Here is a 68,900-nt window from a genome sequence, read left to right as displayed (position 1 = left end):
TCTTAAAGGTTTGAAGGTAAACAAGTGGCCATCTAGCTGAGAAGCAACAAGCTAACATGGAAGAGGCACACCAGCCTTTATGATCATGAGGTGCTGATGGAATCAGGTAACAGGCATCAGAAGACCCAAAACAACAAACAAAACATATTGTTGAGAACAAAGGGGGTCAGAGCAGAGACCCCAAACCCATCTGTAGACAATAGGACATTCCCTCATGAAAAGGTCGCAAGGAAGGGGTGAGTCAACCAGAGTGCAGTATAGCACCGGTGAAACACAATGTGCCTCTGGTTCCTTGAGGCTTCCTCACCCCCACAATCATGACCCCAGTCCTGCCTTTCACTGCGGGTTAGGCCAAAGCATGTATACAGGTACAGATAAGAGCTCACAACACACAAAATCCAGGTCAGATAAACCCCCCAGGCACAGAAATGGGAGTATAGATACCAGGAGGGGAGGGAGAGGAGGGGGAAGAAACTGCGGGAGAAGGGAGATAGCGGTCGGTGTAAGATTGGAAAATAATAATAATTTATACTTTTATCAAAGGGTCACGAAGGGGAGGGAGAGGGAAAAAAGAGGAACTGATACCAAGGGCTCAAATAGAAAGTAAATGTTTAGAAAATGATGATTGTAACATATGTACAAATATGCATGATACAATTGATGTATGGGTTATTATAAGAGCTATAAGGACCCCCAATAACATGATCTTTAAAACAAAAAACAAAACAAAAAGATCACAGGGTAGGAAGTTCTACTCTTTCCTATTGGGCTGCTATGAATTTGAATCAACTGGCTCGCATACAACAATAAAGTTCTTTCAGTATTTTGGGTTGTCTTTCTCCTTCCTCTCTCCTGAAAACAGCCCTGTGAATTAAGCAGAGAAGGTGTTTGGTAAACCGTAAAGCAGACTGTACCTCTCAGGCTGGGAAGGATGTGTTTCCCTGTTTTATAGCTAAAGAAACGGAAGTTTGTCAAAGGAGGAGAGAGAAATAACCCTGTCTCCTTTCCCTAGTCCACAGCCTCTGATTTACCCGGCCCTTGTGTTGATCAGATCAGGAGATCTCCAAAGCAAGGAAGACAGGTGCGTTCTTGTCCATCCCCCCAGTAATGGTGACATTTTAAAAGAAAAGTGCCTTTGCTACTGAATGTTTAATGGTCGCGGGTCCCCAGGAGACCCCAACCAGCTTCCTAGAACCGACTCCCACCTGCACATCAAAACCAATGGCAGCTTGGTCGACAGTCTGCTGATGCCTGGTGGACAGCAGAGGAGAACTGGGCTCTTTATGGTTTCCAATGGCTAGTTTTTTCTCCCAAGATACCTCTAGGTAGATTAACCTTTCTGTTATCAGCTCAGGGCATTAGCCATATGGACCACCCAGAAACGCAGTATATAAATTTAGCCCCTGCATCCTGGCAAAACACACACACACCACCACCACCACCACCACCACCACCCCCAACCCAATGTTACTGAGTTGGGTCCCTCTCCTAGCAACCCCATGTGTAAGTTAGTCTCTGCTAAAAACATTCTAGGGACATTGCTATTTTAGTCTGCTTGGCGTGATTTCCTGGGAGGACTTGTTCCTCTTGCTTCTGCATGATCCTGGTGAGCTAGCAGTCATGGGGTTCTGTCCTCCCCACTACCATTTCCGGAGTGGATATAGATCTCAGGTCACACTCACCAAACTCTCTCCCGAGACCCCCAGAGGGGCAGGTGCTTGGCGTGGAGCCCCAGGCAGAGCAGGGCCACAGAGAGGTAGCATCTAGTCCCTACCCTTGTGATCACCAGGGTTATGCTGCTTTCTGGATTTCCTCAGGCCTCAGGCCTCACCTTTCCCTGCTGTTTTTATCGTTCACAACCGAAGACCTCTATCTGGCACCTGTGTCTTCCCTTTTGACAGTGACCAGGTGACAAGGCTGTCCTGCCAAGGGGAAGTAAGTATCATCCTGGTTAAAATTGGATCCCGCCTCTAAGTGGTGCTTAAGATCATGGTCTGGTGACTTGTGCTGTGGAACCCATCTGTGTTGGGTCTGGTTGACTAGAGAAACAAATACAGCCATGTTCATATATGTGCAAGAAAGAGCTTTATATATCAAGAAGCTTCATATAGCAGGAAAACATCCCAGCTCAGTCAAACTCAAGTCCATAGCTGAGACTCACAGAGCTGCATGCAAGGATACAGAATGCAAGAAGATCGCAGGCTGGTGGGTGCTAAGTCTTGTGGATCCAATGGTGGCGGGCGCATTTCCAGGGCTCTTGCTAGCATTTCCAGGGCTCTTGCTAGGCTCTGGTGGCTCTCTGAGCTACTGGAAGCAGAGATTGTGTGTGATCTGCCTCCAGGGAGAATGAGTGAAAGAGCCCTACCTAGGAGAGCCTTTTAACTATGTTGCCCTCCAGTCAAGCTGGGACCTGACTGACAGGCTAAACTCCACCCACATGTTCCTACGGGAGCCATGCTGGCACACACAATAAAAACCAACTATCATAGCTCACCCCTTCACTCTTGTATCTTCAAGTTGACACAAAATTATGTAACTACCACACCATCAGAGAAGTTGTGCTCACGAGGCTAGTCAATATGGAGGAGAGGGGTGAGAAATCGCCCATCGTCTCACAAGCCTGGCATGTGTACAAGACCCCAGGGTCTGGAACCACAAGTTAGCTTTCGTGCCATTAACACTCCCACCTTCAGCTTTGATACCTGCCCCTTACCTTCTCAACACACACCAGATTTCTAACTTCCGTAACAGGAAGACCCTCAAACCATAACGTCTTCACATAAAAGTCTATTTCTCACTTCCTAGGAGTGCATTTGAAGAATCACATGAGTCAAAGGCCTGGGCTCCTTAAAATTATGGTTCCAATATCCCCTAATTAAAAAAAAACCCAAACTCACTGCCATAGCATCAATGCTGACTCATAGCGACCCCTGTGGGTTTCTGAGACCACAACCGCTTACAGGAGTAGAAAGCCCAGTCTTTCTCCTATGGGTCAGTCGGTAGTTTCAAACTGCTGACCTTGCCAATCAGAGCCCAAAGAGTAACCACTGCAGCACCAGGTCCTTCTACCCAGTAAACACAGAGCAAGGGTATCAAAGTCCTTAAGGAAGAGGTTTGAATGGGCCAGATCTGAAAACAGCTGAGGCACCAAGAGGACCATATCTGCTGATCTGAAGCTCCCTGGGGCCAGGGTGCTCTGTCTGAGCCACTAGTCTACCCACTAGTTAAGCCTTGGTCTCAAGATCACTGCCTACAAGGGGTTGGGGAGTGTTGAGCTCTATTGTCTGGGCCTCACCAGGCCTTTGGTTTGGATATCCTTCCTTCCTTCTCTGGGTCTTCAGATGCGAGTGCTACCCACTCATGCCTCTGCTCTCTTCTCTCAATTCCCTTCCCTCTTACGCTCTTGAAGATAACCTGCATCTACCCAAATGGAGTCAATGGCAACATTGCCCCATGTTGACATTTCTCAGCAGGCAATTTGCAAACCGACCTTGATTTTTAGTTTTTTTTTTTAAATCACGTTGAAATCTTCTTCTCGCACTGCATTGTCTTACCTGAGCTCCAGCCCTACAGCTCATTCATTGGTCCAACAGATGCTAACGGAGCCCTAGTTTGGTGCAGGGAGATGTGGTGGCCCAATGGTCAGGAGCTTACCTGTTAACTGAAAGTTTATGGTTGAATCCACCAGTCACTACGTGAGGGAAAGAGATGGCAGTCTGCTTCCTGGAAATGTCAAGTCCTGGAAACCCTGTGGGTAGTTCTACTCGGTTTTTGAGGGCTGCTGGGCCTTGGAAACAATTTGATGGCAATGGCCTTGCCTTGGGTCTCGGTCCAAGTTCCCTAAGGGGGAAAAATTTTAAATACCCGAGTAAAAAATTTTAGATTTTAGCAAGACATTTAAGTCAAAGGAAGCAAGAGAGTGGAGGATGAGGAATGAGGAAGAGAGAAGAGGGAATACAAGAAGGTACTTTTCTAGCCCAGTCACAGATTGGCAACAAGCACAAACAGTTTCTCAGACACCTCCATGGAGGCCACACGGTCTAACCACATCTCAGAATGGTCCAATGGCAGGGCAATGGGGGAGACGGAAATTCCTGCTGGCTCCATTGGTCAGAGATTGTCCCATGGGCATAAGGCCTTCGACACTTCTGATTTGTACTACCAGCCTCTCCATAATGTTATTGGGGAACCGGGGCCTGGGAATGTCTCATGAGCCAAGAACTCAGGCTTCCCAGTAGACTGTCTGCTTTCAGGATCCTTGACCGATGGAGGAAATGCACGTAGATTTGAGACCCAGGCAGTCATTGCACCGGTCATCATCAGAATTTCTCAGACTTGGAAACAAGTGCAGCAGCTAGGGCTTGAGGTGGGGAGCAGTCAAGGCCTAGATTGTTCGCCCAGCACGGTGGCTGCGGTCTGGGGAGAGAAGAGTGAACAAGAACGTTCCCCGGTTCTGAATGGTGTTGTAGACTTGTTCTGTTGCCATCTGCTCCCAGTCTCTGCATGCCACTGCCATCTATACACCACAAGTTCATAGCTTTTAAAAACAGAACTTCATTTTCTTATAGTTCTGAGGGCTAGACATCCAAATCAGAGCCTCGGCTTTATCCATTGTTTCCTTGTAGGTAGTCTCAGTCATTCCTTGGCTCATGGAGGATTCTCACATAGTCTCTGTCTTCCATGTCTGTGTGCATTTGTGTATATCTGTGCCATGTCAATCTGATTTTCTATAACTCAGAAGTAAATGGACTTAGGACCCATAATACCTGAATATGATCTAATTAACCTAATTGTTAGATGCTGTTGAGTCTATTCCGACTCAGATCGACCCTATGTACAACAAAACAAGACAAAACCCTGCCCCGTCCTACGCCATCCTAACAATCGTTCTTGGTTTGAGCCCATTGTTTCAGCCACTGTGTCAACCTATCTGATAATTGAAGGTTTCCATCTTTTTCACTGCCGCTCTGCTTCCCAAGCATGATGTCCTTTTCCAGAGCCTGGTCTCTCCTAATTCATGTCTGTGCTTCTGAGGATCATTCTGGCTGTCCTTCTTCCAAGACATATTTGTTTGTTCTTTTAGCGGGAGTTCATGGTACTTTCAGTGTTCTTCACCAGCACCACAATTCTTCTTTGGTCTTCTTTATTCGATGTCCAACTTTCACATGCATATCATGTGATTGAATAGACCATGTCTTGGGTCAGGCACATCATAGACATCGAAGTAACATCCTGGCTTTGCAAATACTGGAGCCTTGTTTTTGGCTAACGCGCTCGGTGCGGTCTGGACGGCTTCCTTTAGCACCATTGGTTCTTACTCAGATGCCACCTCCTGAAATGGTGGCATGTCGTCTAGTTCCTTTGGGTACAACGACTTGGGTACAAAGAATACAATGTATTCTTTCCATCTTCTTGTGATGTTTCTTGGATCAGTCAATATTTTGCCCAGAGATTCTATCGATATTGCAACTTGAATTTTTTCTTGAGTTCTTTCCGTTTAAGCTACACCATGTGCGTTCTTCCTTTTTGGTTTTCCACCTCTAGGTCTTTACACATTAAGTTATAATATTTTATTTTGTCTTCTCAAGCTTCTCTTTGAAATTTTCTGTTCAGTTCTTTGTTGCCTTCATTTCTTCCATTTGCCTTAACTACCCACGATTCAGAGCAACTTTCAGAGTCTCTGCCGACATTCATTTTGATTTTTCTTTCTTTGTAATGACCTCCTGCTTTCTTCATGTATGATGTTCTTGATGTCATGACACTGCTCATCAGATCTTCTGTTATTAGTGATCAATGTGGCATATCCATTCATGAAGTGTTCTCAAAATCTGGGTGGGGTATATTCAAGATCATATTTTGGCTCTCATGAACTTGTAATTTTCTTCAACTTCAACCTGCACCTATATAAGAGCAATAGATGATTGGATCCATGGTCAACCCCTGGCCTGGTCTTAGCTGCTGAGCTTGAGCTTCTCTATTGTCTCTTCCCACAGATGTAGTCCATTTGACTTCTGTGTCTTCCATCTGGAGACATGCACATGTATGCCACTGCTTGTGTTAGGGATAAAAGGTATTTGCGATTAAGAAGTTATCGCACTTGCATAATTCTATCATCCAATTTCCAGCTTCGTTTTGCATCACCCAGGCCATATTTTCCAACTACTGTCCTTCCTTTCTGTTTCCAAATTTTGCATTCCACTCATCAATAATTATCAATATATCTCGATTGCATGTTTGATCAATTTCAGAGTGAATACATGGGTAGAATTCTTCAATTTCTTCATCACTATCTTTAGTGGTTGGTGCATAAATTTGAATCATGAGTGTATTGACTGGATTTCCTTGTATGCAGATAGATATCATCATATCACAGAGAGCATTGGACTTCAAGATAGATCTTGAAATGTCCACTTACATATAATACATGCAATGCCATTTATATATAATAAACTCAGTGCGGTTCCTCTTGAATTTGCCATTCTTGACATAGTAACCTGTACGAACTGCCTCATTCAAAATGGCCAACACCCGTCCATTTCAGCTCCCTAGTGCCTGGACCTTTATGTATTCCATTTCATTCTTGACAGCCCACTTTTCCTAGGTTCGTGTTTCACGCATTGCAGGTTCCAATTATTAATAGATGTCTGCAGCTCTTTCTTCTCAGTGTGAGTCATGCCTCGCTGAGGAATGAAGGTCCCAAAGGCTTTCCTCATCTGAGCTGCGATGGGTGACGGCGTTGAGCGGGCAGCTCTTTCCCGGTCAGACTCTGGGCGCCTCCGAACCGGAGTGGCTCGTCTTCTGGCACGACCTCTGACAATGTCTGCTTTGACTCGGGAGGTCTTCAGTACCTGACAAAGCAGAATGTTCGCGACAGAGCTGCAGGTGCGGTGACGAAGATGCGATTGCGGACTTGATGGAAAATTCTATTTCCCAACAGGGTAACAGCCACGGTTACAGGTGTTGAATTCCAACACATTTGGGGGCATACAACCAAATCCATCACGTAGCTCAACCCCAGTGTAGAAAAAACTGTAGCCCCCGTGACTCTGTCCAAACTAATTTTTGACCCTGTGTTTTCCATCTCAGTCAGTGGCATCTCCTAACTGATAACACTAATTTCTGTTTTTCCTTCTGCCCAAGGCACATGCATCTCACTGATTAATATTTCTGAAGCCCCGTCCTGAACAAAGCATGCCCCTACTCTGGTCTTCCCAGTGGCTCTCACTGCAAACCACATAGAGTTCAAGTTAGCCCGACGGTCAGGGCCCTCTAGGACCTTTCCTCGGACGGAGTCACTGACCGGAGCCAATGGTTAACGGGATCATCTGCTAATGGAAGTTTTCCTAGAGGGGTCTCCGAGGAAATACCCGGTGGTCTACACGTGGACTCACCTGAGTCGGAGTGGGCTTGAAGGTAGCAGCTTTGCTGGGAGGGCTTTTGGCCCTCCTGGCCTCTGTCCACACCGATTCCATCCCAGACCCAATGGAACCACTGGCCATCCCCCTTTTCCCACTGGCCATCCCCCCTTTTCCCACTGGCTACCCCCCTTTTCCCACTTGCATGCTTTGACACGCAGACTTCTTCCTTAAAGTGAGTAAATGACTGTAAGTAAAGAGGGAAGGGCTGCTGTGAGCCAAGCTTCAGTCTTCCAGGACATGCGCCAAGGTATCCAGTCACGACTTAGACTCTTCACCTCCCCTTACACTGAACCTGACTTCTTCCTCCATTGTCCACATGCGTCCACATGTTCATATCTGGTACATCCTTCAATCCCCACTTCAAATCCTTCCTCTCCTTAAAGCCCTGATTGACACACCCAACCTGCCCGGCAGTCTGTCATCTGTGGTGGTTTACATGGGGCAACCAGACTAGAAGCTATGCCGTCAGTATCTCAATTACCAACCTGGTCATTCCTGGTAGATGTCTCTCAGAGGAGCTTCCAGACTCACACAGACTAGGAGAGAGGCCTGGTGAACTGCTTCTGAAAATTAGCCCATGAAAACTTATGAACAACAACAAACACAGCTGTGATTGTGAGCGTGGCCCAGAGCCAGATGACATCTCACTCTGCTAGACATGACGTCATGATGAGTCAAAACTGACTTGACGGTAACTAACGGCCACTGCGAGTGATCAATTCCTCCTGTAAAGGCCCCCAGCCCTTCCCTGTGATTCTGCTGCCATAATTTGTGCCAGATCTTATGTTAGCACCGAAAACCCAAAAGTATCCATTCTCTGTGGCTGACATCACAAGAGTCTGACATAATCAGATTATGGACCCCATGGGTGCCAGAGGGAGGGAAGGGAAGCAACCCTGTGACTGTGGAGTCAGGGCCTGCTCCACCGGACAAGTCTGATTGTCATTCTTCATTGAATCACGTGTCAGAGGCAGAGCGGGAAGTTGCTGACTCTCCATCCATGTCAGCAGAGGAAGTGGAGCCTAGAGTGTAGGGTTGGTGGGTGATGCAGCTTCCATGGGTGTTAGGAATAGTTCTGCAAACCTATCCCCAAATTCAAGTTTCAGTCCCACATCCAGAGACTACAAAGATCAGCCAAGTCCAGTTCACTTCCGCTACCCTACATCATCCCAGCTTCAGCAGGCCTGTAGCAACTTTTACGTGTGTCTGCACCTCTACACAACCGGGCCACTGAATAGCATCATGATACCTGGAGGTAAACAGATTGGCATTGTCAAGGATTTTGTCTATCAAGCGTCCACTATAGATGCTCTTGGAGGTAGCAGTCACGAGATCACAAGATGGATTGCATTAGGTCAAGCTGCTGCTCAAGGCCTCTTTAGAGGATTAAAAGGGAAGGATGCTACTTTGAGGACTTAGACGAGCCGGGCCCAAGCCATGGTGTTTCCCATTGCCGCAAACGCATGTGGAAATGAGACACTGAATAAAGAAGACCGAAGAAGAATCGATGTGTTTGAATGGAATCGCGGTGCTGCAGAAGAATATTGAAAGAACCGTGAAAGCACAAATCGGTCTTGCAAGAAGTATGGCACCTTGGAGGCTGGGATGGCAAAGCTTCATCTTACATACGTTGGACACAGTGACAAGAGAGACCAATCGCTGGAGAAGGATATCAAGCTTGGTAAATAAGAGGGGCAACGAACGAGAAGAAGTCTCTCAAGAAGATGGATTGACGCCATGGCTGCAACAAAGGGCCCAGGCACAGGAACAATGGTGAGGATGGCACAGGGCAGGGCAGGCTTGTTCTGTTGTGCAGAGGGTCACTATGGGTCAGGACCAACTTGATGCCACCTAGCAACAACACACCTCTACAGGCGTGTTCTCTGTGCCTCTGCATGTGTGTGCACATATGTGTGTGTGTGATTCTCTCTTGGTCTCTCTGCGATCGTGAAGTAAAATGACGCATTCAACTTTCTGAAAACAGAAAGAGTTCTCCCACCAAAGATGACACTAAAGTTCCTCTTACTGTTGCTGAGCACCTCCGTCAGATGGGCGGTGCGGGTCATCCCAGTGGGAGTAGAGTGGCTTCTCATCATGGGTTGTTTGTTTCTCTCTGACGTCTTCTCATGGGTTCAGTGGTCAGAAATCCAACTTCCTGAAGTACAATGCTGTTACCAAGTGGACGATATCTAAACACCTACAATGAGGACCAGTTAATACAATTGTTACCCAGATTTGTGAACCAACCACTTTACACCAAAGAGGGAAAAAATGGAAGGTTTTCCCCAACTTCTTCAGTCTCAAATTGATGAAGCATACAGTCAAGTTGCATGGATGGTTACCGGTGACTGGAATGTTTAAGCTGGGCAACAGGAGAAGGATCAGTAGCTGCAATGGATGGCCTTGATGATGGAAACACTGCCAGAGATCATATGAAAGAATTTTGGTGTTCAACGAATAGCCTCCTCGCTAGAACTATCTCTTATCCACAACATAAACAATGACTCTACCTTAGCAGATGGAATACATTGGAATTGAATCAACTATATATGGGAAAAGAGATGATGGAAAAGCTAATATAATCAGCCAGAACAAGGCCAGGAACTGGCTGCACAACAGGCCAGCAATTGCGCACATGAAGTTCAAGTTAAAGCTGAAGAAGTTAAAATAAATACATGAGGGTTAAAGTATGATTTTGTGTATATCCCTCCTGAACTTAGAGATCATCGATGTATCCATAATTCCACAAGTAATAAAGAACAAAGTTGTGGCTAAAAAAGAATACATTTGATGTATGGAACACGAATGACCCCAAACCAGGTAAGACATCAAGGACACCCTATATAAAGAGAACAAAGAGTTAAAAAAATTTTTTAACCCCCCCCCAATTTTTTTAATTAAAAAAATCCCACAGGACAAAAGGGAAAAAACCAAACTGAATGTCAGAAGAAACACTGAAATGTGTTCTAGAGTACAGAGCAACTGGAAACCAAACCAAACCCTCTTGCCATTGAGTTGATTCTGACTCAAAGCAAACCTATGTGATAGAATAGACCTGCCCCCGTGCGTTTCCAATACAGAAAGTCTTAACAGGAGTAGAAAGCCTCATCTTTCTTTCAAATTGCTCCTGGTAATTTCAAACTGCTGACCTGACAGTTAGCAGTCCAACCTGTAATCCACTATGTGACCAGGACTCTTGTCTCTCACTGCCATCCAGTGGATGCCAACTCATCTCGACCTGCCTTGCAAGGACCTAGAGTCAGGAAATTCAAAGAGAAGCGCATTGGAACAGTCAGGTTTTGTGTCAACTTGCCTGGGCCAAGATTCGCCTGTGTCATGATGTAATATAATGTAATCAACTCTATGATGGGATCTTCTGTGAGAAACCAAGGAGCTGTGGGGAAATAGGATGGAGTGGACCCCCTTACACTGGTCATAGCCTTGATAGCCTTGAAAGGAAGCTTGACTGAGGGTGTGTTGTTGTTGTTAAGTGCCACTGGGTCCTTCCAAACTCAGCAGCCCTCTGCACAGCAGAACGAACCACGGTCCTGTCTGGCGCCATCGTCACAATCATTCCTGTGCTTGAGCCCACTGTTGCAGCCACTGTGTCAATCCACCTCTTTGCGGACCTTCCTCTCTTTCAATGCCCCTACTTAATCAAGCATGATATCCTTTTCCAGAGATTGGTCTTGCCTAACAACATGTCAAAGTACTTTTTAAGTCATTTTATTGGGGCTCATACAACTCTCATCACAATGAATTTTCACCATCCATGCCTCTAAGGAACATTCTGGCCTTACTTCTTCCAAGGCAGATGTATTTGTCCTGTAGGCAGTCCATGGTACTTTCAATAATCTTCCCCAGCACCACAATTCAAATTCATTGATCCTTCTTTGGTCTTCCTCGTTCAATGTCCAAAATTCACATACATATGAGGCCATTGAAAATACCAGGGCTGTGGGTCAGGCGCACCTTAGTCCTCAAAGTAACCTCTCTGCTTTTCGACACTCTAAAGAGCTCTTATGCAGCAGCTTTTTAGATATAATTTTTGGAAGAAACACCAAAGAATACACACACACATGGTACCCCCTTAAAAAAACGGAATTTTAAAAATGCTATGCATTTAAATTTTTCCTTTTATAATAAAACTTATCACCTTCAAAGTACTCTCCATCACACTTAATACATTTGTCAAATCTGTGATTCCATTCTTGGAAACATTATTCAAACCCATCTGTTTGGATGGCTGACAGCACCTCCCTCATTTTTTCATTACCTTTTCTAAGTCATCAAATCGCTGTCCTTCGTGTCCCTCTTCATTCGAGGAGACAAAAAGAAGTTGCATGGAGCGAGGTCAGATGAGTAAAGTACATGAGGTAAGAGGGGCATGCTGTTTTTTGCCAAAAACGTGCAGAGATGGCTGCATGAGCAGGTGCATTGTCCTGGCGGCAAAATCAGTCCCCTGTCTGCCACAAATCAGGCCTTTTTGTCACATGCTGTTATGCAATCTTTTCAGAACCGAACTAGAAAACTCGGTTAACAGTCTGCCTGGTGGAGCGAACTCCAAATGCACTACAAGTCGGCATTTTCATCCATTCAGGAAATTAACAAACCTCCAGAATAAGGTTTGTCATCAACCGACATTTCACCTTTTTTGAAATGAGAAAACTACTCATGCACTTGAGCTTTCCCCCATAGAGCTGTCCTTGTAAACTGTGTTCAACATCATAACAGTTTCTGTGGAATTTTTCCTGAGTAGGAAACAAAACTTCACAGTCGCACACTATTCTCTGAAATTGGCCACCACAGAAAAACGTGGTTGGAGCGAAACTGCTTTTATGACAAAAAATTCACTGTAACCAAAGATAACCTTCCCAGGCCATCAGGTGCACTAAGAGCGAGTTGGTCTATGCTCACCTAGTGGACAAATGCCACTAGGAAAGCTCTGTTCCACCCAGCCACAATTCCTGGATTGTGTGTGTGTGTGTGTGTGTGATTTTAGCTAAAGAAAGTGACTCACACAGTTGTAGAATCAGATATAATATATATACATGTATATATATGTGTGTGTAATATATATATTCACTGGTTTTACCGGTTTTGCTTCTCTAAAGAACCTAATACATACTTGGTATTTCTCAAACTGAAAGAAATGAAGAAAAGATTCATGCTTCAAGTTGTAATATTGAAGGATTCTACTGGGCACAATATTTAACCATTCAGAAAGTATCAAAAGAAGGTGAAAGGAATGCACAGAGTCTCTATGGGCATTGAGTCGTTTCAGAAGACAACATATGATTGAGAATTGATGGAAGACTTCCAAGCAGCATTGACGATGCTGATGAAGAACAAGGCTCCAGGAACTGACTTACTAACGATTGAAATGGTTCAACAAGTAGATGAAATACTGAAAATGCACACTCATCTGTGGGAAGACAGCTTATCCAGAGGTGCCAGAAGAAGGACATCATGCTTGGAAAATCAGAGGGTAACTGGAAAAGAAGAGGCCCCTTAATGCGATCGATGTACACAGTGGCTACAATGGGTTCCAACACAGTAAGTAACAGAAGACGACACAGGAGGACAAGGCAGTTTCATTCTGCTGTACATAGGGGGGCTATGGGTTGGAATGGACTCACCAGTACCGAATGATAGCAGGACGACTAAGAAAACAAACCAATGAATGGTGAGGCTGTGGGGAAACCAGAACCCTTAGCTATTGCTGGTGGGAACACAATATGGTACAATCATTGTGTTGGTTCCTCAAAAAAAACTAAGAATAGAATTAATGTCGCAACTCACTGCCATTTAGTCAATGCTGACTCATAGCGACCTCCCCACTCTCCCCTCCCTGTGGGTGTCTAAGACTGCAACTATTTAGGGGAGTAGAAAGCCCAGTCTTTCTCCCTTGGAACCGCTGATGGTTTTGAACTGCTGACCATGTGGATGCCAGCCCAGTGTGTAACCAGAATTCATATATGAACCAGCAATTCCACTCCTATGAATCTACCCAAAAGACTTGAAAGCAGAGATTCAAGCGGAGACTGTGTGCACTAAAGTCCCACTCACTACAGCTAAAAACTGGAAACAACTTAAATGCTGAGCAACGTAAAATGAATAAACAACATGCAACACAGCCATGCCCTGGACTGCTACTCAGTCAGTAGGAGAAACGGCACCTGTACACATTGCAGTGTGCGAATGAGCTGGAAGACATTCTGCTGAGTGAAATAAGTCGATCACAAAAGAACACGTCTGACCTCACTTAGAGAAGACAAATGTACAGAGAATAGCGTTTTTCAATGATGACCGGGGCAATAGGGATGGAGGAGGGGGTTTATACTGTACTGGGAATACCACCGTGCTTCAGGGTAGGGTGCACAACTGTCACTGCTGTCAATAAGCTGCACCCCTGTAAAAAGTTGAATTGAGAAGGTGGAGTGGGGGTGGGGGGTAAACACATCCCCCAAAAAGTAGAACACCGGTCGAGGGTGTTTCTGACGGGCAACCATTTAAGCAAATTAGCTGACGTGAACCAGCTCTGGCCAGAGTGTGGATGGCGGTGGCCTTTTCCACATAACCAAAATCGAGCCTTCAGGGCAAACGTGGTCTACCATTTTCCACCACACTGTTTCTGTCCAGGATCACACTTCATGGAGACCCTTGCTCCCTCCCTCCCGCAGGGCCTGTTTGTTCATTGACACCCGGACCTGGGCCACAGCTGGGGCTTTTGTTCAACCCCAAAGCTCCCTGCCGATCCCTTTCCCCAGCACTGTGCATGGCGGAGTGTGGGATTCCGGGACACCAGCCCTGCCTTTGAGGAATGTCTAGTCCGGTTGACTGTATTAGACATAGACAATAGCGATGAAGCAGCATCGAAGACACCTGTGGACACGAGGAAGACCCTCTTGAATGTGAAGATTAGGAACCAACCAAGCGTCCTGCTGTGGAGGCAGAATCTTACCTCCCTGTAGCAACACCGGGACCAAGGGTTGCACCGGGTTTGTTAGAAGCGGGAGAGAGACTTCGGGATGTGATGATCCGGTAACTTGGGCATGTCTAAACACACTTCATCCCCCTTTCATCTGCCACCATAATTACCCAAGGCATGGTTCCAGGCAGCTCAAAGAGATACCAAAATTAGCCTTTTGCTGACAGCGTTTTAAGTCACTATTGTCTCCTAAGTAATTCAGGTTGGATCACACATCTTCATCAGAGAGGTTTGGGGACACGTCAGAACTTGCCCCTGGTCTCATAAATCTGGTGTGTGTGCGTGCGTGTGTGCGTGCGTGTGTGTTTCCATGCATGTATGTGCACAATATAGGGGCGAGGATAAGGGATGAGAAGCAGAACCCCTCCTTGCCACACCAGCAGAGGACCCCAATCTCTGACATACCTGTCTAAGATTTTAACAAACAGCTGGGCCTCTTGACTGGGCCACTTCCAGCAGCAGAGGCTAAAAGCAAACACAAGACTCCAACCCCAGCACATTACCTTTCAGGCCTCGGAGCCCCAAGTACCCACCTCCAAGCCCCCACACCTTCTTCCCCGGCTCCTCCCCCAGACCAGGATCCCTGGTAAACGCCATTGCCATTCTACTCCACCCCTCCTCCCACACAGCTGAGGTCAGCCTAGCCCAGCCTCTTTTGCAACTTGCCGAGCCTGTGCCAGAGAGAGAAAGGAGGCAAACTCAGAGGGAAGTGCCTGGCCTGGGCATATGCTTTCTGGCTCTCACTGGTCCTTTTCTCCACCCAGCTGAGCCCGCTGCTCCGTGAGAGCCCTCCGCCCAGCGCGCACTGCCGCCTGCACGGGAGCCCCGGTGCCCAGGGACCCGCCACAGCTGTAAGTAGCCTGGAACTAGTGTAGGTCCCCTTTCCCTGATCCAGCCGGCCCGGGGCTGTTTGGCTTGTTTGGAAGGAATGGGGTGGGGAGTCGGGGGAGGGCTTAGCATCAGGCAGCTGCAGAGTCTAGATCCCCCCCAAGGACCCCTTGAGCTGGAGGCATGGGCTGCGGTCGGTCTCCCGTCTCCCCGTCTCCGCGGAGGGGCAGTGAGCCAGGTAAGGAGGGCTTCCTGCTGGGAGTTGGGGTTCCGCTTGGGGCGCTGCAGAGTGCAGCTGCCAGCTTCTCAGCGCCCCCGCCCACTGCTGCTGCCACAAAGGACCCAGAGGGCCAACCAGACACTGGGAGCCTTCCAGAGGGCTGGGTCCTGTTTGGGCCCTTGCCAATGGACAGGGTGCCTTCTGGAAAGGAGCTGAGCCAGCCAGCGGCTTACACGGGGAAGGGAGGGCCGGTGGAGGAGCGAGCGCACGGTGTCTCTTGCTCTAAACTACAGACAGCTCTCTGTTCACCGAAATGGGATCCCAGGCAATGAACAGAGTCTGACAGACCTGGGGTGACCACGAGCTGGAACTCAAGAATCCATGGAGCTTTGGGGTCAGTTTAATGGGCTCTACCACTGTCGAGGGATTGTAAAAATAATGTATTTCTGCTTACGAACCAAGCCCGGCCTCATCAAATCCCATCGGGATAACAGGTGCTTGCGCCTCAGGCCTGTAGCATGCATGGATGATGGATGGAAGGACGGTTCTTTCTGACACCTGTATGTTCCCAGCACAGGGTAGCATGTGTACAGGGGTGTGGTGCACTGCCCAGCCCTCAGGTCTTGACAACTACTTGCTGAGATAGAGCTAATACCCCCAAATCATAGCTCAGCCTCCTGGGCCCCAGGAGTGTGGGTGCACTTACTGGAAAAGTCAAGACTGGACCTGCTGGGATTAGGATGGGTAAGACAGACAGGACCGCAAGCATTCCTGGGAGCTAATTAAGCCTTGTGCTCCCTCTAACAAAGCCAACCTGTTGCCTCGGACTTGCCCCCGGTGCATGGCAGCACACGTCGGTCAGAGTGGGACAGTCTCCGCAGGGTTTCCACAGGCTGGCTTTTCAGAAGCAGATCGACAGGGCTTTTGGCCTCTGAATCGCACAGTAGATTCAAACCACCAACCTTTAGGTTAGTAGTTGAACACAAAGCACTTACTCCTAGAATTTAAAAAATCCCACTACTTTCTTGTTTTTAAACTTTCTATTATGCATTGGGGAAGGTTTACAGAGCAGACAGATTTTCAGACTCAGATTCAACAACCTACCAACCCCCTTGGCGTCTTGCCTTGTTGCCATCATGCTTTTCCCCAGCTCCCTTTGTTGGCTGTTGTCTTCCTCTTCACCCCAGCCAACTCCGCGAAGGGCAGGCGAGTCCCTGAACAGAGTGGGACAGAGCTGGGTTGCCCACCCTGGCCTACGCCTTTCCCTCTCCTGCCTCCCCTTCCCCCTCCTGGCAACAACCGAAGTCTGTTTCTTCTCATGGAGAAAACTTTTCTTGATTTTTAGAAACATAACAGTGGCCTTATACAATAGCTGTCCCTCTGGGATGGACTGGTTTCACTCCACATAATGTCTCCAGGTTCATCCACAGGTGTGTGGGGTGGGGGTTGGGGGGTGGGGACAGACACATTGCTTTTCTTTCACATTGCCCAACATCTCACTGTGTGTATTTATTTATCTCATTGTGTGGAGGTGCTTTTCTTTTTAAAATCATTTTATGGGGGCTCGTACAACTCTTATCACAGTCCATCCATCCATCCATCCATCCATCCATCCATCCATTGTGTCAGGCACATTTGTACATTTGTTGCCATCATCATTCTCAAAACAGTTTCTTTCTACTTGAGCCCTTGGTATCGGCTCCTTATTTTCCCCTCCCTCATGAACCCTTGATAATTTATAGATTATTATTATTTGGGTCTGTCTTACACTGTCCGATGTCTCCCTTCAGTGTGGGTGTATTTATCCATTCTCCCAGTGAGGAGCATTCAGGTGGCTTCCCTCTTCTTGCTATTATGACTAATGCTATTTTCTAGGGTGGATATAGTTGTCATCTTCCCTGGTGTGGGAGGGGAGAGGGAGGTATTGGAAAGTGGGGAAAGAAGTTAAGACAGTATGTTAGGGTGGGTGGGGGGGAGGATTGGCCGGCTTCAGAGTCCTCCTCTGCTCTTGCCCTAGGGTCTCCCCCGTCTTTCCCCCATAAGCACAGTTACCACCTCACCCCGCATGTGTCAGACTCAAGATTGTGCAGGGGTCCTGGTTGAGAGCTCTGTGGGGGAAGGAAGAGAGGAACAGAACAGGAATGTGCATTCTTGCAGGACTGGTCTTAGGCCCTACGACTCACATTTTTAGGGTGGTGATAGTATAATGGGTCACAAGGTCAGCAGTTCAAGTCCACCAGCCACTCCTCAGGAGAAAGAGGAGGCTTTCTGCTCCTATAAAGAGGTAGTCTTGCAAACCCACAGGGACAGCTCTACTCTGTACAATGACAACACTATAAGTGGAATCCACTCAGTGGCAGTGGGTTTTCAGTGTTGGGTGGGAGAAGCATCAATGGAACCTTCTTTACTGTCAGGGGGCTGAGATAAGCCTGCTTCCAGAGATGGAGAGGGCCAGGCTTCCAGCTGAGAGGGGCTTTAGGGAAAAAGGGGGAGGAGGTCACTGGGCATCAAATGGCCTGAAGGCTCTGCTCTGTGCCTGGAGGCAGGGCCCAGCATTCCAAGCCCACTTGTCACTGTTACTTAACACCCCCTCCCCTGCAGGATGACTCAGCACAGTCTCTGGGAAGCTGCCAGCTTTGAGCCATCTGAGTCAGCTGAGTGGGAACTGGGAGCAGGCATTAGAGGAAGACAGCTACCTGCCAAGTCCAGCCATGCCCTCCGGCAGGTCCCAGCCAGTGTCTACTCCCAGGCCACTGGCACAGTCCTGGTCATCCTCCTGTCACTCCCAGTTGCCCCAGGCTCCAGGACCAGCTTGGCCTAAACAAGCAGCCTCTGTAGATCCCTGCCCTTCTGGGAGTGCAGTAGGAGAACCACAAGTGGGCAGCACAGGGTGGATGGGGAGAGCCCAAAATCAAAGTGGAAGTGAGTTCCAAGAACCTAAGAGCAGTCTCCAGACATCTGACCGTCTGGCATGTGGCAGAGGAGCTGGACAGGCGATGTGTGGCCCCCCGGTGGGAGGAAGAGGCCCTGTTCTGGTTCCACTTTGCTATAGCTCAGTCACCACAGTGGATGGAGAGTATTTTGAAGGTGATAAGGTTGTTTTGTTTAAAAAAATTAAATACATATCTTTGAAAAAAATCCAAGCTTTTTTTCTTAGTGGGGGGGGGGCAGGTCCCCGCTCCTAGGTTGTGCTGTGAAGATACAGCACATGCCACCCTGCAGGGGGTCCTTGGCCATGCATGAAGTGCAAAGGAAGGAGCCCCCTGGGTGATGGTACAGTGTGCATTGAACATCGGACTTCTAACTGGAAAACTGGCAGTTCCAAGCCACCAGCTGCTCCCAGGGAGAGCGGGGGGCTGTCTGCGTCTATAAAGATATAATAAAGGCTCAGAAATCCTAAGGGGAAGGTCTACTCTGCCCCACAGGGTTATTAGGAGTCAGAATAGGCAGATGGTGGTGGGTGATGAGAGTCCATTCAGAGACTCCACGGAAAGAAACCCTGGCAGCCGACGGCTGAAAAGCCTGTGGAGCACAGTTCTGCTCTGAGCCCGTCAGAACTGACCTGACAGCAAATGGGGATGAGGTTAAAAACCATCTGCCATGATCCACGATCGTGTGGATCTGGGATGAGACGTCTCCACACCCATGATCACTGCATGCGTATGTGTGCTCACACTCAGATGGCTCTAGGCTGTCGTCACGCACTCACATACTCTTGTTGAAGAAATGTCCGCTCTTTATCTAATCTACCCTTCCTTCTCCCTCCTAGAAAGGCCTTTGTGTATCTGTCCATAGCCTATGACAAGCATATATGTAATATTACTCATGGTCACGCATGTAGGGTCATTGCTTGTTTTCATAAAATTGGGATCAAACTACAGAAAACGATCACTGATCTTTTATAGTTTAGAATGCAAGTTTTTCCATTTCAATATTTTCAAAACTACCTGGTATTCCAGAGCAGGAATTGATCATATTTTCAGAGAGTCTCTTATTAGTGGAAATGCAGATTACAGCGATGCTTAGACAATTTTCTAATAGAAATATGTCTTCGAACATATGTGTGAGTATATCTGTGGGCTAGATCCCTAGAGTTAGAATATAAGGTTTGTGTAGATTCTGTTTTTTAAAAAATAATCATAGATTTCCACCCCTCACCCCCAAGTTCACTGTTTTGGCCCCATCCCCTGGTTTTGCGTACTTCGATTCTTCTTCTTTTGTGCTCGTCCTCCTCCTTCACCTGCTCCTCCTCCTCCTCCTCCTCCTTCACCTGCTCCTCCTCCTCCTCCTTCACCTGCTCCTCCTCCTCCTCCTTCACCTGCTCCTCCTCCTCCTCCTTCACCTGCTCCTCCTCCTCCTCCTCCTTCACCTGCTCCTCCTCCTCCTCCTCCTTCACCTGCTCCTCCTCCTCCTCCTCCTTCACCTGCTCCTCCTCCTCCTCCTCCTTCACCTGCTCCTCCTCCTTCGCCTGCTCCTCCTGCTCGTCCTCCTCCTTCGCCTGCTCCTCCTCCTCCTCCTCCTTCACCTGCTCCTCCTCCTTCACCTGCTCCTCCTCCTTCACCTGCTCCTCCTCCTTCACCTGCTCCTCCTGCTCGTCCTCCTCCTTCACCTGCTCCTCCTCCTCCTCCTCCTTCACCTGCTCCTCCTCCTCCTCCTCCTTCACCTGCTCCTCCTCCTCCTCCTTCACCTGCTCCTCCTCCTTCACCTGCTCCTCCTCCTCCTCCTCCTTCACCTGCTCCTCCTCCTTCACCTGCTCCTCCTCCTTCACCTGCTCCTCCTCCTCCTCCTCCTTCACCTGCTCCTCCTCCTTCACCTGCTCCTCCTCCTCCTCCTCCTTCACCTGTTCCTCCTCCTCCTCCTCCTTCACCTGCTCCTCCTCCTTCACCTGCTCCTCCTGCTCGTCCTCCTCCTTCACCTGCTCCTCCTCCTCCTCCTCCTTCACCTGCTCCTCCTCCTCCTCCTCCTTCACCTGCTCCTCCTCCTTCACCTGCTCCTCCTCCTTCACCTGCTCCTCCTCCTCCTCCTCCTTCACCTGCTCCTCCTCCTTCACCTGCTCCTCCTCCTCCTCCTCCTCCTTCACCTGCTCCTCCTCCTCCTCCTCCTTCACCTGCTCCTCCTTCGCCTGCTCCTCCTGCTCGTCCTCCTCCTTCGCCTGCTCCTCCTCCTCCTCCTCCTTCACCTGCTCCTCCTCCTCCTCCTCCTTCACCTGCTCCTCCTCCTCCTCCTCCTTCACCTGCTCCTCCTCCTCCTCCTCCTTCACCTGCTCCTCCTCCTTCACCTGCTCCTCCTCCTCCTCCTCCTTCACCTGCTCCTCCTCCTTCGCCTGCTCCTCCTGCTCGTCCTCCTCCTTCGCCTGCTCCTCCTCCTCCTCCTCCTTCACCTGCTCCTCCTCCTCCTCCTCCTTCACCTGCTCCTCCTCCTCCTCCTCCTTCACCTGCTCCTCCTCCTTCACCTGCTCCTCCTCCTTCACCTGCTCCTCCTCCTCCTCCTCCTTCACCTGCTCCTCCTCCTTCACCTGCTCCTCCTGCTCGTCCTCCTCCTTCACCTGCTCCTCCTCCTCCTCCTCCTTCACCTGCTCCTCCTCCTCCTCCTCCTCCTTCACCTGCTCCTCCTCCTTCGCCTGCTCCTCCTGCTCGTCCTCCTCCTTCGCCTGCTCCTCCTCCTCCTCCTTCTTCACCTGCTCCTCCTGCTCGTCCTCCTCCTTCACCTGCTCCTCCTCCTCCTCCTCCTTCACCTGCTCCTCCTCCTCCTCCTCCTTCGCCTGCTCCTCCTCCTCCTCCTCCTTCACCTGCTCCTCCTGCTCGTCCTCCTCCTTCACCTGCTCCTCCTCCTCCTCCTCCTCCTCCTCCTTCTTTTGAGACTACCAGGGACCCCTGTGTAGTAGCATAGTGGTTACTAGTTTGGCTGCTAACTGCAAAGTCAACAGTTCAAAACCAGCAGCCATTCCTGGAGAGAAGGTTTTCTACTCCCATAAAAAGTTAGACTCAGACTCACAGGGGCAGCCCTACTCTGCCCTATAGAGTCTCTATGAGTTGGATTCAGTTCGGCGGTAGTAAGTAAGTGACACTATCCACAGCAGAACATACAAAGTCTGTGGGCAAATTCCATGATCTTTCACTCCATTTGTCCATGAACTTTTTGACTCCCATCTCCACCATGTACCAATCCAACAGTTTCTATATGTATAATTCAAGCATACGGATTATATTCTTCGAGTGTGTGCTTTTTTGGGAAGGTTGTTTCTCCTGCATTATTATAAGTTCATTGCCCCCTCGGGTTCTGAGCTAGTCCTTCCCGTGCTGTTGCCCACGTGGCCCACAGAGGTGGATGTTAGCACAGCATGATGTTCAAGGCAGACAATCTTACAAATGAAACCAAACGGTTTGGTGGTAGCATACTTCAGGGGATAGTTGGGGTTTACGGTTTAAAGATTGTCTCAAAGAAATTGTCTCAGGGGTTCGTCCAGGCTCTATGGCTGCAGAAACATGAATTCCAGGAGAATTTGATGTGCACATTTAGTTTTTATATTTCAAATCGTCCTCCCCAAATTCATAGGCCATCAATAGTACAAAGCCAAGCCATACTCATGCTGTTATGTTGATGCCGACTCATAGTGACTGTAGGACGAGACAGAACTGCCCCCCGAGTTTCTGAGACGGTCACTCTTCACAGAAGTAGAAAGCTCCGTCTTTCTCCCCAGGAGCAGCTGGTGGTTTCAAACTGCTGACCTTGCAGTCAGCAGCCCAACTCACAACTATTATGCTACCAGGACTCCTAGCAGCAGTACAGGGTCTTTGTCTACAGCCCACATCATCATCCTTCTTTTTAATTTTCTGCTACTTTGAGGGATGAAATTAAAAAGGCACAGTAAAACCAGTGAGAGCCAAAACGTGCCTCAGGTGAAACCTATCAAAGCAAGCCAGCTCAGGTGCTTACCGAAGTAGAGAGCGATTGAAAAGAGGGGAGGCTGCACCCTGCTAAACGCGGTGAACTCAAGAGAACTAGAAAAACAAGCTCCAGCTCTCCCCGGTTCTCCCGTCGTTTTTATTTTGCGTTCCTTGGTTGTGAGGTTGAGGGGTTCGTGTTTGTTTCTTAGTCCTACTAGTCATTCGTGAGACGTTTATTGATGGCCGTCTTCCAATGCTTGTGACTGCTGCTAGGTGCTGGCAGGTTGGTTCCCATTCCCGGCCACCCATTTACAAGAGAGCAAAACACTGTTCTGGCCGCGGCCGTCCTCCCGGTGCATGGGTGTTGCAGTGTTCCGCAGTTGCACCTACTGTCTGAATTCCCTGGGGCTGCCGTAACACAAATAACACAAAAGGGTGGCTTTCAAACCAGACAGTTATGACCTCATACGCATGTGAAGGCTGACCATTGAATAGGGAAGACCAGAGAGGAATCTATGCCGTTGAACGATGGCGCTGGAGAAGATTGAAAGGACCATGACCTGCCAGGAAAACAAAACAGATCTGCCTTGGCATGCTCCTTAGAGGCAAGGATGGCAAGATTGTGTCTGGCATACTTGGGGCATGTTGTCAGGAGAGACCAGTCACTGGAGAAGGACATCGTGCTTGGTCAAGTGGAGGGGCGGAGAAGAGAGGAAGACCCGCAACAAGATGCATTGTTGACACATTAGCTGCAACCATGGACTGAATCCTAAGAACCACTGTGAGGACGGCCCACGTCTGGGCCATGTTTCCTTGTGGGGTCACTGAATAGGAGCCAACTGGGTGGCACTCAGAATAGCCTGATACTTACTGTTGGTTTTCCCATTCGCAAAGCCTTCAGCACAGGGTCAGGCAAATAATCACATGCAAAACAAAGCACCACTAAATCTAGGTGTCACGGGATCAGCTTAGGACTCACGGCAACACCATTCACGTCAGGGGCCAGTGGCGCCCCATGGGGCTTCCAGTGGCTGTGGTCTTGTGGGAGTCATCAACAGAGTCCACCCACCCACCCACCTTCTTGTTCAGAGGCAGGCCCAGGTAACGGTGAGCTAAGACTGCTAACAGACAGACCCATCCCAACATGACTACCTTGCACAGCTGGACACCATCCTCCGTCCTCGGGCGAGTCGTCTTCATCAACGTGCTCAGTACTCACAGCAGCTCCGTTTTGGAAACCCCACGTGGGTAGCTTTAAAGGAGGACAGAAATGTCCTCCCTCAAAGCTCAGGAGGCTGGAAGTCCGAATGCCGGGAAGGCTCTCTCTCTGTGGCAGGTCCGAGTCTCAGCTTTTGTAGGCAGGTGCTGATCGCTCACTGGTCTTCACCAGGCATCTGTCATCCCCTTCTTTGTGCTGGCCTGTCCCAGTGTCTGTGCTGGGCCTCACACCTCAAAAGTGAGGGGGTGGTCTCATTATCATAACAAGGGGGTGGGGAATCCTACTTCCAAAGGAGATACATCCACTGCCACTGGGGCAAGAATCATCATGCGTATCTTGGCAGGGGGCTCGGGCCTAATTCAATCCAGAACCCTGCCAATCCCTTCCAAGTGTTGACTGGTGCTTACCTACCAGGGTCATTCGGGAGCTTCTGGGCTGGACTGGCTTCCCTGTGGGAAGGATCACACATGCCTGGCCCCCGGTTAAGGCTGGGATCCTCTTCTGCTTGTCTGGAGCATGGGAACTGTTTGCTGAATGAATGAATGATCCATCTTAATCCTACTTCCTTCGCCGTCTTTTCCCCGAACCTCCACACGCTTGTTCTCACTCATTCAGGATTAGAGCATCCACCTCCTCCACTCACTCACCTGTTCCCACTCCTTCCACCATTCTGCTCCCACTGTGAAATCTCACCCCAACCACATGTCCCATCTCAGGGCCCAGTTTCACTGTAGCTTCTCCTCACCACGGAATTCCACAGCACTTTCTCTGAGCCTCCATTGATCCACTCTACACCCTCTCTGTGCCATAGCATCCGTATCCCTCTACCTTCTCACCTGTCCCTCCCACTGCTGGGATCCTGTTGGTCTCACCTGTGGGTCCACACTCCGAGTCCTGTGTGGGCCTCTGTATGGAGGGTTTGTAGGCTGGATGGGAACCACTGTGAGGGCGGCACACGTCTGGGCGATGCTTCCTTGGGTCACTGTGAATAGGAGCCAGACCTTGGAGAATGAAGGTGGCCTTCTGAGCTAGCCCAGCCCTCCCAGGTGATAGCACGAGGCTTAGACACCAACTATGCTACCAAACGGAGCCTCAAATCACCATGACTCAAGCCCTGGAAGACACACTTACCTTCCCAGGCCTCTGGGAATTTTTCATTTAACTTCTTACTACCTGGCAAGTCTCTGGAGGCTCAGGGTCTGTAAATAAGACTTTTTTTTTCAACCAGAAAGGACCGTGAGTCTTTGGGGTCCAATTGGCTCATTCTCCAAACCGCAGAAATGGAAAGTAAGCAGCCTCAAGGTCACATGGCGGCAAAAAGAGCTCTAGAAACACGACCTCAGGATATTCTATTTAGAGCTCTCCCAGGACCCGGGGAGCACGCCCTGGCCCATCTTCGAGACCTCAACCAGGAAGAATTAGATCACAGCTTCTTCAGCATGTCCGCACACCCAAGGACAGGGGCCGGGCGTTGGGATTATATACGGGGCCTGTCAGTGAGGCCAAAGAGCCACCGAGAACAGTGCCCTGTGGGAGTCGTGATTTTCCTTTCCTTGGTAAACTAAACATGTTTTTAATGTTTTAAAATAAATAATTCACCCACATTTTACCTAGGCATGTGTACGTGCACATGCATGCGCACACACACACATGACCCTCAAATAGTTCATGGGACATTTCCATCATATTGTTGAAAGTGTTTATATACATATGTCTACATACACATATATACACACTTAAGTTCATACACACACACATAAAGCACTGCCATCCAGTCAATCCCATTTCATATCAACCCTGTATAGGGTTTCTGAGCTATAAACCTCCCTGGTAGCAGACAGCCTCATTGATCTTTGACCTCTGACCTTAAGGTGAGAAGTCCAATGCTTACCTGACAGTGCCACCAAGGAGATTTATAGAGAGCCCATTGCTGTCAAATGGAGTCAGGCTCAGGGGGACCCTCTAGGACAGAGGAGAATGCCCCACGGGGTTTCCAAGTGCATGATCTTTAAGGAAGCTGACTGCCCTATCTTCCTCCCATGGAGTGACTGGTACCTTCAAAATAGAACCTTCCAGTTAGTAGCTGGGCACTTTAACCACTGTGCCACCAGAGTTCTGTCTCTATGTGTGTGTACATATGTGTCTATAACATGTGTTTTGTATAATGTGTATATATGTTGTACAAACACACACACACACACACACATCTGCCCAGAAGAGGGAGCTTCGGAAAGTTCATGGGAAAACTCCATTATCTTTCACCTCCATTTTTGTACAAACTATTAGAAGGCCCCCTTGTGTGCACAGACCAAAGCCCTTAAGAAACAAACAAACAAACACACACATTGACAGGTGCATTCTTTGAATAGATGGAGCTGTATTGTAAGTACAAGGAGCCCTGGTGGCATAGTGATTACACATTGGGCTGCTAACCCCAGGATCAGAAGTTCAAAACTACCAGTCCTTCCACAGGAGAAAGATTAGGTTTTCTGTAAAGATTTACAGTCCATCCCCAGGGAGGAGGTTATCTGTAGATCCATGTAATCAGTTCCCCCTTTCCATCCCACCCTCCCGCCACCCTCCCGGTATCACTACTCTCACCACTGGTCCTGAGGAGTCCATCTGTCCTGGATTCCCTGTGTTTCCAGTTCCTATCTGTACCAGTGTACATCCTCTGGTCTAGCAGGACTTGTAAGGTAGAATTGGGATCATGATAATGGGGGAAGCATTTAAGAACTAGAGGAAAGTTGTATGTTTCATCGTTGCTATACTGCACCCTGACTGGGTCGTCTCCTCCCTGAGACCCTTCCATAAGGGAATGTCTAATTGCCTACAGATGGGCTTTGGATCCCCACTCCCCACTCCCCTCATTAACAATGATATGATTTTTTTGTGGGTGAAGGGAGATGTCAGACAGTGTGAGATATGACAAAATAATAATTTGTAAATTATCAAGGGTTCATGAGGGAGGGGGGAGCAGGGAGGGGGGAAATGAGGACCTGATGCCAAGGGCTTAAGTGGAGAGCAAATGTTTTGAGAATGATGAGGGCAACGAATGTACAAATGTGCTTTACAGAATCGATGTATGTATGGATTGTGATAAGAATTGTATGAGCCCCCAATAAAATGTAAAAGATAATAATAATAAATAAATTTTAAAAAGATTTAGTCTTGGAAACTTAACAGGGACCATTCGACCTTGCCCGACGAAGTCCCTGTGAGTCAGAATTGACTCAATGGCAGTGAGTTTGGGTTTGGGGTTTATTGTAAATACAGTTTAATTGCTCCTACCTTTTCAAGACTGGGCTTTCTACTCTAAACAATTCCAGTCTCGAAGCCTTGAGTCAAGGGCCTTTAGATCCTGTGCCACAGCTTTTCCCATGTTAAAATCATCCCATGCTACAGAAACGGCTCAATCATGCCTCATTTACTCAGCCCCTCCTTAGTGGTGCCTGCCTGTAAAGCATGCAGGGAGCCGCATCCGCAGACACAGACCTGCCCGCCTTTCAGTCGCTCACCTCTGGGCGCTCTCAGCAGTGGGCACAGAGGTGTTTCCAAGGCTCTCCGCTTCGGTACCCAGCAGGTTCTCAGAAATGGGACCCCCTTGCCTGCCCACCAGCCACATTAGGGACGTGCCCTTGGATTCTGCCAGGGGGGAGGGGCATGCTGGGCAGCCTTGACAACAGAGCCCTTGTCCTGCCCGCCCGTCTCCCCTCTGCACTGTCCTCTGTTGTCCCTGGTTCCGGGCTTGACGTCTGTGTGACCGCTGCCGCTGTCTCCGAAGGCAGGGCTGGTGGTGCTGAAGGGTGAGAGATGCACCTGTCTTCCGGGGTCCTGGCCTTCCAGCCCCTGGGGAGGGCTCCCAGAGAGGGAAAGCGGGAGAAGGGAGGTGCAGGCGGGGCGGCTGAGCCATCTGCCTCTTTCTAGGAAGCACCCCACCCCTCCCATTCAAGCCTTGGCTGCACTGTGGACTTCTGGGAAGGAGGAGGGCAGGGGCCGCTGTAGTGACAATGGCCTCAGGGGACTCGAGTCAACAAGTGATGACTTCTGTCCCCCTCTGCAGGCTCCGAGGCCACGCCATGAACCCCAAGAAGAAAGTGGATCTGAAACTCATCATCATCGGAGCCCTGGGGTAAAGCAAGCTCAGCTCAGGCGTGGGGATTGGGCCTCAGCCTTCGACCCAAGGGAGGTGGGAGAACAGGTGGGAGACCTCCTAGATGTGTTCCCACACCCCCTGGGTCCCTTTCTGATTCACTATCAAGGACATCCCATCTCAAAGGAGAAAGCTGAGTTGGGGGAGGGGGAAATGGGCTTCAGGGGGTTTTGTCTGTGGTCTTGACTCTGCAATAATTAGCTATGGGAATTAAGCAAGTCACTTAGCATCTTCCTGCCCTCCCACCTCTTCACACACACACACACACACACACACACACACACACCTGAGCATGGCTATAGAGCACTAAGCTCTCTCCACCCCTCTGCTCACTCAACCTGGCCCTTGCTTCTAGAAGCCTCCCTGGTTCCTTGTTACTTGGCCTCTCGTTCACAAAGACAGGCTTGCAGTACTTCATGTCCACAATGCCTTCTGTAAAATCAGATGTGCTGTGATTTGGATGTGGTGTGGACCTATATTCAAACCCCATGTGAGTCCACTTCCAGTCTGTGTTGTCACCATGGCCGCTGCCACTTCTGCTGTTGCTGGGGCTGCTGGCTGGGGTCAGAGGAACGGGCAGCAGTAGTTCTTCGAGGGGCGCAGCAGGAATGGCGTGGACCCAGCCCCACCCACTGTTCCACATGCCTGAGCAGCAGAAGCAGACCAAGCCACTACTGCCCACCTGCCCACTGGACACAGCTCGAGAGCTGCCCCCATTGCTTCAACTGTCTTATCCCAGCCAGGGTCCGGCACTGCAAGAGTCTGAGCCTGGGGCCTTGAAATCCAAGGGGGGATGTCATAGATAAAAGGAGAGCTAGTGCTCTCTGAAAACCAAAACAAAAAGCTCATGGGACAGAGTAGCGGGCTGCCTTGTAGGGTTTTCCAAGACAGTCCATCTTTCTGAGAGCAGTCTGTCTCCCATGTCTCAGCAGTCTTAGACATACTGAAGGTCACGCGGAGGCAGGAGGAGAGGAGCAGGAAAAGATGCTGAGGTAGGGGTGTGTGCTGAGCGTGTGCACCGATGCACGTCTCTGCTTATTGGTTCCTTTCCTCAGTGTGGGGAAGACCTCGCTCCTTCACCAGTATGTGCACAAGACATTCTACGAGGACTACCAGACCACGCTGGGGGCCAGCATCCTCTCCAAGATCATCAGCATCGGTGACACGACTCTGAAACTCCAGGTGCGGCACCCTCCCTTCCCCTCTGCATGCACCTGGAACCCCCCCTCCCCACCCGCTCCAGCTCCTGGGACAGCCACTCCTGCCGCCAAGTGCTCTGGGGACGAGGATACTCTAGAATAGAGGTTGACCAACTACAGCTCGTGGGCCAACGCCTGTTTTGATAAATAAGGTTTGATTGGCACACAGCCATATCCATTTGTAACTTGGACTTTGATGGCATGGTGGGTTACAAGCTGGGCCGCTAATCATGAGGTCAGCGGTTCCAAACCACCAGCCACGCGATGGGAGAAAGATGACGCTTTCTACTCCCATAAAGAGGTACAGTCCTAGAAACCCACGGAGGCAGTTCTAGCCTGTCGCTGGGAGTCAGAACTGACTGGAGGGCGGTCAGTTTGCGCTGGGGTTTGACGGCTGCCTTTCACTCCCCCACGGCAGAGTTCAGTGGTTGCCACAGAGCTGTGGCAATGCCCAAAAGATCCTCAACCCCTTGCTGTCGCATTGATGACACTCATCAATGTCGGAGAGCTTCGTACGGTTTCCATGGTGGTAAAACTTTACAGAGATAGACTGCTACGTCTTTCTCCCAAGGATGGGGCTGGTAGGTCCAAACCACCAACTTTTTGGTTAGCCAGCCACCGGTGAGCCTACAGCACCACACGGCTCCTGTGTGGCCCACAAAGTCTAAAAGATTGACTGTCTTGTCCTTGGAGTGTGGCGGGGGGTGGAAATCCGGCTAGTCCCGGTCTCAGGGTAGAGTACTGATCAAGGAGTGGGGAGATCCCCTAGTTTTGGTGCCCGGGGCATAGTTGGCAGGTAGCCTTAGGCAAGCCATTCCCAAGGTCCGAATTCCCACGTCTGTGGGCTAGGCAGAGCGCCCCTGTGCTGGTGAGGCAAGGACGCAGGAGAGAGACGAGGCATGCGGGGGTGGGAGAGTAGTGTCAGGGCGTCTCCGTGCATGCAAGATGTCCAAGTGAGCAACAGGCCTCTTGCATCTCTATGGAGGCTTTGGTGAAAGATGCCCCAGTTGGGCCTGCCTTCATCCTGGCTGTCTTGGGCGGCTGCTTTCCCCCTCAGATCTGGGACACAGGTGGTCAGGAGCGGTTCCGCTCCATGGTGTCCACGTTCTACAAAGGCTCTGATGGCTGCATCCTGACCTTCGATGTCACTGACCTGGAGTCCTTTGAAGCCTTGGATACTTGGCGGGATGACGTTCTGGCCAAGACCGGCCCCGTGGAGAAGTCCTACCCCATCATAGTGCTGGGGAACAAGATCGACCTGGAGGACCGACAGGTACCACTCCCTCCTTTGTCTCCGCAGCAAGTCCTGTGAGCGTTTCCTAGATGACAGGCACGGTGTTAGGTCCCTCACAAGCAGAACGAACCAGGCACAGCCCTGGCTTCTAGAATCTCTCCCAAACTCCCGCCCTCGAGCCAATGCCGACTCACCCTCTGGAGCCGGGTCACACGGGCCCTGTGGGCTTCTGAGACCATAGCTGTTTACAGGAATAGAAAGCCCACTTTCTCCCTCAGAGTCGCTGGTGGTTTCAAACTGGACCTGGGAGTGCAGCCCAATGGTCACCAGCAGGCCACAAGGGCTCCTTCAAGAATCTCACAGCTTAGGGAAACACGTTTTGGAAGACAGCTACGGTATGAGACAGCTTCAAAAGGTTCATTAAAAATGGAGGTAAAGATCATCAGATTTGATCACCAGCTGTTTGGACATGCCTTGACTACTTGAGGATCACAATGGAGGGGCTTCTGCCGGAGCTCAGAACACAAAAAGGGCTTCCTGGAGGACGTGGGATCTAGGATAGACCGACAGCATGAGCAAAGGCAAGAGACAGCCCAATGTGAGCTGAAAACGGAGGTGTTTTTTTGTGTAGAAATGGGAGTGGAAGAGTTAAGGCATCAGAGAAAGGAAGGAGGCAGATCCCGGTGGAGTCTGAGTTATCCTGTAGGACTGTGTCTCTACCTAGAGACATGTCGAGCGTTTGTAAGTACAGAGCCAGAACTGCCTCTTACGGATTCTAACACTGGAACTCTGTGTGGCCGGGGAAGGCCTCATCTTTCTGCTTTGGAGAGGCTGGTGAATTCAAGCTGCTGACCTTGTGGTTATCAGCCCAACGTGTAACTCACTAGTCACCAGGGCTCCTTCGATTAACATAAACATAATGTAAATGCCCCGGCTCACTGCTTCACTGCTGCTCTGCTCCGCAGGCCCGCTGTGATGGTGTTCACCATGACAGTGACCTTGAATAGAGCTGTTTGGTCATTGCCGGCTAATGTGAAACAAAGCGGAAGTTGATTTAAAACACACTTGCACGAAGTGAAGCCCAAGTGACACCAAAAGGAGCTTTCTCTGTGTTTCAAACAGAGAAGAGGAATGGGGAACTGAATGGTCCTGTTTGAATTACATTTTCAAAATGATGCAAATAGAGAAAAGTAATAGGAGAACTGAGACCTCATTTGACACCATGAAGTGTATTGGATGGATGGGTGGATGCATGGGTGGATGGGTGGATGCATGGATGCATGAGCAGATGCATCATGGATGGGTGGATGCATGGATTCATGGATGGATGCATGGGCTGATGCATAGATGAATGGGCAGATGCATGGGTGGATGCATGGATGTATAGGTGGATGCATGGATGTATGGGTGGATGCTTGGATGCATGGATGGATGCCTGGATGGATGTTTACATGTTTTAGGCGGTAGAGCTGTTAACTTTGTGTTAAGGTCCTGGGAAAATGAATTTGTATGTAATTTTTGAATCTCAGAATCAGTTGCTTGCTTCTCCATGATTTCTTATGGGAAGATTATGATCAGTGCTCAAACTTTTCAGTGAATGAATTTGGGATGAATTGAGTCCTGCAGCCGAGGCGTCACCACAGAGACGACAACGACAGGGACGTGGGGAAGAGTGACTGGGTGGGGAAGGGCAGTGACTCTATGCCTAATTCAGAGACTGAGGAGCCAGAAGCCAGGAAGTGACTGCCCTCACCGGTTCTGCTGAAGCACAGGTTGCCTTTGGTGCCAGCCCTGGCAGAGGGTTCTGCCCATACCTGAGTTCCTGAGTTCCTGTTATCTGTCTGGATTCCCTGTGCTGCAAGCTCATATCTGCACCCGTGTACATGTTCTGGTCTAGCCAGATTTGTAAGATAGAATTTGGGTCATGATAGTGGGGATGGGCAGAGGAGGGAGACAGAAGTATTAGGGAACTATAGGGAGGCTGTGTGTTTTGTTGGTGCTATGCTGCATCCTGACTGGCTCGTCTGTTCCTTGTGGTCCTTCTGACAGGAGTGTCCAATTGACTACTGATGGGCTGTGGGTCTCCACTCTGTCCTCCCCCTCATTCCCATTGATGTGATTTTGTTTGTTTTGCTTTGGGTCTTTGGTGCCTGATACCTGATCCCGTCAACACCTCATGATCACAGAGGCTGGTGTGCTTCTTCCATGTGGGCTTTGTTGCTTCTCAGCTAGATGGCTGCTTGTTTACCTCCAAGCCTTTAAGACCCCAGATGGAAACTAACATCTTACACGTGATACCGTAGAGCAGAGGGAGAGTGACAGAGAGGAAGGCCCTCAATGAGACGGACTGACACTGTGGCTGCGAGCATGGGCTGGAACCTAGGAGCCGGGGTACAACTGGCGCAGAAATGGGCAGTGTTTCACTCTGTCAGGAGTCGGGGCTGACTCGATGACACCTAACAAGGACAGCTGTCGGAGGGCAGGGGAGCTCGTGGGTGCTGCAAAGGGTGGATTGCAGAAGGAGCCAGGGGTAGGAAGCAGCTCCGTGGTTCAGCCTTAGGTCCTAAGGCAACATCCTAGACCTGCTAGGCCCCGCTCAAACCCAGCTCAGCCCTGTGCAAGCACATCAGGCAGCTCTCGGAGTTCTCCAGGCCCGAGGGTCCTTTCCCACCGCGTGGGCCTAAGACTGGAAGAGATACCATGTGCCAAGTCTCAGACACACGAAGGGGGGCGGTGGTGACATGGTGATGGGAGGGAGGCTGCAAAAAATTCCGTGGGACATTTCCAGCATCTTTTCATTCCACATTCCCACCACCCTTTTGCAGGCCCACTGCCATGGAGATGGGGGTCCTGGGGGTAAGCGTTGAGGGGGATGGCAGGGAGTTTGTGGGGATAGGATGGGGTTGCATTGTGGCTGGAGAGAGTGCGATGCTGGGGTGATGGTGATGAAGGTGATGGTGAAACCCTGATCGCTTCTTCTTCTCCTCATTCAGGTCCCTCAGGAGGTAGCCCAAGACTGGTGCAAAGAGAAGGATATCCCTTACTTCGAAGTCAGTGCCAAGAACGACATCAACGTGGTGCAGGCCTTTGAGATGCTGGCCGGCCGGGCCCTGTACAGGGTGAGTGAGTGGCTGTGGTCGCAGGGCCTGCCAGGCTGCCACCCCAGTGCGGACCCCATTGAGGGATCAAGTAGACACAGGCAGGGATGTGGGTGACGCACGGCTGTTCCTCGTCTCAGGCCATTCATTGCTGAGTGGGTTCCCTGGTTCTCCAGTTCTAGAATGAGACATGCCTGAGCTATAAAGACACTGAGAGCCCAGTCTCACTCACGGCCATCGGTCCATTCTGACCCACATCGGTCTGATAGAACAGAGCAGAACTACCCTTTGGGTTTCCCAGACTTTACATCCTGGCAGGAGCACACAGCCTCACCTGTCTGCTGCTGGAGGGGTTGAACTGCTGCCCTGGTGGTTAGCAGCCCAAGATGTAGCCGCGATGCCATCAGAGTCCTTGATCTGGCAAGAGTACTTGCGGAAGTTCTGAAGATCACCGAGTCCTGGTGGCGTAGTGGTTATGTGCTGGGCTGCTAACCTCAAGATCTGCAGTTCGAAACCACCTGGCTCCTTGGGAGAAAGACGGGGCTTTCTACTCCCATAAAGAGTTGCAGTCTCTGAAACTCTCTCTCCCATAGGGTCACTGTGAGTCAGCATCGACCCAATGGCGGTGACTGTTTATTGTTTGGTACTCACCTCAATCCAAAACCAAACCAACCCCTTGCCAGCTAGTCGGCTCCATGAGGAACGGCTGCACACGGTTCCTTGGCTGCAACCTCTATGGAAGCAGGTTGCCAGGCCTTTCTTCTGCAGCACCAACACTTGCATCAGTAGTAGATCACCCTCCTGGCTGCACCAACCAGGAGCCTCCTATGGTGGGCGGGACTTCAAGCCTTTTGTGGACAATGGGATGAAGAGAGAGTGGAACTTGGGGAGGGTTTGAGACGAGCAGACCCGGCTCAACTCTCTTCTTTTCCTTGGAGGGGACAGATGCACCCGGTGCCAAGTGTTTGTCCAAGTGGACTAACAGGCAGGAGCTGCTGAATGTTGTTCATCAAAAGGATGAGTAGATGTAGACCCCTTGGTATGGTCGTTAAACAAGCATGTTTTCTGTGTGTCCATTCAGCCAGGCACTGGGCAGGGCTCGGAGACCCCAGGGTCTCCTGAGGGATTCAGACGTGCAGAGTGACTACAATATCGTGCTGTCTGGTAGTGGGAGAGGAGGCCTAGTGGCATCGTGGGTTACGTGTTGGGCTGCTAACTGCAAGGTAAGGAGTTCAAAGCCACCAGCTGCTCCGAGGAAGAAAGATCTTTCTACTCCTATGAAGACATACAGTCTAGAAACCCACAGGGGCAGTTCTGTGAGTCAGCATCAATTGGAAGGTGGTGGATGTCTACGGTAATGAAAGACTGGCAGATGGGGGCCCTGAGAAGGAGCCCACTGCCCACACTGCAGTGGGAAGAAGAGAGGGCAGGCAGGTGGGGTCATAGACAACTTCTGGGAAGCAGGGGCATGGTTTGAATGCCCTTTGGATGTGCATTTGGAAACTCAGAGAGGCGCTATGAGAGGTGGTCACAGAGAGGTGCTCAGCTTGCATCATCATTCTGCCATGTTTAATCAGGGTAGGCTTCTTGGAAGAGGGGAGAGGGTAGTCTCAGCAGCAATCCCTGAGTTGGGAAAAGGAGAAATGAGGAGGGGGAGGAAGAGGTGGAAGCCCCTGCCTGGCCCTGTGCTGCACAAGCCCAGGGGCTGCCCCTGAAGCAGCTACCCAGGATGGGGTACACACCTGCTAGCCTTACCCCTGGAGGTCTTCACCCCAAGTTTGTCCTGAGCATGATTCTCACGCTTCCCGGCCTCTCCCAGCCTCCAGCCCCACTGTCTCATGTTAGGGGGAGGCAGTGAGGTGTCCATCTCCAGGACTGGACCTAGAACTTCATTTAGTCACCAGTAAATTCAGCTCTTGGGGGCTTTGGTGGTGCAGTGGTTAAGTGCCCACTGCTAAGCCCGCAGTTGGCAGTTCAAATGCACCCAGCCACTCTGAGGGAGAAGGACCCGGTGATGTGCTCCCGTAGGACTCGCAGCCTAGAAAGCCCACACCAAAGCAGCTCTCGACTCACCTCCAGGTGTGGCTGCTCGCGCTGTACTCTGCACGTACCCCAGGAAGGCTATCCTGATGAGCTGGGGCAAATCAGCCTCCACAAGCAGGGTGCAGTGATTCCCCAATGCGTAATCCACCTCCAAAGCATGTGCGTGTGGCAGGCATCCACCTCTCTGGGGAAGGAGCATCCTTATTCTTGAAATTTTATCCTTCCTATTTGGAGGGAGCCATGGAGAAGGGTTTGTCTGTTAATCACAAGGTCAGTGGTTCAAACCCAGCAGCCACTCTTTCAGAGAAAGATGAAGCTATGTGCTCCCTGAAAGATGAACAGCCTTAGAAACCCTGTGGAGTCCCCGTGAGCCTGAAGAGAGTCAGATGGCAGTGGGATTGGATTACCTGGGGATTCGATGCACCTGTTATGTTGTGATGGTGTTAGACAGCGGTTCTCAACCTTCCTAATGCCTCGGCCTTTTAATACAGTTCCTCATGTTGTGGTGACCCCCTATGTGGGCGTGTCTGAATGTGGGCAGACCCACCTGGAGATGGATAGAGGAGCAGTGTCTCGGTTCCTGAGACCATTGGAAATATAGTCTGTGAAAGGGTCATTCAACTCCCAAAGGGGTTTGACCCACAGGTTCAGAACCGCTGAGTTAAGATGAGGTCATTCTGGATGAGCGTGGGTCCTACATCCAATAACTGCTTTCCTTATCTGGAGAGTAAAATGTGGAGCCGCCCAGATCCAGCCACCAGGGAGGAAACCACATGATGACAGAGGCAGCGATTGGAGAGATACAGCCCTGAGTCCAGGGCTCCAAGGCATGCCTGTGACCCCCAAAACCAGGAAGAGGCAAGGAAGGCAAGATTCTAGAGCCTTCAGAGGGGCTTGTCCTAGCCCCTGAGGACAGCCTGACTTTGGGCCTCTCGACCCAGGAGCCGGTGTCGCACAGCGGTAAGGGCTTAGCTGCTAACCAACAGGGTGGTAGGTCACCCCAGGCATGGAGACCAGCTGGCACTCCGTCATGCCCGTGCAGAGAGCTTGCAATAGACTTTGTCTTGGAAACTCTGGGTGTACCAGAAGGTACCTGGAAGGGGGAAGATGGCAGATGGAAAACCCTGGAATGGGGGTGCGGAAAAGGCACACAGACCCTTTCCAGATGCCTGGTGGAGCCGCCGGGATTCTTGCCAGCACTGTGGAGAGCGACACGGGTTCAAAGCCTCGCCCTTGGCTGCCACCTTTGCTGGGGCACCGCTTCTTGCCAGCAGCTTTGGTTGCTATGTAACAAATGTGCACGCGGCCTTTATTTTTTAAGAGCAAAGTTACATTCCTAGCAGAACACCGACCTGCCATTTTCCTGTTCGGTAAACCCACCGTTTGCAAATTCAGGTCTGCGCCTGTGGCTCTTTGTTGGCCAGGGCTGGACCGGAAAAAGCCGTTTGAAACCTTGCTTCAAACCTACCCAGGGGCTCCACGGTAGGAAAGATCTGGCTATGAGTCTCCTTAAAGGTAACAGCCTGGGAAGCCCTGTAAGATGGTCTATCCTGCCCTCTCGGCCCCTGTGAGTGGGAATTAACCGTTTTGGAATCCAGCAGTCTCCAGATCTTGTTTGACACCACCCAGTGGTGGGGACTTGTTACTGCAGGCCTGGGGGACCGGGGCTGTGTGTTGGCAGAGGGGTAGAGAGGTGCTGGAGGGCATGGCAGGCACCCACGAGGAACCGACCCTGCATTCTCTCTTCAAGAGACGGAAACACAGCGCGGAAGGACGTGCAGGCAAGGTCAGCAAGCTCAGCACACAGTTCGCATAGTATGGTGAAAGGACAACCTTGCCACCCACCTGTCCTGTTCCTAAACCCTGCCGTGTGCCAGCCAAGCAACTGCCTCTTGGTCAGCACACAGCTGTGGCAGGCACACAGTGAAGTGTGGAATTCCCCCTCTTCAAAACGTTATCCACAATTCCTGACGATGCACACAGCCGAAGGCCTTTGCCTCATTGAGAAACCCAGGTGATTCTGTTTTACTCTGGCATTCTCTGATTTCTGCCGGACCCACCTGATGTCAACAAGGATACCCCTCGTTCCGTTCCCCCTGTGACCCGCCATCACGTCGCCCCCAGCTCACCGTGAGCCCACATGTTTCAGAGGAGAACCGCTCCACGGTGCTTTCTCGCCTGGAATTTCTATGTGGAGGAGTTCCAGTGGTATAGTGGTTTCGTGTTAGTCCGCTAACCAGAAGGTCAGCAGTTTGAAACCACCAGCTGCTCCGAGGGAGAAAGATGAGACTTTCTACTATCAGTGGTCTCATAAACTGTGTCCTTTTGCGACTGGCTGCTTTCTCAGCAGCCTGGTCCAGCTGTGCTGTGAGGGGCTACAGGTGTCCTGTGGTTGGAGGGATGCAGAGTAATCCATGATGTGTGTCTGTCCCAGCTTCTTTATCCGTCCTCCGCATGGATGTCTCCATCTCCTTGCTGTTGTGGACAGTGAGGTGATGACCAGGGGTGTGCGTCTGTCTGTCTGTGCCTGGAGTCTTCCTATTTTAGCATATACACTCAGCAGCGGGATGGATGGGCTATAGGGCCTTTCTCTTCCCAGAGGTCTGAGGTAGCACTGTATTGCGTCCCACCGTGGGGGCACAGACTTGCAGTCCCCCCAGCCGGCCTGAGGGCTCCAATCTCTGCAGCCTCTCCAGCATCTGTTTCCCAATTCGGAGGGGGTTTGTCAGTTGGTTTGCTTGGATCTTGGCTGTCATTGCCAGTGTCAGATGGCACATCATCTTTGCTTGGGTTTGCAAGTCCTGGATGGCTAGTGATCGTGAAAATTTCTTCCTGTGTTTGTCGGACATCACCTTTGGTGAACTGTTAAGGTTTGCTGGTTTTTAATGGGGCAAAGGTTTCTGAGCTACAGAAAGCGCCGGCCCTGTGGGCGGTGTCTGAATGATCACGTGTGACTTTAAAGACCGTGCTGGCGGCCCAAAGTCCAGATCACGGTCTCTGCCGGGCCGGCCCTTCTTGTTGACCACCCAGGTGTCCCTTGGTTCCTGTTGACCCGCACACGGTGTCTGCCTGCCCCGGGAAGTTCCCCCTTCTGTGTCTGGCCTGCTTTTTGCATCACTCAGAAGTTGCTATGTTGAGGACACAACCCAGACGTCTCCATGACATCATTGACACAAAGAAAACGCGGTTCGCACGCAGGGTCGCATCAACAGCAATAGGGGTTAGGATTGCAACACCCGTGTCAGGGGAGGACGCCACTCAATCCATACACGGGCAGAGAGGAGCACCAGGTGAGGGCAACAGTCCCAGCAGGAGAAGGTGGAGCCGCAGGAGGGGCAGATAAAGGAGATTCAGGAGAAAGGAACTCCCTACCCCAGGGGCTCAAGAGAGCCTGATGGAGAGGCGAGAAGGGAATCAGCAGCAGACGAGGGCTTCCAGGTTTCTCAGTGAACAAACAGGGGGCTGAAGCACGACCAGTGCTGCCGGGAGTCAAGGCGGGAATCAGAGTCTGCAGGACTTGGCCGCAGGAGGGATGCAGGGCCCTTGGGGGTACACTGCATTCAAGGTCCCTGTGAGACACCAGGGGGAGGCCTGTAGCCAATGCTGAGTGGCTCCGTCCGGCAATCCCAGTGAGCTCTGGGCTGGACACTGCTTCCCGAGTCGTTTCTCTCGAGAGCCAAGAGCAGGTGTTCAGTTAACACTTTGCATGGAAAGTACGCTGTCCGCATTCCACGACTAGGGTGTGATTCCAGACTAAGATCAGGAATACCCATGCCCTTTAAGAGAGTCAGCCACCTGTACTGAGAGTGTGGGCTGTGTCTTCCTGAAGCACCTGCACCCCGCGGGCCCTGCTCAGGCTTGGTAACTGCAGCTGGTTCCTTGTTCTCCACACACATGCCCATCGTGTGCAGGACAGCGGGCTGGGATGTGGCAGGCGCTGAACGAGGTCCTCGGGACCCAGGAGCTAATGGCAGGGCCACAGAGATGACCAGGCTGGGGCTGAGGGTGCGAGGAGGTGGGCACAGAAGCTCCTTGCTGTCCCTCCACTGACCTGATGTGTGCCTCAGCACCCCAGCATGTCCTACACACGGTCAAGCTGCCAGGAGGACCAGGGCCTGCAGGCAAGAACCCTAATGATAGCCCAAGGGTGACATGGGGAGGTTGGCAGGAAGCCCGAGAAGCTGCCCTTATCAGGTGGCGATAAAGTGACAGCACAATGGAGCTCCGGGTGGACTGGGTGCCAAGAACCGCCGTGAAGACCTGAGGCCTGGCCAAGGTAGCTGTGCGAGGCAGTTTCTCCCACCCACCCAAGACAGAGTTCATGTTGGCCAGGAGTCCTGCGTGTCAGCAGAGGTTCAGCGCCCCTCCCCAAGAGTCTGGCATCCAGCAGGGTCACTCTATTACAGCCCAAGACTCCGGGGCTCTGGGATCCCCGCTGGGCCTACTGGTCACAGGAGGGTGGGCATCAGGAGCATTAAACCAGCAGAGTCTGCCCCTCTCTCCAAAAGACTCTGGTAGGAAAGTTCCCAGCCCCAGTCAAGGGCTCCTCTGGTTTCAGGATGAGAGAAAACCAGAAAACCAAACCAGTCGCTGTCGGTGGCTTCTGACTCACCACAGCCCTGCCTGCGTGTGTCGGAGTAGAATGACGATCCTCGGGGTCTCCAGTAGCTGATTTGTCTGAAGTGGATGGCCAGGCCTTCCTGCCGCAGTGCCTCTGGACCGGCTCAAGCTCACCAACCTTTGGGGTTGCAGGCAGGTGTTTAACCCTTTGCATCCTAGATGAGGGAAAACTCAAAAACCGAACTCACTGCCATCCTGTGGGACAGAGTAGAAGCACCCCCTGTGAGTTCCCGAGACTGAAACTGTTTACAGGAGTAGAAAGCCCCGTCTTTCTCCTGCAGAGAGGCTGGTGGTTTCAAACTGCTGACCTTGTCGTTAGCTGTGCAACACATCACCAATACACCACCAGGCCCTTTCGATGAGAGGGTGGAACCAGAAAATGCCACATAATAAGAGAACTCCTTCAAAGCCCTGCCTTGCTGGGAGGAATGAGCCCATTCATATAAAGTGGGGTGGGGGGGAGCTGCTTCAATAGTGACGTTCTGCTATAGTTCCTCGTCTCTCACTAGGGGATTCAGAAACCTCCAGCTCTCCACTCACATGAGCTCACGGGTGTGAAAGGCCCTGCCCAGAGCAAAGGGGACAACTGAACAGCCAGATCGTGTCTAGGCCTTGGAAGCCGGTGTTGTTGCCCAGGGCTGGGTGCTGTACCCACTCTGCCCTGCTGTGTCTCCCCAGGAGCTCTGGGCTGGCTCTGTTCCCCAGAGCAGGGCAGGAGGCCCAAGACACCTTGGGAAGGCCTGTATGTAGTGGGCTCCGGTGTCCCTCAGAGGAAGAGGGAGATCAGTGTGCAACACAGGGATCTCCTCGGACCATTCAGGAGTAACAGGCCTTCCTCTGAGGAGTAGAGACAGTCCCTCCGCCCCCCCCCCCCCCGCCAGCACACATGCTCCTATTAAAAATAAATAAAATGAAATTCTAACAGCTAGGCTGACTCAGACCTCTGCAGCCCTGAGACCCTCCCATGGAGGAAGTGTGAAAGGGAGACCCCCAAGAAACAGGCTGCAAGTGTAGCCCAGAGATATTGCAGGGCCCAGGCCCCTACACACGGACATTTGGGGGTTCCCAGACGCACATAAAAGTTACATTTCCCCTGGACAGTCATCTACAAGGTGTGTGTGAGCATTCTGAAGACGTTTGAAATGTTGTGAGCGTTACCTAACCACCACACCGAGACACGGAAGCGAGCAGGTGCCGCTGGAGAAATGGCACACATAGACTTGCTTGGCGCAGCGTGGGTGGCCCCAAACCTTCGCTCTGTGACAAATGCACTGTGTGAAGCAGCATTTACCATCATAACAAGGGGGCCTGGCAGCCTAGTGGTTACAAGTTGGGCCACTAACCTCAAAGGCCACAGTTTGAAGCCACCAGCTGCTCCTGGGGACCAAGATGAGGCTTTCTACTCTGTCAGGGGAAGCCAGCCCCTAACACATCATTACGGGTCCAGTAGGCACAATTGTACAGCGATAATAAGTAAAGATCATAGTAAAGTTATAGAGAGCATGAGAGATAGAAGAGAAGTATTGAAATAAATGGAGTCAGACTCAATTCATGGTACCGTGCTCACCTCAGCCCCGCTTGGTGATCCACGTGGAGAGAGAGAGAGAATCTTTAATGCTGACCAAGACTTTCATATTCTCTGGGGACATGCAAGCCCCTAATTACAGGTGAGGACCAACGTCATAGGAAGGGGTTGTGCTATACGTAATACAGTAATGGGAGGGGGTGATCTAGGAGTATCCACGTAATAGGAAGAGGAGGGATTGGGGGTACACATGTGGCAAAATGGGCGGATCATAGATACAGGATGGCAGCCTAACTTTGGATGTCACAGAGCCAGTTTGACCTATTCCCTGGCTCAACTGACAGGGACCATTAATCCATTGTCCCCAGCAGCAGGGAGCAGGCCCACCCCTGTGGTGTGGGGAGACAGCAGTCTGGCAGGGACCGCCTTCAGGGAAGATGCCGTTGAGCATCTGACCTACCCCCACACTACTCCTATGAAGAATTACAGTCTCGATAACTCACAGAGGCAGCTCTGCCTTCAGGTCACCTTGGAGGATCACCTGTGAGTCTGTGTCCACTCGATGGCAGTGAACTTGGTTTGACCTGTGTGTGCACAAAAGCCGAGGCCCAGGCTCAGGGCCCTGAGCTGTCTGCCCTGCGGGTGAACCACCATCTCCCTGTGGGTGGCAGCGACTCAAGCAGTGTCGGGTGGACTTTCTCATGAGACATCATCAGGGCACAGGAGGCAGGGCCTGGCGCCCCTTCCTGAGGTCTGACCTTGGTGTGGTGGATGGGTGACCTCACTCCCAAGCTATACCCTGAGCATCTGCTGGGCAGCAGGCAGGAGAAACATCAGAGAGAAGGTACAGCCCGTCCCTGGAAGTTCTCCCATCAGAAGGACAGACGGACCTCCAGGTCTCACATCCAGCCCTGCTGTAGCCACACTCCTCACAGACTCGCTCTCTCACGCAGTGCCAACCGTAGGACCAACAGGGATGCTGCTGCGCCCTCTGGCTTGTGAGAACCATGGCAGGGGACCGAGATGTGGTCCTCTAAGAACCCCTCAGGCCGTAGACACCATCTCCTTTCAGGAAAGAGCCCCCCGCAACCACGGAGGTGGGGTGCGAGGTCTAGGTCAGCTGGGTGGATGAGTGCTGTCGGACTCTGAGGGGGGCTTTCCTGGGCTCTGGTGGGAACAAGAGAGTTTGGTGGGGGGGGTGGGGTGGGGAGCAGACTGAGAAGTAAAAAGTCCCAGTGGAAACATCGTCTATTTTGAAGGGCGGGACATGGATGGACCGACGGCTGACTGGGCTCTTCCAGGTGCCAGGTGGAAGGTGGGAGGTTATCAGGGTGATGAGGGGGTTGTGTTCTTCAGGAGCAGTGAGGAGTAGGCTGTCCCCTCTGGAGAAGAGAGTTATGAGACCCGCCTGAAAGTGAGGAGACCCGAACCCCTAGCCCAGCCGTTGTCCCGGGCTCTTTAGAAAAGACGTGAGGAGCAGGATGAACAGGAAGGAGGATTGGGGGGAGGGGGAAGCAAGTGGCCTTCCTCCCTGGGCTTCGGTTTCCCAGCATTACCATGGGGCCACAGAAAGCCCAGCCTCCAGCCATGATCCCTGACTCCTCTCTCTCTTCCAGTATCAGAGCATCTTGGAGAACTACCTCACAGACTCCATCAAGCTCTCGGCAGAAAACCAGTCCAGGAGTAGATGCTGCTGATCTTCCGGATCCCCGCCCTGGACCCGAGAGTGGTAACTGGGACGCTCCGGTCTGCCCGTGCTCTGCAGCCCTCGAGCTGGGCCCAGAGCCCAGAGGACAAGCACTGCCTGGGGCGAGTGGTGAGGGCAGCTGGCCCTCAGGGCTCGAGAGGGGGCCCACCTGGGATGTTGCCACCAGCTGCTGGTCCTAGACTGATCATGATCCCCCTCCTGGCCCGACTCACCTGCCATCCTTCCTCCCCCAAGAGGACACACATCCCTGCTCACAGGCCCCGCCTCTGTTAGAGTCCCTGGTCGGCTGGATCTGCGCACCCTAGCCCACCACACACCTCCCAGACTCAGCACAGAGTTGGACAGAGGGACTGCCTAATCCATTCAGGAGCCAAGACCAAGTGAGGGCACCAGGCTCAATGCCTGACCAAAGCGCTCTAGCTGTGGGCCACCCTCTGTGCTCCCCCAAAGATCAGGACGGGGGTTTCACAGGAAAAGCTCTGGGGGAGTCTGGTCCATGCCTCCTTGCTGCTGCTCTGGTGGTGCCCGTAAATGCCTCTGAGCCCCATCTGGCTGTCTGCTGAATGGGGCTGAGACACGCCCTGTCTAAAGCTGCCTGAGATTCTCAGGAGCAGGTACTCTGCTTAAACCTCGCGGCTGCTGTTGATATGCACGTTGTTAGTCCATCGACAATAGGTTGTGTTGTGTTTGGGATGAGGGGCAGCCAAGACAGGCCAGGGCCCTACTCTCCTGGAGGCACCATCCGGGTGAAGGAGAGAGGCAATGGACAGAGGATAAGCAAATATTCTCAAAGAGCAGGAGAGGGGTGTGCACAAAGGGAAGCGAGGTAGCAGGATTGGGAGGAACAGAAGTTTGGCATACAGCCACACAGCCAAACTCACTGCCATGAGTTGGTTCGGACCCCACAGACGGGGTTTCCTGTCCCAGACTGCAGCAGGAAAGCCTCATCTTCCTCCCGCAGAGGGGCTGGTGGTTTCCAACTGCTGATCCTGTGGCTAGCAGCCCCATGCAGCACCCCTGTGCCACCAGGGCTCCTGAGGTTTGGATAGCATGCTGTTTTAGACTGTCGTCCAGGAGGGCTTCCCTGAGGTGGGGGCATTGACTCGGGGCTAGGGTAGAAGGCAGCTCCTGTGGAGAGCTAGAGGACCCAGGAGACGCAGTTCCCAAGGAGGCAAGGAGGAGTTTGATGTGTTCCAGGAGGGGCGAGGGCACAGGCATCCCCCCAGGCCAGGCACCTCCCTGCCCCTGCAAGGCTCCCTGTTGCTGTGCTGACATCAGCCACCAGAGGACAGCAGTGCCCCTCCCTTCCTGACTGAACAGAAAATGGGCAGACGCCCAAGAGCCCGGTTTCCAGGGCACTGCTGTTCCAAGCTTGTTCTGGGGCGCTGGGCATGCGCGGCGCATGGAGACTGTGGGGCGGTTTCGGCTGGGGAAGCCTACCATGGACCGCGTGAAAATAGCACCAGTGTTCAAACAGTAATTCAAAGTGGATTTCCTGGCCCGCAGGCCTGGGTGACCAGTACTGGTACGAGGGGCCTGGCGGCGCAGCAAGATTACCAACTGGTCACCAGTTGGGCTGATGCCTGCAAAGACGGCAGCTGGGGACCACCAGCCCGTCTGCGTGAGAAAGAAGGGAGCGTTGCCGTCTCAGAACCCACAAGAGCAGTTGGACCTTACCGTACAGGTTCACTATGCATCAGCATCTAAGACTGTAGTCTACTTGTCTCTGAGGTGGACCAGATGGCCGCTCAGGGTCTCCTGTCACCAAGCCCATACCTCCCTGAGAAGTCTCTGTGTGGAGTTTCCTGAGCCCGGAGCAGAGGTGGGGTGCTGGTCTCTGGCTGCCGGCTGTCAACTGACTCTGAAGACAGAGCTGGAGGAGGGGGCCGGTGGCTGGACCCGAGTGGGGGCTTGAGGGCCCCTTTTGCCCACATCCTGGGCAGCTCCATGGAGCTGGCCCCAGGCAGGGTGAGCAAGCCTCCATGTCCTTCAGAGGGTGGCACGTCACCAGACCGTGGCTTGGTCCCTGTCACGTGTGGGTGGGTATGGAGCAGCTTTGGACCACGACAGACACAGGGGCCCCTTAGAAACCTGCCAACAAATAACAAAGGTATCCTTCCATGTTTTCAACCCTCCGTATGTGGTTTTGATAATGTCCACACGGTTCTCCATTCAAAAGATGCTTAAGGGCAGACAGCACAAAGCAGAACAGAACCGGGCATGGCTTGTAGGGTCCAGCCCCAAATGAAAAACCTGGGGCGGCTGGGCAAAGGGGCATGGGGGGAGTGGGGTGAGGCGGGCTGCCTCCCTCCAAAAAGGATGAAGAATGTCAAGATGGGGACAGCTGAACATTAAATCTAGGACAGTCCCTCCTGACAGGTGGAGCTTCGACCCCAGACTCAGACCCCGCGCCTTGCACCCTCCTTAGTGACAGGAGACAGGACACAAGGCTCCAAGTGGGGTCTGCAGTCCTTGTGCCATCACAGCGAAGGGACATGATGTGGACCAAAGGGACTGAGCCAACAATCAGGCCCAGGTTCCAGTGGGCCACCTCCACCCTCGAGCCAGAGCCAGAGCCTGTACCTGTATGTCGATGTTGATGCCCCAGGAGGGGCAGGTACAGAGGCAGAGGGAAGCAGCAAGTGGCGGCTGGGCCTCCATGCCGGGTGGAGCCCACTGGAGTTTGAATGTGTTGGGGGAGAGGGGGGCAGGGGAGGCAAAGCCTGGGCTCTTCACTGCCCTTCCTGAAGGGAAGAGGACCCCAGTCTCGCTGACCCTTGGTCATCTCCAGACTGCTGCTGAGGGCAGAATGCTGGCCAGGGCTCTGGGTGGTACATACCCTTGGGGCTTAGAAAAAAAATCATAAAAGCCAAGTCTTATCACCAGATAAACCTGGGCAGAGCCCTGCTGGGTGCCAACCTGCCTGAGGGGAGCTGGCTGCTTCCTGCTGCTGGCTGCTACACAGCAGGGGCACCCTGCCCCTCACTGCCTTGCCGGCCTGTCCCTGCGCAGCAGCCAGGATCTTCGGGCTCTTCTGGGCACCTACAGCCCAGGGAGGACAACAGAGCAGCCGTGCCCGCAGCAACACCTGAAGCTGGCTGAGAAGGGCCTCACGGCACCGCTGGTAGCCGGGGTGCTGTCGGTGCTGCCTGCGCTGGGCAGCCTCCCTCTCTCCTGTGTGCTCTGGGGCGGCGTGGAGTTCCCCGCCAGCAGAGGTGAAGGGTCTGCGCAGTCGGCACGCTCGCTCACAGGCTTTGTACATGAAATCAAAGCTAATGCTATTCTTCCAGAACATTTTTGAAACCTCCTTATTTTGTGTGTGGTGTGTGTGTGGGAGGGGAATAGATGTGTGGTGTGTCGTGTATGATGTGTGTAGTTTATATGTGGTGTACATGTGTGTCGATGTGTGTATGTGTCTATGTGTATGTACATGTATGTGGTGGGAAAGGGAGCCAGGGTTTAGATGTGTCTTGTTTGAGCATGTGTTGTATGTCACAATGTGATGGGGGGAGGGCGTGTGATATATGTATGACGTGTGTGCATGTGTGTGTGTTTGTGATGGAGATGTGTGTGCTATGTGTATATGATGGAGATGTGTACGTGTATGTTTATGTATATGTGTGGTGGGCAAGAGAGCCAGGGCTTAGATGGTCGGAATAAATCATAAGGTGGCAAATTTTCAGGGGCAAAGAAATAGAGGAGGGGGCACAAGGGTGGAGGTAAAGCACCTGTCCTCCATCATGAGCCCTGAGCAACCCAGGGATGACATGAGCCTAATTTTACACATGTCCAGCTTCCTCCCCTCACTGCCAACCAAGCCCTACCAACCTCCCTTCCCCTCTGGCCCCCACTGCCACCCCCTCTCCTAACCACTGTGATCATCCCAGTGGCCTCGCATGGCCCTCACTCTAGACAGCGAGGCCCTTCTTGTGACCTGCAAGACCCCCCCCCAACACACACAGACTCCATGCACCGCCCTCCCCAAGAATGAAGGCTGCCTCACCAGGGGCTGCCTCTGCCAGGGAAGCTGGCCCCCTGGCTCTTTACCAGGCTCAAAGTTGTCAGTCGACACTCTCCAGACCAGAAGGGGGACCCATGGGCTCCCAGAGGCCCCCTGTCTTTCCCTGTGTCCTCGAGTTAGTGACCTCCACTGGGCGGGGTTGCCACTGTTCTGCCCACGGCTGTGTGCTCTGTCCCCAGAACAAAGCCTGGCTGGCAGCTGCTGTTGGACACTGTGGATTCAGATGCGCAGTGAAATGCGTGATGGAAGGGACGGCCCTCCTGAGAGTTCAGAGGGGAAGCCTTCCTGGGAGTCGTTTGCCAGTTCTTTTCTGCATTTTAACCCCCGCCGCCCTTTCAGTTCGCAGCCGGGTGCCTGCAGTGTCCACTGCACAACCAGAGGGCCTTGGGCACGTGCGGACACAGCACATTCTGAATGTATGGCGCCCTGATCACAACTGGTGCAGAACTGGTCTGTGTCAGGATTCGTCTGTGTCATGATGTGTCTGCAGATTTGCCCTTCGAATGGAGCCTCCCGGAGGGCAGGGCCTGATGTGGTTTATCGTTTGATCCCCATCACTGGCATAGAGATGGTCACATCAAACAAACAACCAAACAAACCCTCGCTGCTCCGACTCACAGCGACTCGATAGGCCAGGGCAGAACTGCTCCTGTGGGTTCCGACGCTCCGTGGAAGGAGAAAGCCCTGTCTCTCCCCACGGAGATGCCGGTGGTTCTGAATGGCCCAGCTCGTAAGCACTGTGCCACCAGAGCTCCTGGTGTGATGGTCACATAGTAGGCGATACATCCATGTCCTCATTGTGGTCAGTGCTAGCATTCATTCTAACTCGTCCCCGTGGTGCCCCGTGGCCTGTGGTTCTGTGGACCAGCCACGTGCGTGCAGAGCAGAATTGTTCCATGGGCTCTTAAAAGCCGTGACCGTATGGAAGCAGATTGCCAGGACTTTGTTCCAAGCAACCTCTGGCTGTGTTCAAACCATCAACCTTTTGGCCAGCTGTTGGTGCCACCTAAAAGAAACAACCAAATGTCCCGCCAAGTCCATTGTAACTCTCAGTGTCCCGACATAGGCCTTAACCAGAAACCCCCAATCATGACCATCAATTTGATTCCAGTTCCTGGTGACCTTGTAGGACAGTGTTGAACTGCCCCTGTGGGTTTCAAAGACAATAACTCTTCCCTGGACTAGAAGGCCTTTCTCCCACAGAGCAGCTGGTGGGTCTTGAACCACTGACCTTGCAGTTAGCAGCCCAGTGAGTAACGCACTGTGCCACCAGGGCTCTGGCCTACAAGGCTGCAATTCACTGCAGGAGTAGACAGCCTCACCTTTCTCCCCCAGAGTGGCTGCTGGATTTGAACGTTGGTCTTGCTGCTGTAAGCCCAATGCCTAACCCACAAGGCCACCAGGCTTCTTGGCTAAAATGGAAAATATGGTCATTTTTCAAAATGATGACATGTCCTGTACGATGACTTGAAGTAGATAGTCATTCAGTTTGCACTGTTCTGTAAAAAGAGACTAGCAGCCCTGGTGGGGTATTGGTTGTGTGTTGAACTGGGATCCGCATGGTGGGCTGTTTGAAACCACCAACTGCTTCTCTGGAAGAAAGACTGGGCTTTCTACTCCTGTCAGCAGTTACATTCTCAGAAACCACTGGGGAGGGTGGAGTGGGGTGGGGGGTTACTATGAGTCAGCATGGACTTGATGGCCCTGAATTTGGGTTCTATTTGTTTGGTGAAAAGTCAGCGGCAGAATCTCATGTACAACAAGAGACTTAAACAGGAATAGGTGTCTGCTTTGGGTTGCACATAAAGAAAGCTCTAGAAGGATATATAAGAAATTAATAAAAGTGGCTACCTTTTGTAGGTGGAAAGGGCGCTCTAGGGACATAGTGATTACACATTGGGCTGAGAGCCCCAAAGTCAGCGGTTCAAAACCACCAGCCTCTCCACAGGAGAAAAGATGAGGCTTTCGACTCCAGTAAGAGTCAGTCTCAGAAGTCCTCAGGGCAGTGCCGCCCTGCCCACTGGGTCAGTAGGAGCCAGGATCTCCATGGTGGCAGTGAGTCTGGCTTTCCTGTTTTGAGAGTGGGAGTGAGGGAAGGGGTCAAAAGTGGGAGCACACCTTTTCCTTCTAGAAATGTATGCTTTGAATTTTGAACTGTTTGAATCAATTGTACAACAAAGGAAGACAATAAATATTGGTAGACAAAAGGGCAGAAGGAAAGAAGAACAGGAAGGGCAGGGGTAAGCTGGGAGCAGGAGCTCACTGGCTCCAGCCAGGTGCACCTCACTGTCTCTTCCCAAGGGAACACTCTGGGAACTGCAGCAGAAGAACACATACTCCTTATAACGCCTGAATTTTTAATTTCAGGGGAAAATTTTTGTTTTTATTATTTACTTTCATAGTTATCAATATATATAACAACCAAAATATATTTTAAAAATATAAAATTTGCAATGTATTTAAAATGTAACCAAATCGTCACATTCACCCATGGATTTATAATACAAGAATAAAAAATGCACCTTCATTTCTATATTATTTTTCATAGTATTTTATTATTAAATAAGAAAACAAACTGAAAACTTACTTTATTTAAAAAATATAATACACATTTATTTGTTTATAATTTTAGTGTGAAATTAAATAAAATAATTTTTTTCTTTTGTGATACAAAGATGAACTTTGTCTTTGCTACAGAAAAATACTGGTGCTCTCTTGCAATTTACATATCTGCATCTTCCTCTGTTTGTGACCTCTGGGTAATGGTGAAGACCACCCAAAAGGGTATCTCTTCCAGGGCTACTTTTGGTGGCAGGACCTCTTCTCTTTGTGTTAGCAAACTCAATGTCGGTAAAGCAAGTAGAAGGTCTGCCTCTTTCTGTTGGTCTATTACTTTTTCCTTCAAGAAGAAGAGCTTCGGCGGTGCTCATTTTGAACTCTTGCAGACTTTGGATTTTTTTTTTTTTGTAACTGAAGACTCTCACAGTCTCTACGATAAAGTAGCCAAGGGTCCACAACAGTCACATCTATAAAATAAAAATAATTTGTGATAATATTTTTGATCTGATATGAATTATGTACAGTACAATTAGTGAGTCTATCAAATCAAGCGGTGTACCCCAAAATTGCTCAAGTTCCTGGCCACTCAGTGCAAGAGGTTTATTGGGATTTGCTGGATTGCATAAAGATTTGATTGGCTGACAATGTGAGTAATGATATCCTTCGAGAAAAAGTGTCTAAAACATTCAACAGGACATTCTACTACCCCAGAAGAATCTATTTGTCCTAACCATTCAGGCATAGGTCTAGCTGTACCGTCTCCAGAAATGTGCCACCAAAGAGGAAGTCTTCGATTTTTTTGATGTAGATGGCTTTGAACTTGTAGTTATTAGAATTGATTCTTCAACTTCAACAACTGAACTTTCTAACTCATCTTCACTAGTATTACCATTACTAACTACGAGGGCTTTAATTCATCCAAATCAGAATAATTAGGCATATATTCATTTCCTGTCATGGGAAAAATAAGTATTGTTCTCAAAATAATTTGAATAGCAATAGAATTAAAATTTTTGATTTTACAATATAAAATGTTATATTGTAAAATCAAAAATTTTAAGTAGAATACACATTTTATTTACCAATTTCATCCATATTAGCATCTGGTTCCTTGTCTGAGTCTGTACCACTTCCATCTAGGTCATAAATTCACCGTTTTCCATAAAACGAATCACAATCCATGCTGTGGTAATGTTTGTCACCGTCGATTCAAAAGGCGAATGTGACGAATTCGTTACGTTTTGAAAAAGTGGAAATATATAATAAAGTGAATAAAAACTGCAGTTTATGAACATATACAAAAAATATCAACACTGAAACTTCACTAGATTGAAATTTATCGTAAACTGCACTGACTGCCAACGACCACTGAACCTCGAACACACAGTCGGTCAGAACAGGCGCCACTGTGCACGCATTCTGCCGCTAACGTGCGTGACTCGCGGTCTGCGTTTGTACTAGTAAAGTGCGACGATTTCGTTGACATCTTCGTCGGCTCCGAAAGCTTCATAATTTCGGTACCAGACACGTTTTAATTAAATGTTACGAAAACGCCACACTCGGCGTTATAGGGCTAAAGGAGTCGCACCCCAATGTGCTGTGGCAAATCCCCCCAAATGGGCTGAGAACCTGGTGTCCTGTGTCCTGGAGGAGAGCATTATGGGTCAAAGACTGAGCCAGCGTTTCCAGCTTCAGACGTGGAGCTCTGAAGATAAACTATCAAGTGCGTGCCCTGCTCGGTGAAGTACCAGGCGAACGACTCCCCACAAGTAAATCTCAGTTGTTGCCAGTTAGTCAACACCCTTTCCTAAAGACAGAGCTCCAAGAAGTTCTTGAGAAAGCTAACCATTTTTGTTCCATTCTCACTTTTCCATGAGCTTTTGAAGCATCCTTGGATAATGCTGGCCCTTAAAAAGACCCTCTCTGATTTATAGACTCCATGGTAATGTGTAGTGAACGAGATGCCCGTCAAGCAGACCCCCTGCCCCCACAATTCCACCCCCTGGCAGTGTGGCCCTTGCCCTGTCCAAAGGCCATGCTGTGAGTGTCCAGTCAGCACTGTTTGAAACAGCACAAACAAGAAATCTGGAGATGACCCCCCCAGACGTCCTTCTGCAGGCAGAGGGAGAAATAACATGTGGGTATTCAAACAGTGAACGCTCACGGCCACATAAACGGAGGCCACAGCCATGAGCCGGGCGCCTCTCAGACCCGCAGGGCAATAAGAAGCCACGGAAAGAGGCATTGTGGTGGGGGATGTTTGTATCAGGTTCAAAACCAAATGGTTTCTCTTGTAATGAGCAACGCGCAACCCACTCCGCCACCAGGGCTCCTCTGAGGGCGCAATGAGCCCCGTGCGTGTGGTCCAAGGGCGCAGAGGAGCAGTGAGGGTGGCAGGGTTGAGGGCCCGGCTGCCGACTGCATGGTTAGCACCCACCGTGGCTCCGTGGGAGAAGACCCGGTGACTCGGGGACATACAGGGTCCCACTGAGGAGGCGTCGACGTGGCTGCTCCTCACAACAGCTGCAGCAGGAGCAGCAGAAAAAGAATTTACAGGAAACAGAACAAGGGGGTGGTGAATTAAAATCTTAGACTGGGTTTGGGGGAGATGGGAGGTGCAATGTGGCAAAGGCACACAAGGAGCCTCACCATGCTTGGAAGCGTTCTGCTCCCCAGGTTGAGCGTGGGTCCCCAGGCGGTGGTTTTATTGTTATGCTGTATACCTTATGCATGAGTTCTCCCATACTCACACAAGCTTTGGAGTTCAGTCTCCCTGGCCTTGAACACAGACTGTTCTTCCTAATGGCTAGGTACCTTGGGTGTGCCAGGGTCTCAGAGCTCCCGCTGTCTGGCCTGTATAAAGGGAAGAGCGCCCTGGAGACTTACCGGGAAGGGTTCCAGTTCTGTTTGCAATATGCTCAGAACAGAGTCAATTCGCCATCAGTGACGGTGGTTATTTGGTCAGGAACAATTTGGCAGGGCCAGGGTAAGTCTACTTGTGAAGTCAAGCACGGAACTCTGAGATGCTTGTTGCAGACCACCCAAACCCAACCAAACCCAACCCACGGCTATTCAAGTCCACTCTGCCTTGTCTAAGCCCTATAGGACAGAGCAGAATTGCTCCTGAAGGATTTCCAAGTCTAAATCTTTATGGGAGCAGATAGCCTCTTATGACTCCTTCAGAAGAGCTAGTGGGTTTAAACAGCCAACTTTATGGTTAATAGAGCCCTGGTAGGATCGTGATTACCCTTTGGGCTGCTAACCACATGGTCAGTAGTTCAAAACCACCAGCCACTCTGAGGGAGAAAGAATTCCCACAGGGGGAATTCTACCCTGTCCTATAGAGTTACCACGAGTCCAAATGGATTCAATGACAGTGAGTTTGTTTGTTGAGCCCAACTCCTAACCCTTGGCACTACCAGCGCCCTTGTAGACTAAGGTGTACAGAGATGATTGCTAAATGAATGGACATGGAGGGGGCAATGAGAGGGACTCTTGCTGTGTTTCCTACTTCCAGCTATCCTAAGTGACCTCTGGCACTCAGGTCATGTGGTTAGCATTGCGGTCGCTTAATATACAGCAGTCCGTCGGATTCTCGGATATTCAGAAAGAGGACTCTGAACAGGAATGAAAAGAATTCTCCAAAAGATAAAATCACTCTCACGGCTGTTGAGTGATGTGACTCGTAGCCACCCCATATGGCAGGGTAGCATGCCCCTGTGAGGTCCCAAGCTCGTACTCTTTATGGGAGTTCAAAGTCCCATCTCTCTCCCGAGAAGCTGCTGGTAGTTTTGAACTGCTGCCCTTGCAGTTAGCAACCTTAGGAATAAATCTAACCAGAGGAGCAAAATATTTATACAAAGAAAATTATAAAGCACCTCTATTAAAAATATCAAAAGGTATTGAAAACAAAGCGACAACAGGGGAAAACTCAGCACTTGATTGTGAGTATGGGCTAAATGGAAGGAAATCGTGCTGAGTAGGTGGGCTTCCATATTTCTGATTTTTTTGTTCATCATAATCCAGATATTAATTTGGAGATTATGATTTCAAAATTCAAAGCTGTTCTTATTTATATAAGAATAAAATTAAAAGCAACATTTTGATTCATTAAGTAGAAATATTGTATAAGTGAAAATATACTCATAAATATTTGGAAAATATTCATTCAGTAAAAAATTTAAGTGGGTATATCTATGTCAAATTAACTGCCTCAGTAAAGAGTAGAAAAGAGGGAAAAATCAAAAGAGAATTACATAAATGAAAGAATGCTCTATGTTCATGGATAGGAAGCTTAAATAGTGAAAATGTCAAGATTACTGAAAGTTCTCTATAAACTCAATGTAATTAAGATACAAATATAAGCACAATTTGTCAAAGAAATGGAAAAACTAGTCACCAGCATCATATGGAAGAGAAGAAACCCAAGATAAACAAAACACTACTATAAAACAAAGTAGCAGGCTTCTCACTTCCCAATTTCCAAACCGATTAGACAGTCACGCTCATTAAAACAGCTTGGCATTGGGACAAAGCTAGATCGATATGTAGACCAATGAAGCAGAGCAGAGAACCTAGAAATACAATCAAGCACCTACAAACACCTGGTTTTTACAAAAAGATTAAAACACATTAAATGGAAGAAGAGAGAGTCTTTTCAACAAATGGTGCCAGAAAACTTGGTTCTCCACTTGGAAAAGAATGAAACAGGACTCATACCCCACACAATGTACAAACATCGAAACAAAACAACTCACTGCAGTGGAGTCAATGCCAATTCATGCCAACCCTATAGGACAGAGGATAACTGCCCCTGTGGGGTCTTGAGATTGTGGCTCTGAGAGTAGAAATCCTCATCTTTCTCTATTAGAGCAAGAGATGGTTTTGAACTACTGACTTTGTAGTTAGCAGCCCAACGTATAACCCACTATGCCACTAGAGCTCCTACTCAAGATGGATTAAAGACGTAAATATAAACCCTAGAACTATAGAAAACATCAATGAAAAAATAGGGACAAAAGCGCTCTAATACAAGATATAAATATGGTACTGATCATCATGAAAGTAACCATACTATGGAAGATGAGACTGGAAACTGCCGGCGGGATCGCAGCATGGTCCAGGCACCAGGGAAATACGCACGATACTTCCTCAAACAAAACGACCAGAAACACCACACAACTCTCCAGCATAAAGACAAAATACCAGCGGATCGGTGCCCACCGTTGATCACAGCCCTGTAAGAGCACAGAGATGGGAACCATCGAAAAGCCTCTCTGTAGAGGAATGGAGAAATAAGCTCTGGTACATGGACACAGTGGGAAAGTATGCATCGCTGAAAAGTAACCGTGAAACTCTCAAAGATCCTGTGATTGGATGAATGGGGAAGACGGTATGCTCAGCAAAGTTAGTCACTCTCATAAAGACAGATACGACCTGGCCTCATTACTATAAAGGGGGGGACAAAACTAAGAAAAATGGTTTCACACTCAGGACACTTTGAGGGCTCTATGAGTTGAGGGGGACAAGGAAGAGGAGAGTGGCGGAGGGGGAAAACAACGAAGGTGGGTCCACATACACATGGGGTGGGCTTGCACCCTGAGTTACTGTCACTGTCCTGATGAGCTGAGCTGTGCTGATGTGCTTTGTGTGTTCCCTTGTGTGTAGTACACCCCACAAATAAAGGGGGGAGGCGTTTCTAAACAGATAGAAAAGGCTTGCTTCCCCCTCTTCAGCTCTAACCCCTGGTCTCAGTGGGGACTGGAATGCCAATGCGTCTGCACACATGGGCTAGTTTCAGAGAGCTCACGAGGGGAAAACGAAAGAAAAATGAAAAATACTTTTTAAAAAAGAAATATACTTTAAATATATATGTGTATATATTTAAAAGACATTTCACAATTCTTGCACCTGGCCCAGAGTGTCTGGAAGCAAGGAGAGCTGGCAGCCTTTGCCCCCGGAAGATTCTACTTCCACCTTCCACACTGGTTCAGAGATCCTGGTGGGTGGAGGACCTTACTATATGTCTTCTACCCCCCCATCCCCCACCCCACCCCCCAATCTCTCTCTCTCTCTCTCTCTCTCTCTCACACACACACACACACACCACGGCTCACACAGCCCCTGGTACAGTCTGGGCCCATTGGAAGGAGAAGGTGTTCCCCAGACCATCTGCAGCCTGGACTCTGTAGACATTGTCCGTACCCTTAAAGTCTCAGCTCCTTTTGTCTTATCCACAGTGACAATCCATGAGCAACGGAAAGCAAGTGGTCTCTAAAAACAGACAGAGCCCTGCCCTTTAGGCCTTCTGGGCACCCGGCAGTCCAGCCCCCCTCCTGCACCCCCCTGCCCAGGGAGGCTGAGTGAGGGGGTTCCCTGTGGACGCTGGAAAGAAGAGTGACGTCAAAGTCAAGGTCTTAGTCAAGACTCTCTGGGATCTTGAACCAGACTCCTTGACAGCCTCGGTTTTCTCCTCTGTAAAGTGAGGACAGTAATCATTTCTCGACTTCATTTTTGCTAAGTCTAATGTCATGATTCAATAAAATCTGGAACATGTCAGTGGTTGAGAAACTGTGCCGCTCGACAGAACAGGGTTATACCGAAACAATACAGCAGCTGCCATGACGGTCCTTAAAAGGCCCACTACGGTGGGGTCATTCTGACTCCGTGACCCTACAGGACAGTGAAGAAATGCCCCTGCAGGTTTCCAAGGTTATAAACCTTTACAGGAGCAGAAAGCCCCATCTCTCTCCCACGCAGCTGATGGGTTTGAACCTTGAGCCTTGTGGTTAGCAGCTGACCCTTAACTCGCCTCTCTCCTTCTCCTCCCCCGCCCCACCCCAGTTTCCTCTGCCTCCTGGGGAGGAAGCCGATCTACAGCTTAAGCAGCTCAGGGAGAGGGTTTAGGAGGGAAGAAAAAAGAAAACTAGAAAACGCTTTTAGGAAGCAAGAAAAGATGGATTTGAACATTTCGGGAACACTGATGAATCTCATCCATGCAAATTACATATAATTATGCAAATAATCATGTAAATCCATGCACAGTCTGTCTCTTTCGCTCCATTTCCAGCCCTGCTGTTTTGTACCCCTGGGGATATCGAGGGTGAGGACTCCGGCTTGAAGACGCCACTTTTCCAACCTCTCCCCATTCCTGACCTTTGACTCCACTTGTCTCCCGTCTGGCCACCAGGCATCCCTGGGAATGGGAGCAGAACCAACAGAGCCGCCCTAACCTCCCTGCTCCTCTGACCCTGAGACTGCAGGGGGACCTTCAGGCACAGTGTTTGGAGATGATGGGGCAGGTTGGGATGAGGGAGGAGATGGAAAGAGATCCATGCAAATGTAGTCCTATTATGCTAATGAGATGCAAATCAAACCCGATTCTCTTTCCTCAGGGGTTGGGGGGGGGGGGGACAGTGCCCTGGAGCCAAGAAATGCCTTGTCTGTGTGCACTGGACTGAAAAGAGGCCAAGCCAGCGAGAGGCATAGGGAAAGGAAGAAAGAAGCCCCAGAGCCCCAGTTGACCCCTCTTTCCAGACTCCAGTGACCCCTGGGGAAAGGACAGCAGACCAGGCAGTGGAGGCCGCCAGCAGGGAACTGAGGATCCAAGGATGGGGTCTGGGGCCTGAGGCGGGAGGGGTGGGGGAGGGGTGTCCCTGAACTCTCATTGCAGGTGCTGCCTTCCACTCCTGTCACTCTCCAGGGGAGGACTTCACAGCCACCTCCGTCCACCTGTGTCTTCCTCAGTGGCCACTATTGTCCCCTGCAATGGCTCCTGAATGGCAACCCTCCCCACCCCAGCCACCGCCCCGGCACTTGACAGCCTCCTGGCCAGCCGCTGGCCCGAGGATTAGCTCCCCTTTGGAGAGCCCACAATAGCCCTCCAAAGCCTTTGTGCCTCTGTTTGCAGCAAATATTGAAGCTCTCTCCTGAAACCCATTACAGGCTGGGAGACAAAGGCCTCCAGCAGGTCTCCGGAAAAAAGCAGTGAGATGTCCCTGCCGACCGTGCCTGCCGCCTCACCTGCCGCTTCTTCTCCAGTTACCCCAGGGAAAGGATCCACATTCAGACCAGGCACCCTGTGCCAAGGGAGAAGCTGGACGCTGGGTATCCCCCCCACCCCCCATGGGACGGGAGAGCTGGGCTGCTTGGGTGCACTCAGTTATCCGGGAGGTAAAAGAGAGTCGGTGGTGAAGCTAAAGACATGGGCTCCTTTGCCTTCAAAAACAAACCCACCCTCGCTGCCATCGCACCCCTTCCGGCTCACCCAGGCCCCTCCCTATAGGACAGGGTAGAGCTGCCCCCTGTCTTTCCGGGACTCTAACTCCTGGGATAGAAAGCCTTATCTTTCTCCCAAGAAGCAGCTGTTGGTTTCAAACTGCTATCCTTGCAGTTAGCAGCCCAACGCCTACCTACTCGCCACCACCAGGACGCCGCCAACTCGGTCCCCTCTGCCTGGATCATTCCTTCCCCCGACTCCAGGCCTGCCCTTCAGGGGCTGGTTTTATTCAGAGGTCCCTGCCTCCTGCGAATGGCTAACCTGCTCAGCTGTTAGCCAGAATGTTTGGGGTTCCAGTCCACCCAGAGATCGACTTCTGAAAAATGAAACACACACATACACACGCACACAGGTGCGCGCGTGCGCCAGAGCCCTGCCTTACTCCATCCGGCACTCAGCAGGAGGTGGCCAGATAGCCTGGCTTGGTTTTATGCCTCCTGCTGGTGTCCCCATCAAGAACCCTGGTGCATTGTGGGTTATGTGGTGGGCTGATGACTACAAGGTCAGCAGTTTGGATCCACCAGCCACCCCGTTGAGAAATAGAGACCCAGAGAAGCAGCTTGACTCTGGTCCTATGGGCTCGCTGGGTGTGGACTCCATGGCAGGGAGTTTGGGTTCGGTTTTGGTCTGCACTTGAACTTGGCCTCTCACAAGTTCAGGGCTCCTTCCTCAGTACTCGACACAGCATTGCAATGACCTGCCCACTTTCTGCCCCTCCCCTGCCTGGCCTCTGGACTCCCGTGGACAGTCCGTGGTTGTGCTGTCAACTCCTGAAACCCGGCAGATAAGGATGTTTGAATCAATGAATGAGTGGACAAGTGAACTCAGCACGTGTGGGCCATGCCCCATCCTGGAGGTCTCACAATGGCATCAAAACTGGTGTGGAGTCCTGAACCCAAACCCTCCACGGCAGATCTAAAGGGAGCAGACTGCCTCGTCTTTCTTTCGCTGGGCGGCTGGTGGGTTTGAACCACATACCTTGAGGTTAGCAGCCCAATGCTTATCCCATGACGCCACTAGGGGCCCCAAAGAGAAGACCCCTCTCCCTATAACCTCTTACTGCCTCCATTTCCTGAAAAGAGCACCAGGATAGCATCCATCTAGCAACCACGTTCCCCTGAGCGAATCTCTGACCCACCTGAGCCTCAGCCCCCACAGCTGACAGATGGGAAGAGTGGAGCAGGTTCTGAACACGGCGGACTTGGGCTAAGCTGATCCGGGAGCTGCTCTCCCAAAGGGACGGTGCAGACTGTGGCTCAGGCTCCTGGGTCTCACAGCTGCTGCTGGGTGGGAAGAGTCTGAGGCAGAAGTGGGTGCCTCTACATTTTAAAATTCATGACCCTAAACTCTCGGAGGAGCCACCTGCCCCCTCTCAATGACAGACACTAAGTAAGCATTGGTTCAGGTCTGACAGGCACCAGTTGAATCCAGCTGCTTACTGGATTGCATTCAAAGTTACTAAATTTCTCTCTGCCTCAATTTCCTCCTTGATAAAACAGAAGCAAGCGCAGTGTCGAGCACAGAGGGCTCTGAGAAGCTGAAATGAGATCACTATATAAAGCAGCTAGCCCTGCTCCCTGCAGGTACCAGGCGCCCCATTAATGCAAGCCGTAGTCCCCTGCTATCCCCGTGACTCACCCTTGCCTCCAGGAAGGGAAGCACAGCCACCGGCCTCCCCAGTTAGCAGAGCGAGAATCCAGAGAGGTTCCGGAATTTACCAGAGGTTACCAGTGACTCAGCCGCCTGAGGGGCCCAGGGTTTCTGCTCTTATTTCCTTGTGGCTTGGACTTGAATCATTCTCTCATTGCCTCCTGGTACCTGCTTCAGTCACTCTAGGAGACTGGGATGGAGATTTTTCCTCGTCCTTTCCACTTGCTCGGCAGGGCTGAACTAGAGAAATCTTTGGGAAGAGAATGGGGAGCGGGGGTCAAACAACATCCAGGGGAAGCTTCTGCTTCTTTGTATGTTCTCCCGCCAGGTCTACACCCAGGTGAAGAGGACATTTCCATCCCTTGGACCAGCACGTCCAAGCAGCAATTGTGGCCTCCCCAAGGGACTGGAGTGGTGTTCCTTAAGCTTGAGGGACAAAATGAAGTCCGCAGGGGCAAGATGAGGGACAGTGGGTGGCTGGGGTAAAGGTTTCCTGACGAAATACTCTTAGGACATCCCTTTCTACTTTTGAAGAATGAGCAGGTGTGGTGTCATGATGGGGGCGGGGCGGGGCGGGGATTGCTTGGCACAAACTCTCCTGGACGCTTTCTTCACCAGTGTCGTTTTTAGTTTTCTTAAAACTTCGTTCCAGTAAGCCCCTGGGATCCTCCTGTGTCCTTAGAGAAACACAGCAAGACTAACCCTTTGGGGGAACCAATCACATGATCCAACTATAACCCACTCCCAGGTGAATGAACAACAGAAAAGTGGGTGAAGGGAGACACCGGTCAGTGTAAGACATGAAAAAATAAAATCATTTATAAATTATCAAGGGTTTATGAGGGATGGAGGTGGGGAGAGGAAAGGAAGGGGGGGAAATGAGGAGCTGATACCAAGGGTTCAAGTAAAAAGAAAGTGTTTTGAAAATGACGAGGGCAACATATGTACAAATGCGCTTGACACAATGGATGTGTGGATGGATTGTGATAAGAGCTGTACGAGCCCCCATTTTTTAAAAAAAGACTACCCCTTTGAAATAAAATTTTTAAAAAGTCATCATAACTTTCTAAACAGAGGTCTCTGCCTTGAATTTATTCACTGGCCCAGCAGACACCTTCAGAAGCCATTGTTTGGACTGGGCTCTTTTTTCTAAGTTACCTTCACAATAAGGAGGGTGTTCCTGAGAGCACCTTTCTGCCGTCATCCAAGGCTGTGGAAAGCCAAGGACCAGGACCCAGGTGGAGGCCTCATGGCGCGCTGCCAAATCAGGTCTGAGGGGGCCTCCCAAGTCTGAGCCCTGGTGGGCAGTGGTAACAAGCAGGGCTGTTAACTGCAAGGTCAGCAGTTTGAAACCACGAGCCCGTCCTCAGAAGAAAGATGGAGCTTTCTACTCCCGTAAAGAGTGATAGTCTCAGAAACTCACGGGGGCAGTTCTGCCCTGTCCCACGGGGATGCTGTGAGTCGGCATCAACTCCATGGAAGTGAGCGAGTTGGTTCCAAGATCAGAGATTTCTACTACAGGCAGTCTGTAGTAGACACACGACAACATGCTGGGAAACCAGCGACCAGCCACCTTCTGGATATGTTCCTGCATGGGCAGTACGGTGAGGGATGGGGACAAGGCGCCTCCTTAGGAGTGAGAGCAACTTCACAGAAGGGCATTTCAGCCTTCCAAGCACGACTTCCCACCTCTCCCAGGCTCCCTGACTCACCTTCCATTCCCCTTCCTCCTCAGGTGTCCAAGCCTGGCTTGGAAAATTGGGTAAGAGCCACATCTCTGTGAGCCGCCCTGGATTGGGCAGTATTGCTACACCAGGGGAAAGGTTTTCCGAGCACAAGGGACTCTCCACTTGGGGCCATGCGTCCCTCTTCCCTGTGCTAAGCAGATACCAGGCACGCCAACCTAACCACAGCCATCAAGTCGATCCCAACTCTGAGCGACCCTGTAGAACTGTCCCTGTGGGTTTCTGGGACTGTGAGCCTGTCTGGGTACAGACAGTCTCATCTTCCTCCCGCGGAGCAGCTCGTGGGCTTGAACTGCCAACCTTGCTATGAGCAGGCCCACACTTAGCCCACTCTACCACCAGGGCTCCTTACCAGGCACACAGATGTTCAAATACAAGTGAGGGACAACTGACACTGATGCCCTTATCCTCAAAACATGCCAGGCTGGTCCTCTAATCCTCAACGGGACCACAGAGAGTAGTGAATGGAGCCTTAAGAGCCCGTGAGAGGCCATTGAAGCTGTAGCTATTGGTCTCTCCACACCCAGAGGAAAGATGGGTGATAAAAACTGAAGTCACGGGGAAACAATGAGTCCCAAGGCCTAAAGGACCACACAGACATGAGGCTGTTCCATCCTGAGACCAGGACCCATGGTGCCAGCTTCCAATCCCAGCAGCTCCAAAAGGGGCCACACTAGAAGGTCTTGGCTCGAATGGAGGGTAAACATGGGACAGAACTCCAAATCATAAAAGAGATCAGGCTTCTAGGCAGAAAGCGGGGGTGGGGCCAAGACTATGGCCCTTCACCACCCCACAGTTCTAGAACTGAGCTCCCTCCACGGCTCCATGTGCAGCCAAACAGTAGACAGGTGCATACGGGGAGTGAGGGGTGCACCCCCTCAAATCCCCGGCCACGTGAGGTTTACCCACCACAGCACTGATCCCAGGACAACGCTCACACGGGTTAGGAAAGACGGGAGAGTAAGAACAGGGAAGAAGTGAAAGAAGCGAATGAGAGGAAGTCAAATGTGTCTGTCCCTACGGTCTCAAAACGAACAAAAACCCAGCCAGGAGAGACGCTTCCACCACCTTCCTCCTGAGCCGTGTAGTCTCCCACCTGACCTTCTGGTCTAACGTTAGTCTGTTCAGCTGTCGTTTAGTCTCTGTGCGGTCAAGGATCCAGGTTCTCGGGTGCGGTCAAGGGCCCCCTCAGCCTTTTCTGGACTAAGTCATCGTGAAAATATCTTTGATCACTTCCTGGGCTCTCCTCTTGGCCCATCTCCAAGCCTTCCCCCAAGTGCCCCCTTTGAGCATTCCCGGTTGGCTCTGCCAATGGGAGAGAGCTCTTGTGTGAAGAAGCCTGAAGGTGGGGGTGGTTTGGTGGTGGGCAGCCGGGAACAGGAGGTGAGAAAGCAGTTTTCTGCTTCAAGGGCCTTCTGGAAAAAGACTGCTTCAGAAACTGCTCATTCACAGGTCTTCCCCTACTGCCAGCCACCCAGGCGCCATCCTGGCATCCCAGGAGACCAGTCCCCATACCCCCACCTCCCCCCACCCCAGCAGGAGACGGGTGGGATGATCTGTGCAGTGGCTTTCTGCCCTTATTGTCTGTTCCCAGGACTCATGGGGACAGGTCTTTAAAGGCAGATTCACACGTCCATTTGCCCACACGTTCTGATTCTAAGGGCTTGGGTCCAATCAGTTTGCTATTAGTGGGCCCCCCAGAAGATGCTGGTGGTCCAGGAAGACTGCTCATGGACCACCTCCCAGGGGGACAGAGGCTGACAGCCAGCTTCTGCAAGCCCATGGTCTTGCTTCGCAAATCAGGCTGGAGGCAGATGGTGAGTTGGAGAAGGACCTTGGATCTGGTCACTGGCAGACAGGGAGCCCCTGTCCCATCATCCCCAACTCAGGACCCAAAGCAACAGGGAGCCAGTGAGGAGAGTGGAGGGAAACCCCAAAGAAGAGGGACTCCACAGAAGAGCAGCCCCACGGGCTGGCCAGAAGAGCCGCTTGGGCAATGAGAGTTTCACTGGATCCCAGGGCCTCACATGGACATCATTGCCGCGCTGATAAAGTCTGATTGCTGAACAAAGGCAGGAGGGCAGGGCAATGGCCAACCTGGACCCCAGTGAAGACCCCTCAGTGACCTGAGCTTCTATCCTGCTGTCACTCCTAGTCTCCGCCTCTCCCTTTCTCTTAGGAGCTCTTCCAGTCCCTGAGGCTGAGACCCAGGCTCTGGCCACCTGAGCCCGACTTGTGCACTTCCCAACATCTCCAGAGAAGGAGAGGCGAAGACCTCGCCCCAGTCTGGAGATCACCCCTTAGTCCTGCCAGCCTGACTCCGAGATTCCATTCACCTCTGTTCAAGTTGGCTGTGCACACACCCCGCCTCCAGAAAAGCTTCCCGGGAAATCCCAGGCAGCCTCAGGCTCCGGGAATGAGCCAAGCTGACTAGCAGGGTGACAGGGGCAGGCTCCTGGCATTTCTGAGACCTGCATCTCTTCATCCACCTATATTGGAGGTGAATGAGCCCTACCTCCCAGCAGGCCTGGGGGATCAAAGGAAATACACCCATGCAGCACCTAGCATGAACGGTTCCCTCTGACTATCTCCTGTACCCCTACTACAAGCCCAGCTTAAAGCAGAGGAAGAAAATAGGCATCCATGTGGTGATGAGCTATCGATTGGAGATGTCTGTTTATAGGAAACTCCAGATTAAGAAGTCCTCAATCTTGTCCTTCTCTTAGTGGGGGGGTTGGGGGGGGCGGTGTTAGTCTGGGTAGACTCAAGAAACAAATTCACAGACGCTAAGGTGTATAAGAAAGAGCTTTATATACAAGAATAACAATATTCAGAAAACATCCCAGCCCAGTCCAGATCAAGTCCATAAGTCCGATATTAGCCCATATATCCGATACCAATCTATAAGGTCCTCTTCAGACTCATGAAACACATGCAATGATGTCAAATGCAGGAAGATCACAGGCCAGTGGGTGGGGAAGACTTGTGGATCCAGTGGTGGTGTAAGAATCTCAGTGCTGGCAGGGGTCTCCATGTGGCTTTTCCAGCACCCAGGGCTGCATCAGGGTAGGTCCGTATGACTTCTCCTCAGGGATGTCTCTCAGGGAGTGAGCCGAGAGAGTGTCTCCCGCCTCCAAGGAGGAACTGCAGGAGCTCCCAGAATCCTCAGGAGAAGGCCATGCTCACACAGAGGCCTCATTGGCTATATCCTGATTGACAGGCTAGACTCCACCCCTACACTCTTGATCCTCAAAGTGACACCAGGTCATGTAACTACCACAGAAAAGATGTCTGGGGCTCTCGGGGATAAAAGTGCTAGATCAAGAAAGCACATATTCTGTTTAATAGATACCACCTGCTTGCTCTTCAGGGTCTAGTCTTTTCTCTCATCCTCCTACATCCCATGCTCCACCTTCACCTATAACTCCTTTCCTCAACATACACGAATTGTAAGCACCTTTCAATTCTCGGTTCAAGCCCAGCCCTAGAGTCTTCCAAAGCTGATGGGCGAGACCATGAGAGGTTCTGCCCTGGGCAGTTGCCGCTCTCTGTAGCTCTCCTCCTGCAGATCAAGGTCAATGGTGAGGACAACTACTGTGACCCAGACCTGTGTCTTCACTCACATGTTCATCCCTCACTCAGCAGACGCCTCTTGAGTCCCAACCATGTGTCAGATCTCCAGCGAGGCACCGGGATGATGGAGTGTGTGTGTGGGGGGAGGCGGTCCAGAAGAGCCAAGGGGGAGGGATTCCTAGTGAGGCTGGGATCTCCCCTGGTCCTCATGTCTTGGCCACTAGCCTATATTGCCTTGGGGAAGACACAGACCCATGAACAATTGGTACCTCACTGTGCTGGGTGTTATGATAAGGTTGTGCAGGGATTCAGGACACCAAGGGAAGGATACCTGGCCCAGGCTGGAAGAGGCAGAAGGAGAGAGGAGGCTGTTTAGACAATTGACAGAAGGAAATCCAGCCCTGATGAACCAGGGACATGAAAAGTCTTGCCCTCAGACAGAGCACATCAGAAAGGGAATTAACTTCAATATAACCAACCAAACAGATTCACTGCCATCGAGTTGATGCCAACTCATAGCAACCCGAACGGCAGGGTAGGCCTGCCCCTGTGGGTTTCTGAGAGGGAACCTTTTAGAATAGCCCATCTTTCTCCCAATGCAGATATAGCGAGGCTAAAAATTAATATCCTATCATATGTTTTCCTTTGACCCATTTTTATATTGTTTTCTAGTTTGGTTTTTGTTTACTTTGGGATTGAAGCGTCTCTGTGCTTATTTTGTTTTGTTGTTGGGTTTTGTTTTGGGATGCCTTTATTTCTATGAGACTCAGGACAGGTGAGTCTCTAGAGACAGTCTCTAGATGGATGGTTTCTTAGGTTACGGCCTTGGGGAGCTCACAATAATGAGTACAAGAATGAAGCAAGTGTTCTAACATGGCTTGTGCGGATAATGACACTCTTTTTTAAAAAATCGTCTTATTGGGGGTTCAGATGATGACATACTCTTCCTGATATATTCAAACCATTGAATTATGTGGGATGAGCCCCAGGGGCGTAATGGGTTATGCCTTAATCACAAGGTCAGCAGTTTGAAACTACCAGCCACTCCTCAAGAGAAAGACAAAGTTTTCTGCTCCCGTAAACAGTTAGTCTCGGAAACCGACAGGGGCAGTTCTACCCTGTCCTACAGTTAGTCAGAAAGAACTTGATAGCAGTGAGTTTGAAAACTGTTCAGATTTAATAAACACGGTGGGGGGCGGGGTGATGCAGATGGTAAGCCTGACCAAGGGGAAGAGAGCCCTCCCCCCCCCAATCAGGCAGGAGTATGGTGCAGGGGAGGTGTTTGTAAACACTTAGAAAGGCTGCATACACACCTGGAGAAGGGCCCATGCACAGCTGCTAAGGCTCCGGATCTCTGGCAAATGATATTGTGAGACCTTGTGTGTGGAGGCGCCCCGGGGGTGCTGGTTTTTCTCGAGGCTGCAATCTGCATGGTCAGCAGTTTGAAACCACCAGCAGCTCCTCGGGAGAAGGGCAGGGCTTTCTACTCCCATAAACAGTTACAGTCTTGGAAACGCACGGCACGTCGCTATGACTCAGTGCGGACTTGATCAGGCCGTGAGTTTGGTTTGATTTTTATGCTGTCTTAGTTATACAGAGCTATTTTGTTTCATTGTTTTTGGTTTGTTTATTTTTGACGCTAGGAAGAATTGCTTTCCTAAGCAGAGAAACAAAGAGCAGGAGAGAAAGGGAGTGGGGGCGGGAGGAAGGGAGGAAAAGACAGAGAAAGGAGAGTATTCGGTGTATGATGGAAATGTAAGACGCACGGTGCCTGGGGCCCCCAGAATGGGAGGGGAGTTGCTAGTGTAATGTAGGAAAATCCATCCCCAGAGCCCGAGCAGCTGTGAGTCTGTCTCGAGCCTGCAGGCAGCTGCCTGGGGTGCTCATTAATTGGGTGCTTCCTTTCCTGGGGAGCAGCTGGGCAGCCCGGAGGCACGTCCCTCATCAGCCCAGGCTGCTACAGTCCAGCTCCAGCTCGTGGCGTGAGCCGATCCCTGGGCTGCGATGCTCCTGGGCCCAAACCCCATTTTCCTGTGAGCAGGAAGGATACTCAACTAAGACCGAAATGTGGCTCTCCCTGGCCACCCGAAGGGCATCCAGAGACCTAGCTGGGATGTTTCTCTTGGCCTCTGCCTCCTCTGCCACCTCCTTCCCCAGCCTGGATCTGGGCTAGACTGGTGAAGGACAAAAGGCCTGGAGCTCTTGGAACAAGGTCATTTGCAAAAAAAGTCAAGTAAGATTTTGATCATATTGACCTTGCAAAAGAGTTTCCTACCGACCTCAGGCATTTCTCTTGAATGCCCTCTGATTTAGGAGGGTCTCCTTCCATCTCTCCTTTGCCAAATAAGCGGGACATAGCCCGTGTACTGTAACTCAGGTGTGCCCTTCACACACACACACACACACACACACACACACACACACACATTTCTTCATCTGTTCAGTTGAGTCCACAGGAAGTGGCTGCAATTTGAGGAACACCAACAATGTCCCCAATCAAGAATAACCTCTCTGGACATTTATTTTGGGTGAGGCATTGATCACTTCCTGTATCTTTCTCTCTCCTTTGAAAAACTGTATTCTTGTTTCCACTACAAGTGTCCTGGGAAGGTGCCGGCTTGGGTGCCTGTGTCCCTGTGTGGCGTCACAGGTGAAGACGGGACCATGAGCCCCATAGCTTGACGTGGTCAGAAAGGGGTGGGGCACCTGAACACCGGTAGGGGTGCAGTTTGGGGTGCTTTATCGGGGCCCTCCTCACTTTGGGGGATGTGGAAATAAGAGCATACGAAGCTTTTCTCAGAGACAGAGCTTGGTTTGGGATGTAGACGGCTGCTGCCCGCTGCCATTGAGCCAGTTGCCTGGTTCTGCAGGGTCTTCATGCTCAACGATGTGTCTGAGTCCTTGTTGCAGCCGGAGTGTCGATTCTTCTCTCTCCTTTGGGACGAAGACTGCTACTGCTGTTGCGGGCTGTCCAGTGAGTTAGAGGGCAGAGCAGGACTGCCTCATACCATTTCACAGAAACGGGGCAGGCCTTTTGTCCAAGGGGGCAGCTGGTACCTTTGAACCGTCAACTGTTGGGATTAAGAACAGGGTCTCTGTAGGGGGCTGATACCCACTTTCACCACTTCCCTTTGGCTAGAAAACTACAGAGCAGCTCTCTCCTCCCTCTTAGGCCCCAGAGTCTAAGGCATAGGACGATTAGGAGCAGCTCCAGGGACAGGGACATGTCACGAGGTGACACTGCTGAGAACAAAGGAGATGACATAACAGGGTAGAATAGCACCGGGGACAGAAGGGCAGTTCAGAGAATGCTTGATTTTAAAAGTGATGATATAAAATCTCAGCAATTACCCATAAAAGCCACATTACGTGTGCCAGAAGACACAAAACACATATTTGGGAGGTCGTGGGGGTGCGGGGTAGGGGGGGAGACCCATGGGTGCCAGGGGAGAAGGCAGAAGTTCCCCTTACTAGTTGTGCATGTGAATCATGGAAGATTTATATAAACACACATGAGCAGACCACACCCAGACATAATAAATCTGGACATCCAGGGACAAGGCCTAGGAATTTAGGTACTTATTTTAAAATCCTCCAGGTGGTTCTGAAATTCAGTCATGTTTGAAGAAACTTCGAAAAACAAACTCACTGCGCTCGAGCCAATTCCTCTTCGCAGCAACTCCATAAAATGGGGTAGGACTGCCCCTGGGGGGTTCACAACTGTAAGTCTTTAGGGGAGCAGAGAGCCTCATCTTTCTCTCAAGGAGCAGCTGGTAGTTTCAAACTGCTGACCTTGCCATAAGCAGTCCAAGGCACAGCCCACTATGCCACAGGGCTCCTCTGATGGCAGCTAGATGGAGATAGGGAGGCTGGGTTGAGCATGAAGGGCAAGGGAGCTCAGGTGCGAGAAGCGAAGGCCTACGGGAGAATG

General features: G+C 50.9%; 1 protein-coding gene across 2 annotated transcripts; it reads left to right on the top strand.

The window, feature by feature from the left end:
* Positions 1-15,060: 15,060 nt before the first annotated feature.
* Positions 15,061-49,697, top strand: RAB7B (RAB7B, member RAS oncogene family). Of its 2 annotated transcripts, none has more exons than XM_075529437.1 (6): positions 15,061-15,260; positions 27,627-27,695; positions 28,772-28,898; positions 29,973-30,188; positions 33,143-33,268; positions 43,052-49,697. In XM_075529437.1, the coding sequence occupies exons 2-6, from the start codon at positions 27,643-27,645 to the stop codon at positions 43,130-43,132; spliced, it is 603 nt and encodes a 200-aa protein (XP_075385552.1). In that variant the 5' UTR covers positions 15,061-15,260; positions 27,627-27,642; the 3' UTR covers positions 43,133-49,697. The 2 variants fall into 2 exon arrangements, with proteins under 2 accessions (XP_075385552.1, XP_075385557.1); XM_075529442.1 differs by lacking the exon at positions 15,061-15,260 and adding an exon at positions 15,390-15,475.
* The last annotated feature ends 19,203 nt before the right edge of the window (positions 49,698-68,900 follow it).

The sequence above is a fragment of the Tenrec ecaudatus genome, chromosome 1, assembly GCF_050624435.1.
Source record: "Tenrec ecaudatus isolate mTenEca1 chromosome 1, mTenEca1.hap1, whole genome shotgun sequence".
Lineage (NCBI taxonomy): Eukaryota > Metazoa > Chordata > Mammalia > Afrosoricida > Tenrecidae > Tenrec > Tenrec ecaudatus.
This window is presented reverse-complemented; position numbering and strand designations above follow the sequence as displayed.

Coding starts and splice junctions, on each gene's coding strand:
- RAB7B (XM_075529437.1), top strand. CDS start 27,643: ATGAACCCCAAGAAGAAAGTGGATCTGAAACTCATCATCATCGGAGCC. Junction 27,696..28,771: donor ATCATCATCGGAGCCCTGGG/GTAAAGCAAGCT, acceptor TCCTTTCCTCAG/TGTGGGGAAGACCTCGCTCC. Junction 28,899..29,972: donor ACACGACTCTGAAACTCCAG/GTGCGGCACCCT, acceptor TTTCCCCCTCAG/ATCTGGGACACAGGTGGTCA.